Source organism: Crinia signifera, chromosome 4 (assembly GCF_055691185.1).
Source record: "Crinia signifera chromosome 4, ASM5569118v1, whole genome shotgun sequence".
NCBI lineage: Eukaryota > Metazoa > Chordata > Amphibia > Anura > Myobatrachidae > Crinia > Crinia signifera.
The window spans coordinates 28,819,610-28,891,698 of record NC_139220.1 but is presented as its reverse complement, the minus strand read 5'-3'; the positions used below and the strand labels follow the sequence as shown (position 1 = coordinate 28,891,698).

At 47.2% G+C, this 72,089-nt stretch overlaps 2 protein-coding genes across 4 annotated transcripts; both read left to right on the top strand.

The window, feature by feature from the left end:
* The first annotated feature begins 19,286 nt into the window (after window positions 1-19,286).
* Window positions 19,287-56,349, top strand: DELE1 (DAP3 binding cell death enhancer 1). 3 transcript variants are annotated; one of them, XM_083181490.1, is made up of 12 exons: window positions 19,287-19,429; window positions 30,489-30,597; window positions 38,452-38,575; window positions 40,181-40,322; window positions 41,547-41,717; window positions 41,803-41,891; window positions 41,991-42,093; window positions 42,358-42,503; window positions 44,014-44,160; window positions 47,043-47,135; window positions 49,108-49,267; window positions 52,836-56,349. In XM_083181490.1, exons 1-12 carry the CDS (start codon window positions 19,399-19,401, stop codon window positions 53,078-53,080), a joined length of 1,560 nt encoding a protein of 519 aa, XP_083037616.1. In that variant the 5' UTR covers window positions 19,287-19,398; the 3' UTR covers window positions 53,081-56,349. The 3 variants fall into 3 exon arrangements, with proteins under 3 accessions (XP_083037616.1, XP_083037615.1, XP_083037617.1); XM_083181489.1 differs by having other exon boundaries at window positions 49,108-49,276; XM_083181491.1 differs by lacking the exon at window positions 44,014-44,160 and having other exon boundaries at window positions 49,108-49,276.
* Window positions 56,350-62,642: 6,293 nt separating this feature from the next.
* Window positions 62,643-71,137, top strand: LOC146072266 (catechol O-methyltransferase-like). The gene is made up of 4 exons (XM_083179585.1): window positions 62,643-63,699; window positions 65,990-66,256; window positions 69,089-69,285; window positions 70,393-71,137. Exons 2-4 carry the CDS (start codon window positions 66,001-66,003, stop codon window positions 70,696-70,698), a joined length of 759 nt encoding a protein of 252 aa, XP_083035711.1. The 5' UTR covers window positions 62,643-63,699; window positions 65,990-66,000; the 3' UTR covers window positions 70,699-71,137.
* Window positions 71,138-72,089: the final 952 nt, after the last annotated feature.

Below are 72,089 nucleotides of genomic sequence, written 5' to 3'. Positions count from 1 at the left end.
TACTCTGAGTAAACCCACGCAAGCACGGGGAGAATATACAAACTCCGCACAGTTATAGCCACGGTGGGGATAGAACCCATGACCTTAGTGCTGTGAGGCAGTAATGCTAACCATTACACCATCCGTACTGCCCAAATCCGTGACTGGCAAAGGGAGGGTGGCCGGGGCTGATGCGGGGAGTTGGGGGACTCTAATTGTGGGAGTCTTAGCCACGATTTCGGGACCCTCCCGGCCATTCAGGGAGGATAGGTAAGCATGCCACTACATATTGTAAACTTGGGTTGGGGTGGAGGAGGGGGGCCCATATTAGATACTTGCCTACTTTTGAAAACTAGTTTCAGGGAGATTATAGTTGGTAGTAGAATTTTGCACAGCACCCCACTGAGGAGGTGTGTCATGCTCCACCCAAAGGGCGTGTTTAGTTCCATATATGGAGAGATTGTGAAAAGAGATTGTGAACATGGCACCTAGAAGCGTGGCTGTGTACTGCTACATCTGAGAGGAATCTTTTAAAATTAAGAAATAGTAAGCAATAGTAATTTCTTAGTAATAGTAAGTATAGTAAAATATACTATACTTTATAAAGTGCTGGGAAATGGTGCTGATAATTCAATGTAACTGTATCTGTCTCTCATTCCTTTTTCCCCAAAAATGTAACAGTGTAATGTGGGCTAGGTGAAATGAGGGAGATTGCTAGACTAATGAGGGAGAGAGGGAGATTGCTGCTATGTCAAGGAGTCTCCTGTAGAATTGCAGGAGGGGAGGTAACTATGATGTAACAGTGTAATGTGGGCTAGGTGTCATGAGCAGTAGCGCACGCAGGGGGGGTTTCTGAGTACCCAGAAACTCCCCCAGGACTCTAAGGGCCATAGGCTGAAAGCTGAGGGTCCCCTCTTTCCATGAGAATTTTTAAAATCGGCCCTTGGGAACCGGAGATATCTGACTTCAAAGCAGTGGTCCCCATCCAAGCCTGTTAATTGCTCTTCCCAGTCAGATATTTCAGGTTCTGTCTGACTTAGAGTTTTTCTGAGGGTATATTCCAAAAGCTGGGACTCTCCCCCTTTGATGGAGCTTGTCTCTACTGTTCCCAGAACCAGAGATATCAGCCTTCCAGCAGCTGGTTACTGCTCCAGCTCCACACACCTGGTATGTAGTTTTATATACTCGTTGGCAGATTGCTCTGCCTCCTGAATGCTGATCCCCTAGTCCATAATACCATTTGGTAGGTGGGATTCTCTAGTTTTGAATTCCATTAAAATCTAAGAAATCTATTTCGGGAACTGGAGATATCTGCAGTCAAGCAAGCTGTCCTCCCACCGGAAAATTATGGATAATAAGCCCACTCCATTATACACCCCTCCTCTGAGTATATAACATCCTCTAGCACCCCGGAAGTTATGTATCAGGGCCCCTTCATTCAGACCAACGCCCCCTTCTCCCACCATCTGTGCAGTAAAGGGGTAATTAGTGGAAATTACTGATCCAGGCCCTACATGCTGAGCGGTTGATACAATACCCACTACCACCCGCGGGACATCAAAGCTTCCCCCACCCCTACCGCTGGAGGATTGGTAAGGGCCCCAATACATTGCTATGCCCAGGGGTCTACACTGCTGTTGACGCCCCTGTATGTATATATATATGTGTATATATATATATATATATATATATATGTGTGTGTGTGTATACATATATATATTTTAATTATTATTATTATTATTATTTATATACATTTGGTCTATCTATAATACTTTAACTGACCCGGCATATGCTGGGTCACCTAAGTGTCCATCTCCGTGCTTAGCTCCGCCCATCTGGAAACCCCCTTCTGAAAATCCTGCGTTTGCCCCTGATGAGGGAGACTGCTAGACTAATGAGGGAGAGAGGGAGATTGCTGCTATGTCAGGGAGTCTCCTGCAGAATGCAGGAGGGGAGGTAACTATGATGTAACAGTGTAATGTGGGCTAGGTGAAATGAGGGAGATTGCTAGACTAATGAGGGAGAGAGGAAGATTGCTGTTATTTCAGGGAGTCTCCTGCAGAATGCAGGAGGGGAGGTAACTGTGCCATATTATATTTTTGCACCTATGCTCACCACCCACAAGCTGTGCCACTGTACAGATTAAATATATATTTTTTTTTACTTTGATTCAACACACAAAACCATGGTTGATGCGATGTCAAATTAAAACTTTCTACAACCAGAAACAAGTATACAAATGTTGGTACTTGTTTCCTAGCACGGCCACACCGATTCTAATCTGGGGCATCGCAGGTAAAAAATCTCATCGGTCGCATCGCATGCGTGCTAAAAAATGCGATGGTCCCGACGCGATGCCCCCGATTTCCCATAGGGAACAATGTTAAATGCCTCAATTTACCCAAATCAACAGGGAACAATGTTAAATGGTCCAGAAACCCCCAAAAACACCCCAGAACAGTGAAATGGCCCCCCAAAATTAGTTAACGACACCCCACGATCAACGTGAACCCGAAGCGTGGCGAGCGCAGCGAGCCCGCGAGGGGCGGCGGTACGCGTCCTCCGACCTTTTCATACCCCCACTATCCACGTCGGTGTGGAGTTGAGAATAGAATAGTGTGGCGAGCGCAGCGAGCCACCGAGCCCGAAGCGTGGCGAGCGCAGCGAGCCCCGCGAGGGGCCGCGGATACCTTCACAGTTATACGCGTCCCCTCGCGGGCTTCACAGGTGTCCGTGGCGACGCGTTTACCTGTGAAGCCCGCAAGGGGACGCGTTTACCTGTGAAGGTACCCGCTTCCTCTCGCGGGGCTCGCTGCGCTCGCCACGCTTCGGGCTCGCCACACTATTCTATTCTCAACTCCACACCGACGTGGATAGTGGGGGTATGAAAAGGTCGGAGGACGCGTTCCGCCGCCCCTCGCGGGCTCGCTGCGCTCGCCACGCTTTGGGTTCACGTTGATCGTGGGGTGGCGTTAACTAATTTTGGGGGGCCATTTCACTGTTCAGGGGTGTTTTTGGGGGTTTCTGGACCATTTAACATTGTTCCCTGTTGATTTGGGTAAATTGAGCCATTTAACATTGTTCCCTATGGGAAATCGGGGGCATCGCGTCGGGACCATTTAATGCTTATTTAGCCGCATGTGACGCGACCGACGCGATTTTTTAACTTTTCAATGCATTACAATGGGAAATCGGGTCCATCGCGTCGGGGGCCATCGCATACCACTATTAAGGGCACAAGATCAATGCGATTGTGGCCGTGCTAGGAAACAAGTACCCAAATGTTTATTAACAGTCTTGGGTCCGATTCCTCCCGATGGCAGGCGTCCATACCCCATCTCTTGTTATGTCTGTGCAGTGTGATCAGAATTTTTCCACTTCACAATAATAGATCTTTTTATTATTTGGGGAATGATAGTGGTGTCTTTCACTTATCATTAGCTCAAACAAGAACAGGTGCATCTCATAGAACAGCAACCAAGCATGCAAAGTTCATGATGACCACCCTCTAGTTCTGAATTCGTGGGGAAATAATTGTCTAAGATGGAAAAGAACAGCACAGATTGCAGCTTTAAATGAGAAGGGGGGGAAAATGAGTTTTGCATAGGCGACTTATTTATATGCTGTTTGCAATCCTGGGTTAACAGTGCCCCCTGCTGGACTTAACTCGCAACAGTATTACAGTATGTTTATTATATTAAATACTACCTGTTAAGTGATGCATTTTTTAAGATGCTTTCCCAACTAGATTACTGAAACATATTTAAAAAAATGGTTTCTAAGCTAAAATAGAGCTCTACAGCGGGGTAACAATAAAATCGGGACATGCACAATAGACAAAATAATGAATGTATTAAAGAAAAGGTGGAAGGGGGGGGGGTGCTCATACGAATACCTACAGTTCAAACAAGAGGAGCAAGTGACACTGAGGTTTGTATCGGATACAGTGAGATTCGCTGCCTAGCCGAATATCGCTGCTCCACCAAAAGCATGCATATTGTGAACTTAGTTGGATGGAGAAGGGGGTCCAAATTATATTTTCGCAACTGGGCTCACCACCCACAAGTTCCACCACTGGTTTTGGTCTATAATATTTAGAATTAACAGGCCCATGCAGAAAAAAATGTAACGTGCGGACAGAATTAGATTTGGGTGGGGTTTTACTTCAAAGTGAGATCTATATTGCAGTGTAAGAATAAAGCAGTCAGTATTTACCCTGCACAGAAACAAAATAACTCACCCAAATCTAATTCTCTATGCACAAATTACATCTGCCCCCCTGCAGTGCACATGGTCTTGTCCATTTGAGAAGGAATTTGCCTTTGCGAGTGAACCAGAATAAGGGCCATTGAGAGGGTTCTGTAATCTTGTAATTGGAATGGATTATATTCAATTATGGATTGCGCTCTTTCTGCTTAGAAGATTACAAAAACGAAAAAATATATATTATCAGGGCAAACAATTCCATTATCACAGGTATCAAAATAAATCAAATAAGTAAAATAGTGTAATGGGTATATTAAGCAATGATAGAACAACACAAAACAGCATCTTAACATATAAATAAATCTTAAACCATATTTTGATCATATAATTATGATAACGTGAATAACTGGTTCCCAGATGATGCAATTTTGCTCCTGTATCAGAACACCAATAAGAATCACATTTACCTATTCAGATACATCACTAGAGGAAAGTACCCTAATTAATGTAACCAGTGAGAATAATCAGCGCTTATAAATGGTATCATTAGTTCTTGAGCAGTTTGGCTTCTTGTATTTGAGCACTATTTAGCTGAACATGATATTCAATTACCTGTGATCGTTAATTGTGGATAATTGGGCAGCACGGACGGTGTAATGGTTAGCATTACTGCCTCACAGCATTGAGGACATGGGTTCGATCCCCACCATGACCCTCACTGTGCGGAGTTTGTATATTATCCCTGTGCTTGCGTGGGTTTCCTCCGGGTACTCCGGTTTCCTCCCACAATCCAAAAATATACAGGTAGGTTAATTGGCTTCCAACAAAATTAACCCTAGAATGCGTGTGTATATGCAAAGCAAAAACTGAATCATCTAACATTTTTTTTTCCCATCTGCACAAGAACTAGGCTGTAAGTGGTCATCACTGATGTCATAGACCCACCCAAAAAAATGCCTGGGCACACCTGCGTTTTCACAAACACCCCCAGAAAATGCCATGGTTCTCCCCAAAAACGCTGGCATCCTGTCAATCAACCTGCGACTACTAACCATACAGCAAATTTCGGCCACGCATGCGCAATGCAAGTGCAGCGCACATGCAGTCATTCGATAATCGAATAGATTGTATACTGTGATCTCTAATTAGCACTCCATATTGAATTAGGCCCTCTGAGTCTTCTGGGATATTTATTCACATATCTCTATACTCACACATATGCTGTTTATACATATAATCTCTTATATATTTGGCTACATCTGTCACTCAAAGTGTGTGAGTGTGTGTCTAACGCTGGGTGGAGCCTCTGACTCCCATGACTGACTCACATGACAGAGAATCAGCCCAGTGAGCCCACAGTGCCAGACACCCTCTGCCTCCCCATGCTGCCCAGGAACCTACTCCACAGCCACTAGGTGAGCGACCCCCCCCCCCTCACGTGATTCGCGGCAAAACACCCCCCGCCCCCCTTCCGCAATTCGCGGCAACCCCACCCCCCCGCGCCCCCCCTCCCACGATTCACGGCAAAACACCCCCCGCTCCCGCAATTCGCGGCACCATCCCCCTCGCGACCCCCCTCCCGCGATTTGCGGCACACCCCCCCCCCCCTGGTACCTCCCCTCCCGCAATTCATGGCAAAACACCCCCCCGCGACCCCCCCTCCCACGATTCGCGCCCCCCCCGTGCGATTCACGACAAAACACCCCCCCACGCCCCTCCCCCGTGATTTTCATTTTTTGAATGTTTTCATATTCATTCTCATGTGTCGACATGGACAACAATAAAGTGCCACACTTATGTCAACATTTACATGTGTTGACCTTTCTGTGTTTTTTTTTTCTTGTGGCGAGCGGCAACCCACCAGGCCCCCCCCCCCCCCCTCCCGCGATTCCCGGCACCCCCACCCCATATGCCCACACACCCCTATCACTACCCAGCTTCCTGCTCTGAGCCACCACTGGGGAGTCGCTGACGCTGTGTTGCCCACATACCCCTATCATGCCTCATAGCCCAGCCTCCTGCTCTCATGCACCCTAAGGGGGGGTACACACCAGAACGATTAGGGCTCAATTCCATCAATCTGGATCCAATTCCGAAGATTGGATGCAGATCGTTAGCAGATTGTGTGCACCCAACAGATCGTGCGAGCATCACACAATCTGCTAACAATCTACTAACAATCAGGATCGTTCTGGTGTGTACCAGGCCTAACTCCCACCCAGTAGGAGGAGACACTGACTCAGGGCCACCGTCCTGTGCTGCCACGCTGGACCCCCACCCACTGGCAGAAGCTGCACAGTGTCTCCCACCCTCCTCTTTAGTCCCCCTTATGCCCACACACCCCTATCACTACCCAGCCTCCTGTTTTCCTGTGTCGTGACCTCCGCCAGTGGGGAGCCGCTGACTCAAAAACACCCTACTATACTATTGCACACACACACCTAAACAACACGCACACACAGCCCCCCCACACCCACAAATGTCACTGTACCATCCACACTATCAATATACATCTTACTCTGTAACCGCTTTTTAATTAAACAAAACATTACACACCCCTTTCCACATCATATGCTCTCTATTTAACACATTTCACCTATAACTCAAGTTGCAATACAGGGCATCTTACATACAATTCCAACCATATTCTTCATATACAAACGTTCACAAATTAAGGGGGCGCAGCCCCCTATGCCGGTGTGAAGAGCGCCCGTAGGGCGCGATGAATCACCTAGTATCAATATATATGTCTAGTGTCCGTGTGCCCTCTGTTATATCAGGAATGTCCAAACTATAACCCTCAAGCTGTTGTGAAACTACACATCCCAGCATGCCTTGCCATAGTTTCAGCATTCCCTAATAGCAAACCTGTAGCAAGGCATGATGGGACTTGTAGTTTCACAACAGCTGGAGGGCCATAGTTTGGACATGCCTGATATATATGCATACACACACACATTCAGTATACTGTATGTCACATCTAAGCAACATTTTGGACAAACGCACATTTATAATCAAACCTGTAAATTTGTTCTAAAATCGATTTTCAGTCCTCATTTTACAGGCTAAACGACAGCAATTTTTTATTTAATACCTTTCACATCAGAAAAGCCCATTTAACGCCACAGATTATTTCTTTCCTAGCGGTTTTCTGCTCTCCGTTTGGAGGAAAGAAAGATGGCTGAATGACACCGGAGGTGGCGATTCTCTGATGGTTTTCAGACTCCTGCTGTAACAAGAGAATAGGGAACGCTGGTACATAATGGTTTGCATTGTATTTGCTCTGCGCAGTAAAAGTCAAAATGTGGCTGGAGTCTCCCATTGTGCGAGCAGAAGATGAATATTATATTTCCTAGAGAATACGTAATCTCCATTTTTCATGGCTCCCAAAATCCCAACTTAATATAAACTTTTGGAAGGCCTAGCTTAAAATATTTATGATGAAAAACAAGCGATGCCGAAGTAAGCACACGGGTGAATATAATAAAGTTACCCTGAGCGTAATTATGGTTTTCTTCAACTGTTCTAAATTATTCCGGAAGCTTCCCTGAGATGCATGGCCAGTAGATGTCATTTACAATGGACCAATATAGTTTTTTCTCCGCTGTGCTAATGCTCCTAGATTCCTGCCGGGGGGGGTGCACCGGTTTCAGGAAGAAAGCGGCTGCATTTGCAGTAGCGGAGAGGAGAGTTGCGAACACAGGTGTAAAAACTTGCTGCTCCATCTAACCCAGTTTAGTTTATTACTCTTTACTTTACAGTGCAGAGCTTAAAGAATACCTCCTACCTATCCCACTTTTCTGTCCCGCTTTTTTGGGGGGCGGTCCCTCACCCCGCCGGGGACAGCAGTGTTTTGAGTCTCCCTACCTGCTGCTGCCAGCGGAAAATTGTCTATTCAGAGAGACAGAGGAGTTGGGGAATGGCCAGCAGCTCTAGCCATGCCCCCATAGTAATGGAAAATGGGGTCGTGGATCCCTGTGAGGCCACAACCCCTTTGTCATTGGCCATGCCCCTTTTTCAGGCACACTTGCAGCTCCACCGTGCGAGTGTCCCGATTTCAAGAGTGCAAATATTGGGAGGTATGCTAAAAGCAAGGGCGGTAGACTTACCCTATCGCTGTGCCATAGATGCTCATAGATTCGGGTACTTTGGCACAGTCTACTGTGCATGAATGGGTGCACGTGTCATGTTTCCATTGTTTTCTCACCTGCTCTCCTATTGATTTTCCGACCTGGTTTTGCCTAGTAAATGGATGCCGCTTTAAGAGATCCAGGAATTCCAGCAACTTGGACCCTACTACATCTCATCAAGGTCATAGTTGCACCAATGAGTTTTAATGGATGTCTGACCCCGTTATTGCCAAGGGCACCCTCTGACTTCATCCTGTAGTCTGCAGTAGTTATCTCACAGTTTGACAACTGCCCCGCTAGCAGACCCCTAAGGTCCTCCAGGCAGCCCAACTGCCATTGTTTCAGGGCAGTGGTTCCCAAACCTTTTTGGATCGTGGCACCCCAAAGTATGAGGAATTTTTCACGGCACCCCTAGGCCAAAAGTTTCTCATTGGGAAATTCTGAAAAAAAAAATATTGAGTTAATAAATTGCGTTTATATCTCATAGTTGGGGGTCAGTTATGTGATAATGGCAGGGCCGGTGCAAGGCACCAGAGCGCCCCAGGCGAGTCGGGGTGGGGGCGCCCCGGTGCCGGGGGGGGGGGGGTACCTGTCCAGCGGCGCTGTGTATTTAAATCTGGCGGCGGAGGCAGCGGGGGTCCCTGCAGTCCATTAGAAATCACGAGCGCTATCTGCCGGGCTATGCGGAAGCGCTTCTAGTGTGAAAACACTGGCAGCACGCTGATTGGCTGAGATCAGCGTGCGCCGTGCTGCCAAAGTTTTCACACTAGAAGCGCTTCCGCATAGCCCGGCGGATAGCGCTCGTGATTTCTAATGGACTGCGGGGACCCCCGCTGCCTCCGCTGCCAGATTTAAATACACAGCGCCGTAGGACAGGTACCCGGGCGGCACAAAATGCCGCCCTCCAAATGCCTAGATTTGCCTAGTGGTGGCGCCGGCCCTGGATAATGGGCAGGATTTACTTTTGTAATTTGGTAACGTTGGTCATAAATAATTTGAATTGACCAAGGACCATCAATCTGGAAAATCCCTGCAAGTCCCACCAAGACACCCAGGGTGCCAAGGTAGACCGTTTGAGAACCACTGTTCTGTGGTTGGAAAAATGACAGTTAAAAGCTGATTGGTTAGTCATTTCTCACACTTTATATTATCACTCAAAGCTGTTCCCTTTAAAATACTTCTTTAAGTAGAACTACCCTGATATTACTGTAGCTTGGAAAAAAAAAAGAGACCAGTATTGAGTTTAAAGAACACAATGTATACGGCCGTATATGTTGGATGTGAATTAAAATGTTATTCTGTTTAATGTATGGAACACAACATGGGGCTGTGTTTGATCACTTTTTGTTTAACAAAGCAGTCGATGATGTACTCTACATTAACTCACTGGGATATATGCAATAAACATTTAAGGTATGGTATTTATCATCATTATTATACGTTATTGTACCTGCCATTCTGCAACAGGACGAAGATAGTAGTCTGCTCGACACATTCTCTTCTTTATGTCACCCTGGGGAAGATACTGCTGGAATTAATGGAAAGCCTCCCCCCCACCCCCCAACATACATGTAGACCCCTGCTGGTGGCAGCACCGTGTACGAATCCCATAATCAAGATAATTGCTGTCAGATTGGGTATCAATCAACCTCTAGTTTCCTTTCCCGAGCTCAATGACATCTCAGTCTAAGGTCGTTAGTGAAGACAGACAAAGTGGGAGAGCTGAGAAGTGGTCGGGAGATGCAGCACAATGGAAGAGAAATTGTATGAGAAGGAACGTATATCATTTTCAGTCCATTGTCCATAGGATGAAGAAATGATCAGAGGCTTGGAGCAAAGGTTACTGGAAATGTTTTTGCAATACCTAGTTATCATCTGCATACAGAAAATAAAATAGCACAATGTATGGTTTCCGACTAATGATTTTTGGCCTGATTCAGAGGTGGACACTGTGGCAACTTCTGATGCAAGTGGTAAAGTGGACACATGTGCAATGCGTGAGAGTCACACTCGCGGGCTCTCCCATGTACAGTTACACTTGCAGGCTCTACCACGTACAGAGTTACCCTCACAGGCTCTCATGCAGAGTCACACTTGCAGGCTCTCATGCAGAGTCACACTTGCAGGCTCTCATGCAGAGTCACACTCGCAGGCTTTCATGCAGAGTCACACTCGCAGGCTCTCATGCAGAGTCACACTCGCAGGCTCTCATGCAGAGTCACACTCGCTGGCTCTCATGCAGAGTCACACTCGCAGGCTCTCATGCAGAGTCACCCTCGCAGGCTCTCATGCAGAGTCACACTCGCAGGCTCTCATGCAGAGTCACACTCGCAGGCTCTCAAGCAGAGTCACACTCGCAGGCTCTCATGCAGAGTCACACTCGCAAGATCTCCCACATGCAGATTCACATTTGCAGGCTCTCCCATGTACAGTTACACTTGCAGGCTCTACCACGTACAGAGTTACCCTCACAGGCTCTCATGCAGAGTCACACTTGCAGGCTCTCATGCAGAGTCACACTCGCTGGCTCTCATGCAGAGTCACACTCGCTGGCTCTCATGCAGAGTCACACTCGTGGGCTCTCCCAGATACAGTTACACTTGCAGGCTCTACCACGTACAGAGTTACCCTCACAGGCTCTCATGCAGAGTCACAATTGCAGGCTCTCATGCAGAGTCACACTCACAGGCTCTCATGCAGAGTCACACTCGCAAGATCTCCCACATGCAGATTCACATTTGCAGGCTTTCCCACATGCAGAGTCACATTCGTAAGATCTCCCACATGCAGAGTTACACTCGCAGGCTCTCCCACATGCAAAATCACACTCACAGGCTCTCCCACCTGCAGAGTCACACTCACAGAGGTCTCACAAGTACAGAGTTAAACTTGCAGGCACTCACATGTGCAGAGTCACACTCGCAGGCTCTCACATGTGCAGAGTCACACTCGCAGGCTTTCCCACATGCAGAGTCACACTTGCAGAGGTCTCACACATGCGGAGTCACACTCGCAGGCTTTCCCACATGCAGAGTCACACTTGCAGAGGTCTCACACATGCGGAGTCACACTCGCAGGCTCTCCCACATGCAAAATCACACTCACAGGCTCTCCCACCTGCAGAATCACACTCGCAGAAGTCTCACAAGTACAGAGTTACACTTGCAGGCACTCCAACATGCAGAGTCACACTCGCAGGCTCTCACATGGGCAGAGTCACACTCGCAGGCTCTCCCATGTGCAGAGTCACACTTGCAGGCTGTCCCACCTACAGAGTCACACTCACAGGCTCTCATGCAGAGTCACACTCGCAGGCTGTCCCACATTCAGAGTCACACTCGCAGGCTGTCCCACATTCAGAGTCACACTCGCAGGCTCTCACATGTGCAGAGTCACACTCGCAGGCTCTCCCACATGCAGAGTCACACCCGCAGGCTCTCCCACATGCAGAGTCACACTCGCAGGCTCTCCCACATGCAGAGTCACACCCGCAGGCTCTCCCACATGCAGAGTCACACTCGCAGGCTCTCACATGTGCAGAGTCACACTCGCAGGCTCTCACATGTGCAGAGTAACACTCGCAGGCTCTCCCATGTGCAGAGTCACACTTGCAGGCTGTCCCACCTACAGAGTCACACTCACAGGCTCTCATGCAGAGTCACACTCGCAGGCTGTCCCACATTCAGAGTCACACTCGCATTCTCTCACATGTGCAGAGTCACACTCGCAGGCTCTCCCACATGCAGAGTCACACCCGCAGGCTCTCCCACATGCAGAGTCACACTCGCAGGCTCTCCCACATGCAGAGTCACACCCGCAGGCTCTCCCACATGCAGAGTCACACCCGCAGGCTCTCCCACATGCAGAGTCACACTCGCAGGCTCTCACATGTGCAGAGTCACACTCGCAGGCTCTCACATGTGCAGAGTCACACTAGCAGGCTCTCACATGTGCAGAGTCACACTCGCAGGCTCTCACATGTGCAGAGTTATACTTGCAGGCTCTCCCACATGCAGAGTTACACTCGCAGGCTCTCCCACGCTTGTATAGGATAATGACAACAAAAGCTGTCATAAACCCCTACACTGAAGCCTAGCATTGCCAGGCTTAGTACATATGGTAAATGCAGCCAAAGCCCGAAAACAGGTTATGCCCACATTTTCCTCAGATTCGGTCAGAGTGTTATTCCAAACCATTTGCCCCTCCTCATGTTTTATTTCCATCCAGTTGCCCTCTGTCCGCGTCATTGCCATTCTCTTGTATTGATTCCTGGCATGCTTCGCTCCCTTCACCTCTCGCCGGGCCATAATGCCGCGTGGGGAATCTACTCCTGTACATTGCTCATGTTCCGTGAGGTTCATCCATCCACATAAAGGAGAGTCACATGTGTCACATGACATGAACTAATATGACAGAAAGTCAGAAAATAAATGATATGCAACTAAACTGTGTTCACACGTGCATTTATTCATATGTGATTTTATTTACGTGGCAGAAATCGCCTGTAGTTTTCTATTAGTCCTAAAGGAACTAGAAGAAAACTAGATTTGAACAACACTAAATAATTTATTACCTGCTCGTACCCCCACACTGATTACTAATTGCTAATCATGCATTTCACACTGGAATATTAGTGCCCTGGAAATCTTATTTATTTTTAACGATCCAAAGTAGGTTTGGGAAGTCAGCAGTTGTCAATGTTAATTTGAACCGTCGCCAGCAATGAAGATGGATATTTGGCGTACTACAGACAATTAGAAACAAAGAAGAAAGATTAAGCTGACCACACACACAATGCAATTACTCCAATTTGCTGTTTTTGACCAAACTGTTAGGACATTGGGCCTTATTCTAGTTCACTCTTTCTGCCAAAATCCTTCTTAGATGGACAAAACCATGTGCACTGCAGGTGGGGCAGATGTAACTTGTGCAGAGAGAATTAGATTTGGGTGAGTTATTTTGTTTCTGTGCAGAGTAAATACTGGCAGCTTTATTTTTACACTGCAATATAGATCTCACTTTGAAGTGAAACCCCACCCAAATCTAATTCTCTCTGCACAAGTTACATCTGCCCCACCTGCAGTGCACATGGTTTTGTCCATCTAAGAAGGATTTTGTCAGAAAGAGTGAACTAGAATAAGGCCCATTGTGTGCGGGCAAAGACGCTCAGAAATACTGATCAAATTCTTTCCAGATATGTGATGTCGACCAGTTATACTGGGAGTTCCTGACGCTGGCGACCATGATCAGTATTACTGTAATGAGTAGACGACATTATTTGGATCACATGTGATCTCTTGGTTTGGCCATCTAATTCAGGTAATGACTAAGGGCCTGATTCAGACCAGTTTGCGAAACCGCAAATTCAAGGCCGATTATCAATGAACTGGGCATGCGTAATGGCCGCAATGCACGTGCATGGCGCTCGGCTGTGATCATGTCCTGCAACTTTTTCTATTCTCTGGCCGTACTCATGGTGATTGACATGCAGTCAGGGCCGCCACTAGAAATTTTGGGGCCCGGGACTGACTTACAGTCCGCGCCCCCAGCGGCAGTCCTCCCCCCCCGCACGCGCCCGCCATGCCCCCCGCATGACAGCACCCCGCCATTACTTACCATCATCCACGGCGCATCCTCCTCCGGCTCCTTCAGTGTCCACAGGTCCGGCGCGCACACTGCACAGTGCAGCTTGCAGAGCGCCGAGCCACACTGTGTCCTAGGCTCGGCGCTCTGCAGGCTGCACTGTGTATTGTGCGTGCCTGGCCGCCGGGTGAGGGTAGCTGAGTGCGGGGATCTATGGGCAGCTGCCTGGGCCCCTCCAGAGCCCGGGACAGCTGTACCCAGGGCACCCCCCTGTTGGGGTAGAAATTGGCTGCCAAGAAAAACGGTGAGCGTGCTGAAAAATAAACGCTGGGAGTAACAGGGAAAATGCGGGTGTGCCGAAGCCTGTTAGGGGAGGATTTGTGACATCAGCAGCAGCCCGGATGTGCCTGTTTTTCAGCGCATAGTAAGTCCTGGGCTACATGACACCTACGGAGACTTGAGCCCGATGTAAAAATCATTAGATGGTAAACCTGTTATAAAGGGTATTGGACATATTTGCACGGGTTCACATTGGTTCCTATGTCCAATGCCTAAAGGAATCCATACATTAATGAAAAATTGCTGCTACTGTATGTCCTGTTCTCCTGGAGGCTGGATCTGGGAATCTAGAAAACTAAACATGTTTTAAAACTTGATTCCAGTTTTTTGGTTGGGATTTAAAATAAAGAATTCCCCCAATTCCCTGCCCAACACATATGGCTGCTAATCAGTGTGGTACCAGTCAAGCAGGGATTGTGGAAACGGACTTTATGGGGGCTTTACCCTGCGATAGTGAGGAGTCAAAGTTTCCACACCATTGAGCAGTGGCGTGCGGACCGCACGTCCCTGCCATTGATAGTTTTGTTGCCATGGTGGACAAGTGGCAGGCACTCGTTATGATTGTCTCTTGCAACCGACCAGCGGTGCCCTCTGTTGGGCAAACCTGGAAGAGGTCTGATAGCTCCTTCTGTGGTTCACAGCAAAGCCTTTTTTGTTGTGATGATAACTAAAAATGGCAGAAAAAGTTGGCATTGGGTGCCGGACGCGGTCCGGACAGTCGAGATCCAGACAGTCATTTACCCGACGTCGGGATCCCGACTGTCAAAACGCAGACAGACGGGTGCCCGACGGCCACCCGCTATTTTCCCTCGTGGGGGTCCACGACCTCCATAGAAGGAGAATAGAATAGGTGGCGAGCGTAGCGTGTCACTGTGCCCGCAAGGGGCTTTGTTGCGCTCACCATGCTGTCTGAGTCCGGGCAGTCGGGATCCCAACGTCGGGCTAATAACTGTCGGGATCCTGACTGTCGGAACCCTATACCACACCCCTGGCATTACCCTCTGCATCAGAAACTCAGATCCCAAGGTTAGTAACTAACAAAATGCAGTGAAAATTCAGAAGACTAGGTTTTTAAAGCATCTTTCCTTTAGTACTCCCGTCCGTAATGGTTTATATTTCTTGATATACAGCAATGTAGAAATGTATAAGTCACTCAAGTTACATTAAAAAGTGACACAATTCATCTCCTCTCAGGGAGGCAAATCAATAATTCTAGTAGGCAGCAAAATAGATGTGTGGCGTCCCGTCCCTGTACTGCTTAATCCTTAGTTATTAACCCATAGTTAACAACCCTCCTGCATTCTGCAGGAGACTCCCTGAAATAGCAGCAATCTCCCTCTCTCCCTCATTAGTCTAGCAATCTCCCTCATGTCACCTAGCCCACATTACACTGTTACATTTTTGGGGGAAAAATGAATGAGAGATAGATACATTTACATTGAATTATCAGCACCATTTCCCAGCTCTTTACCAAGTATAGTAGCTCTTACTGACTGCTTTGGGATCATCTACATTTGTATATAAGTCATTTTAAAATATTGCTCTAAGATATAGCAGTACACAACCACGCTTCTAGGTGCCACGTTCACAATCTCTTTTCACAATCTCTCCATATATGGGACTAGACATGCCCCTTGGGTGGAGCATGACCCGCCCCCTCAATGGGGCGCTGTGCAAAATTATCCTACAAACTATAATCTCCCTGAAACTATTTTTCAAAAGTAGGCAAGTATGTTAACCTCTTACTGATCACATTAATGCAAAAACTGTATAAGAAAAGGAACATTGCAGATATCTGCTGAGTCCACCCCACATTGATTTCTTTGGGGGCTGCTTAACTGCCAAATTTACCAAGATTCGAATGCAAAGCATTACAAAGTTTGTCACCGGTAGCTGATGCCATCTTCTTATGGTGATAACCATAATAGCCTACATGTTATTAAACTTATAAATATGCAATATTTCTTGGGTGAAGCAGGGACGGACTGGGGCTTTGGCACACACGGGACAAGAGAGTGTGGTGACATCTCACAGAGGTGTGCCACTAGTCAGGGGGGACCTGAAGGAGAAGTGAAGTGATAGCATATAAACCTATCCCAAGTCATGCCTCATTTGTATTTTTCTATATTACTTCAGTTTACCCATAAAATACATTTTCTAGGACAGGCCCGAACTAGGATTAACGTTACTCGGGGCCTAATCTGGCTCCGCTCTGTCTCCTCTACCCAGGGGCGGATCCAGGATAAAATGACAGGGGGGCACCATGATAAAAGAGGGTTTAGGTGGGGGAGGGGCGGTGTTAGTGGTGCCAGTGTACATGCTAAGAGAGTGGCAGAGAGAGGGTGGGAATGGTATTAAAAATAGGCCCTGGCATTTAAAGTACGCAGGCCCACCATGGTGACAAAAGTGAAGGATGTAGTTGTGCGTGCGCCCAAGGCGCGCTCCGGAAAATGGGGTGTGGCCACTCAACAGGGGGGGGCGTGTCCTTGAGTGTAGTGTACAACACCATATACAACTTCTACACATTATGCAACAAAATACTAGACCCCATTATACTTGCCCCTTACACATGATGCCAAATGGAATGAGCCAAAATTCACATAATGCCACACGGATTGAGTCAAAATTCACATCAAGCCACACGGATTGAGCCAAAATTCACATAATGCTACACGGATTGTGACAAAATTCACATAATGCCACACGGATTGAGCCAAAATTCACATAATGCCACACAGATTAAGCCAAAATTCACAATACGTTTCATAAACAGGAACATTGTTCACCAAAGGCGCGCATTAAACATTTACACTCATTGTCCATTACACGTTAAGTTACACGCCATTATGTCCATTATGTATTATGTCAAACACCATAATGCCTATTAAAAATTATGCTACATAAGTGCTGCTTATCTACATGCTCATTGCCAAGGGTTCCATGCTCATTGCCAGAGGTTCCATGCTCATTGCCATGTGGGATTACATGCTCATTGCCAAGGGGAATACATGCTCGCGGTAAATGGGGGACAGCCGCCAGGCAGAAGTGATAGCCACTGACAGTGGCAGAGCCTGGCTGTATTCAGAGCACTGCAGGTCCTGGCTATTTGAAATAATACCCCTTTTACACCAGAAAATGCATTTCCAGGTTGGCCCCTTTTACACCAGCCTAGTCCCTGCATTTTTTGGTGTGAGGGGGGGAGAAAACCACCCCTCCCCCTCTTTAACCAGTTATCTTATTTAACCGGCTATATCTTTGGAACCAACTGATCCATTTACATGAGACAAGTATCATATTGAAGAACTTTTGAGTGGGCTTTGAATGATTTTGGTCCAGTGAAACTGGAACGTTTGGTTCCAGAGTAATCTGCCCTCAAAGAACATGAACAGCCATGAAATTACATTTCAAAAATAAAAAAATTAGTTTACACGTAATATCTCTGGAACCGATTAACCGATATGGACCAGCCTGGTATCATATTCCAGGCCCAGCGATTTGGAATTGAATGAGATCAACCACAAGCTTCTGTGATGCCAGGGAGGGAACTGGCAGCCGTCGGAACCGGGTGGGGGTCGGAATTGACGGGTCCCATATTACTATGGGGAAAATACGTTACAGCTTTGCCAGGCGATATCTCTGGTTCCCGGGGGGCTAGAGATACAGGGCTGGGCTCATTGGAAAGCCCTGGTCCTCAGCTACAAAATTAAGTGACAGGGGGGCACGTGCCCGGGTGCCCCCCCCCCCCTGAATCCGCCACTGCCTCTACCCGTGCATGCACATATGGGTATCACATCCAGCACCCAGGGCATGCGACCACCTAGCCCCCCTAGTTGTGGCCCTGTCTAGGACTTGACTAACTTGGAACATTGAAGCGTCTATTGGTGGCCCAGGACAAGGCAGCCTTAGGGTAAAGGAAAACTTCAAAATCATATTTGCTACTAATTTAATGGTAGACTCTATTTTCCCTTCACTGAGGGGACCCGGAAGTGACATCAGGTGAGGGCATAAATTCTTTGATGCCCCCACAGCGTTTTTTCCCCCTCCAATTTAGGTTTGTTATAGGTTGTTTTCTTCTCTTTAGGCTACATTGTACCCTCGCTGGCTCGCGTTGCTCTCCACGCTTTGGGCCTTATTCTGCGTCATACGTTCCCCCACACGTTTGAAAGGGGAGCGATGTTTGCCGCCTGCACAGGTGCATACGCTGGTTGCGAGCGGGCACGGCGAACTGCTAGTTCAACATCCTGTTCGCACCTACCAGTTCGGGTGGGGGGCGATGACGACGGTTTGTGCCCAGCGTTTCATGGGGAAATTAGGCAGTGACGCGGCTGCAGGGGGTGGGCAGCTGACGGATGTCAAATGCCCGCCCTCTTACCATACAGGGAACATGCAAAGCTAAGATACCAGAGAGTGTCTTAGTTCTGTGTGTACCTTCCAAAAGGAAAAGTCAGTTGAAGACCATTGAATGACTTTTTCACTGCACCCGAGGCTGCGAATGGATGTTTATGTAATACATCCATTTGCAGCCATGCAGGTAACTCGGCGACCGGGGGGGGGGGGGGGGGGGGGGGGATTTAATCCATACGCAACTCTGTGAAATTCGCAGCTTTGCGTGTGGACCAGAATACGGTCCTTTGTGCAAGGTGGTTCGTTTCACTCGACACAGGTTACTATACTTCCCAACAGATGACATAGACCCAGTGCATGATGGGAAAGGTTACTTCAGTGAAGGTGATTTAGACGCTACCCTAATTTCATAGTATGTTCCCCTACTATGGTAATGTACTACTAGTTATTTCCTTACATTTTTTTTTTTTTTGCAATTAACACCTATTTCGAACAAAAAAAAATATTTTTGGGGGAAGAAAATAAAAATCTGACACATATTATTAATTCTCTTTGGACAATAAATTGTGTATCTAATGAAAAAATAACAACAAAAAACAAAACATTATTCATAAGGGAAGAGAAAGATACCTGCCAATATCAAAGATGGTCGATTGTATATCTAGCATTCACTTCCGCTCGGCAGCGTTCTCTGAAGACGTTCTTTCCCGTTCTCCAGAACTCTATGACAAGCCAGCCGCGGCGCCCACTCTCCTGCACATGCTCAGTAAGGTGTGACATCAAGTGACCGGCCAGGAGGACGGTAGACGGTGTCAGGATGTGGCGGATTCAGGGTCTCCTGGCCCGGGGTGAGTGTGACAGCCCTGGCATGGGGGGGCGGACGTATCTTGTCAGTGGGATTGGAGCACATTCGCCATCGTGGAAACTATAAGGAAGCGTCCTATTTCCACATTTCCATACACCGGCCGGCCACAGCTGTGGGAGAAGGATGCGTTCTAGTTGTCCTGGCCAGTGCACGCTGGCATTTGTAGTTCTACTGTAGATTTGAAGCCAGCAGTAGATCATAACGTTAATTGGGAGGGCAGAGCTGCACCTTTCATCTGTCAAATCATGTGATGTCGACACAATGAAAATGTCTACATTGGTGTAAAACCACCTTGTTGGTATGGTTATGGTAGATTATAGACAATATCTTGGTCGATAGTCACTAGGTCGAACACTAACAGTTGACAGCAACTAGGCCGACACTGAAACAAGTGTCTACGTACCTTAGGTCAACACTGCCAAAAAGGTTGACACAAGCATATGGTCGACAGTCAAAGTCTCTCTTCGCTCGCCATACTTTGGGAACACTTCTCTATTCCCACTCTATGCCCATTAAGATAGTAATGTATGGAAAAAGAAATCATGAAAAACTTATGTCGACCTTTTGACTGTCAACCTTGTCTATGTCGATCATAAGCTTGTGTCAATCTTTTGGCAGTTGTCCCAAGATATGTTGACCCTTTTTAGGTGTCCTAAACATTGTCTATACCGCTGGTATTAAAAGCATATTGACATTTCAGCAGTGTTGACATGATCAACATGATGCCGTGGTCTTTATTATGCATTTACTAAAGAAGGACATCTAGAGCTGGGAATTAGTGCGTATCAAGATGGTATGGAGCAGAAAGAAAGAATGCCTTTTGCTGGTGCACCAAGAAATTAAGTGAGACTCCTAATACATAACGTTTATTTCATTTTATTATTAAAAATATAGGGTACTTGTGAGTTATCCGGGCTGCCGATTTCTAAATCGGGTCGGATCGGGCACATCGCATCGCATCGCATGCGACCATCGGATGCGATGCGATGAGATGCGATGACCCGATTTTTCCATAGGAATCAATGTTAAAATGGACTGAGTCCATTTTAACATGGAATTCAATGGGAAAAAGGGGTCCTTTTCATACCCCTACTATCCAAGTGGGCATGGAGTTGGATATAAACCTGTGGCGAGCGTAGGGAGCCACCGAGCCCGAAGCGTGGCGAGCGGACACAGAATACCGTCCCCTCGCGGGGCTCGCTTCGCTCGCCACGCTTCGGGCTCGGTGGCTCGCTACACTCGCCACAGGTTTATATCCAACTCCATGCCCACTTGGATAGTAGGGGTATGAAAAGGACCCCTTTTTCCCATTGAATTCCATGTTAAAATGGACTCAGTCCATTTTAACATTGATTCCTATGGAAAAATCGGGTCATCGCATCTGATGATCGCATGCGATGCGATGCGATATCCCATCGCATCGCATCTGATTGTATGCCTTAACTTAAGGCATACAATCAAAAAATCGGCAGCCCAGATAACTCACAAGTACCAAATATAGTTAGCGAAATAAAACCACACATACAAGAATTGACAACATTTAATAAAAAGGGTAGATGTTTCCCTTAACTCAGTGTGACCCCACTTGTCCTCTACCCAGTACGTAAATGTATTAAGCGCAATAGGTACCCACAAGAGAATAAATGCTCTTGCTGAGGCAGAGAGCCTGTGATATACAGTGAAGTGTATTTATGCTTGAATACATGTAAGTATTTGTTTTTCATATACACTGTTTTGTCATAGAGATGAATATTTCAATTGCTGTACATCAGATCAATGTTAATCACAGGAACCGGCTCTTGAGGTTTAAGGCTTAATATACACATCCAGACTGGACTGTTCCGTCTGGTGCAGATAGCCGCCTCAGAGACTGCTCTGTCTCCCGAGCGCCGGTAAATTCGTAGCGGAGGTGTGCAGGCGTGCACTAGCCCCGTTCGACTGGCTCAGATGACGCTGAGTCTGGCGCCAGACTCGCGTCTAGGTCACGGAGGTAACCGGTGACCTGGGTTTGCGCAGCGGTACAAGTAAATTTCAAAACATTGTAAGTGGGGAGGGGGAGAGGGGATTTAGAAACACACTGAGTATGTTTGATCGGTCAGCGTACGCTTCGCTTGGAACGCTTCCTCAGGACCACCCGCTGTGCGTCCGGAAGCTCCTTTTATTCCACCCTTCTCATACATATTCATGAGGTAAACGGGGGTGTGTATTCCAAACCTCCTGGTCATTGGTCTAGTGGTACAAGCCTTCTGTTTCATTGGTCAGTTGGTGGTAGGCTTTTAATTGATAGCACCCATATTGAATGATATGGCTTTCTATATACGCTATAGGTATGATAATGTTTATAGGAGTAGAATATTTGATCTAGTAAAAGTAATCACATGTCACTCGTTTCCGAGTCATGTCATTTGGTTTGCCGACTTATTACGAGTGAGGCTTAAATTCTTATAACTGTTCAGACGGGATGGTATTTCCCTAATAAGCACCTCATCGTGAAATCTAGATATCACCGTGGAGGCTACTTGTGGTGCTGATATATGCTGACATATGTACGACCGGGATGTAGTATCATGTGAATAATGATAATCGGGAGTGTGTGCTATTTCATTAGTAAGTTTGTCATATCAATATCACTGTTTCAGCAGTGTTGACATGATCAACATGATGCCGTGGTCTTTATTATGCATTTACTAAAGAAGGACATCTAGAGCTGGGAATTAGTGCGTATCAAGATGGTCAGGATGCCGACGTACAGTATACCGACAGCGGCATCCCGACAGCTTTCAGCAGACCTGCGCTGGAACTTGGAAACAGTCAGGATGCTAATGCTGGAATGCCGATTGGGGAGTATGGGGGGAGCGGGCTGCTACAGAATGGGGGTGGGGGGTGGTGGTTATGCACTAGTGGGGGGGCCTTAGGGTTAGTCTGCGGGGATGGAGGGTTAGGCACTTAGAAGGTGTGAATAGGGGCAGGCTGCTAGAAGGCAGGGTTGGGGGAGGGGGGCAGGGTAAGTATACCTACTTGACTCCTTCAGGATCCCACCTTCGGGATACCGGCATCGTTATTCTGACAGCTGGTCAACCATATGTATCCCGCGTAGAGCAGACCTGTCCAAACTCTGGTCCTCCAGCTGTTGTGAAACTTCACATCCCAGCATGCCTTGCCATAGTTTTAGCATTCCCTAATAGCAAAACTGTGGCAATGCATGATGGCACTTGTAGTTTCAAAACAGCAGGAGGGCCATCGTTTGGACATGCCAGCATCCCAGGTCATCCATCTCTGGCTTTATCCTTCATTACTTTAAGCAACATCCATCAATGTGTTTTTTACTAATGTGTTTGGACACAAACTATACATTAGAACGATAGGTGCAACCTGCACACTGGATCCCTAGGGTGTGGTATAGGGGGGCTGCTAGCCTATGCTAGGTCTGTATTCTTGTATATTACAAATGAGCGATTAGGTTATCTGCACCTTCCCTCTATATAGGTAGTATCTTGTAGGTGTTGATGCGTCTGTGAATGGCTTATCAGTAAATGCGTATGGGTAAGGTTAAATGTTGAAAACACAATGTGTCAATCCTTATCACCAGCAGTTTAATAAAGCAGAATAATATACACAAAATGTCGCGGTAATGGTGGCCGTACGATACAGTAATCAGTTGGAAACGGCAAATAGCAAGTACACAATGGTTGGTAATGGCAACAGATGGTAACACACGCTGATGTGGAAGCAATAACTGAAATAATACAAATAATGATAGAAATGAAAAGTTCAGTGGATGAGCACTTTGCTAAAGTCTAAAGCGCTGTAGTGTAGTGCAATCCTGGTTTGATGCAAATAGTCTTATGCCCCTTTCAGACCGCACTTTTTAACCGGTATTTTGCAGTTTTTTTAACCGTTTCAAAACGGTAATATGTGCGGTCTGAAAGGTGCAGAGTGATTTTACAGTTTCCAAAATGCCGGTTTTTGGAAACGGTAAAAAAGCAGGGTCCTACCCGTTTCAGACCGTTTTTTTTTTTTTGCTGTCTGAACGGGTGTGAAATGGTACCCAGGCAGCAGTGAACACTATTGGTCCCCAGCTCAATGCATATTTAATGAGCCGGTCGATCATTACATATGTACATATGTAAACAGCCGCTCATTACATATGGGCGGGGGCAGCACCGAGAGACCTGCCCTGGGGAGAGGGGTCTGCCTGCAGCTCCACAGGGACTCATCAGACCGCACTGGCAAGACCCTGTATTTGAAAAGTTTCCAAAAACGGGTCTGCCAGGTAAAAAAAAAACGGCACTTAAACGGTAATATACCAAGAGATGCGGTGTGAAAGGGGTTTTCCCTGGCAGACCCGTTTTTGGAAACGTTTTCAAATACCTGGTCAAAGCCAGTTATGTGGTCTGAAAGCAGTGTTATTGGAGTGGATGGTAAGTAATGGGCTGTATGTGAGCCGGACTGCGACAGCCGCTCTGTGTAGGGTAGGAAACAAAAAGTAGTAATAGTCTAAAGGCCCCCATACACTTGGGTTGATTTCACCCGAACAGTGTGAAATCGGCCAAAATCGCAATTGTTTTACATCAATTCCAATGTGCGGTCCCGTGCACATCAGATCGGAGTCAGACCTGCCTGGATGTCCGCCCCTCGATTTGAATTCTCAAGGGGGATCGGATGGCCATACGCTGCTGGGACTCATTGCAGAAGTGTATGGCCACCTCTGTTCCAATAAGACTTCTTGCATCGCAACGCACAGCTAGCCCAATTGCTCAAATTATATATTAGTTTTAGTGTGTGTGTGTGTGTGTGTGTGTGTGTGTGTGTGTGTGTGTGTGTGTATGTGTATAGATAGATAGATAGATAGATAGATAGATAGATAGATAGATATATAATAATATATAGAGATAGATAGATTTATCTGTCCAATCTGTCTGGAGCTAACAAAAACCTGGTAATGAATGAATGCACATGACAATCAACCAATTCGCTCCCAAATACTGGAAAATGGCCAAAAACAATTATTTGGGAAAATCTATAAGATAAATGGATTATTAATGATCATTCTAGCACCCGCCATCTTTGAAAACCCATGCAGCTCCTGTTCCCTGCCTGGGGTGTCGCTGTCTGCTGTAGTGCTTCTAGCACAGTGTGGTCTGTATATCAGCACTGATATGCAAACCAGACCTGTGCTAGAAACACCACAGCAGACAGCGACACCCCAGGCAGGGAACAGGAACTGCATGAGTTTTCAAAGATGGCAGGTGCTAGAATGATCACTATGTTTGTATAAATGACCAGTGTCTGTTTTCAGTGTTTGGGAGCAAATAGTCGATTGTCATGTTCTCCAATACATTACCACATTTTTGTTGTCACCAGACAGATTGGACAGATAAATCTTTAGGTGTGTACTCTGCTTAAGCAATAGTTTATATTTATCCCTGCTCATCTCAGCAGCTTGTTCATTGGAGACGGACTGTCTCAGGCTCTTACTAGCACCTGTCCTTTGCATTTCTTATGCATTCTTTGTACATATGATTTAACCATTGCATGGGATTATTCTATGTCCTTAGCTCTTACACTATTTGATGCAGGGCTTCCGATGTCCATTTCTAGTTCATGGACCTTTAAATTGTGTATTCTAAGACAGCCCTGAGTTAGTTGCCCACTTTCAGTGACATCTGCAAATGTGCCACCTTCGGGACTTTTTCCATGTAACCTCCACTGCGGCTTCCTTGTTGCCCGGCCCATTATGTTGGGTCAAGGACCAAACATTTAGTCAGGGGGTGTTGGCATAACAGAGACTTCTGATTGGTCAGTTGGCATGTCCTCCGCTTAGGTGTTGTAATCTGTGGCATCTAAATGAGAAAACACTGCTGATGAGCCAATTCAGCGAGTGGTAATAATATCTTCCTCTTTAAGCGAATGCATTTGTAGCAAACACCTCAAGAGCATAAAGTAGAAGGCATCATTTAAAAAAAAACAAAAAAAACATTTATACTTCACATAGATAGGAAAAGGTGTGTTGTAAAGTCAGTGTGACATCCCTGGAACTTGTGACTGCTTGTGTTTGTTTAGGTGTGCTCTTACGCAAGACCTATTTTTCACTGAATTAGCACGGTGATACTTTACAGAGAAAGTCCACATTGACATAGACATTGGGTCTACAGCAAAAGTTAGGGTCAACACCGTTAGGTTGACATGGGTCTAGGTCGACATGGGGTTTTTCACTGTTTTTTTGAGCTGACATATGCCGACAGGCGGTATTTCATGCCCTACCATCTACTAGGGCATGGTGGGAGAATAAAACCGAAGCATGGCAGGGGATGCGGTGCACTGGAAAACTGTGTATTCGGGTAAAAAAAAACAGTGAAAAACCCCATGTAGACCTTTTGACTATCGACCTAATGCTTGTGTCGACCTAGACCCATGTCGACCAACTTGCTGTAGACCAAACGATCCCAACCCAAAGTGAGCGTGGAACAGAAGGGAGGGATAGGATGAGAGATGGCCGGGTTTGATGAAGAAGGGTCTTTGGAGCCTGTTTGGAGCTTTGTGGGGAGTCTGGTCCGTAGATCCTGCATGCAGGGAGATCATAGACCAATCTTTTGGTACGTACGATGAACTATTTGATTCACTCATGAACGATGTCAGAACACTTCCGTCATCTTTCCTGCGTATGCGCCTTAAGCCTTGGGGAGTGATAAAGCGCCAGCCAATTAGCTCCTAACTGTCATTAATAGCTCCATTTGAAAAATGACAGCAGCTGATTGGTACTTTATCTTTCTCCACTCTATCGCTCTAGGCTTATTAGTGTAAATAAGTAATCTGCATGATGTGTGCCGCTGTATCTGGTTCCAGTGTGTCTGCTCCAGTTCCACGCTGTTTCTGTGTTTATGGAAAGTGATCTGTATTATCTCCTGATGTCCGTCCTGTGACCTACAGGGGGCAGTGTAATAAGTGCGACAGAATCTCCTCACATCGCTGCTAGTTCCCGTAATTTACCTCACACTAGAGACAACTACACACATTAGATAGCAACATAAATGGGAGGATGTATTTAATGATCTAGTACTACTTTGCTGCAAAGTAATAATATTATGGAAATGTCATTTATTTCATTCATTTTACATCAGATTCACTCTGCTGTATTAGCAAATAACAAAGTTATTGCCATTTAAACAGCACTTGGCTAAAATGGGCCTAATTACAAAGTTCCACGACAATTATCAGGTTAAAGGCACTGCAGGAAAGTGGGAACATGCAGGCTGATAGCCACTGGCCTGCCCGAGTGGGGAAATTCCCAGTAAGCAGCAGTAGGATATTCTGGTTGACAGGCAGGTGGGGATTAGTGATGACTCCTCCCCCTCCCCCAGTACATCTTGTCTGATACAGCACTAATTGCTGTATTGCATCATACTGCTAAGCACACAGGCAGCGCACTGCACTACCCACACTCTGGTTACTCTTTAGCCAACTAATCTAGTGATCTTATAGTGCTTATCCTGTATAATACACTCAGGGATAGATGTACCAAGCTTCAAACAGTGATGCAGTGGAGAGTGATAAACAACCAGCCAATCAGCTGCTACCTTTTTTCAAACCCAGCCTGTAACATGGTAGTTAGGCGCTGATTGGCTGGCTGTTTATCGCTCTCCATTTTATCACTTTTTTTTTAAACTTAGGGTCCAAATTAGACCCTCCGACCATCGAAGCGGGCCTGGATTCGATGGTCGGAGATTGCACGTGCACGAATATGCACATGTGCAAACCCCCGGGAGTGAACGGTTTTCGTGGTAAAAGCAGGGGAACGCCTGGCGTTTTTAGGGGCTTGCCCGTAAAATGCTGGGCGTACCCCTGCAGACACAAGCGTGTCGATGTCTGCTTAGCAAAGGCAGGAGATATCATTCGATGGGGAGCGGATGTGCAGCTGGGAGATTACGAAGCCCAGATGTCGGTACTTTAATAATCAATTCATACTAAAGAAAAAAGTTGCAAATTGTTTTTTTCAACACATCCTGTCTCCTAGGTGGAGGTCCATCTGTACTTAGTAATTACAGCGCAGTGTATACACTGCCAGGGGAATTTCTTTACCATGCCATTACACTAGCAGAGCCGCCTTTAGTTTATGCAATTAATGGTACTTGTGTAGTAGCACGGCGCCCATCGCATCGCATACCATAAGGCATGCGATGGTATGCGATGCGATATTGTACAATGTCATCCAATTTAAAAATTGTATTACATTGTATACAATGCGATGCGATTAAAAATTGGGTACTTGTTTCCTAGCACGGCCACAATCTTGTGGATCGTGTACCTTTAAGTTAAGGTACACGATCCACACGATGGACCCGATTTCCTTTGAAATCAGGTCCATTTTGCCGGCTAAGGCACAATATCGGGGGCATCGCGTCGGTCGGGACCATTAACATTGGTCCCGACGCGATGCCCCCCGATTTTTCCATAGGCTTCAATGTTAAAAAATATTTTAACATTGAAATCGTGAGGATCGTGTCGGGAAAGGTAAAATATCGGGGGCATCGCGTCGGTCGGGACCATTAACATTGGTCCCGACGCGACCGACGCGATGCCCCCGATTTTTCCATAGGCTTCAATGTTAAAATATTTTTTAACATTGAAATCGTGAGAAAATGTGAAAAATGTGAAATGGGCCAATATGACCCATTTCACATTATAGATGTCCCCGTCGTCACCCCACGATAGGCGGTGCGCGTCCTCCGACCTTTTCATTCCCCTACTATCCACGTCGGCGTGGAGTTGAAAATAGAATAGTGTGGCGAGCGCAGCGAGCCACCGAGCCCGAAGCGTGGCGAGGGGACGCGTATAACTTCCGACGTGGATAGTAGGGGAATGAAAAGGTCGGAGGACGCGCACCGCCGCCCCTCGCGGGCTCGCTGCGCTCGCCACGCTTCGGGTTGGCATCTATCGTGGGGTGGGGTTTACGCCGTTAAATTTGGGGGGGTTGGGAATATTTTACATTGAATCCAATCCAATTTACATTTCATTCAATCAAAAAATCGGGTCGGTCGCGTCGATCGCATCGCATGCGACCAAATCGCATGCGATGCGATCGACGCGATTTTTCCGACACGACCACCCCGATGTAAATCGGTGTGGCCGTGCTAGGAAACAAGTACCAAAAATTGTATAAGCACCCTAATGGGTGCTAACAATGTTAAATGCACCCCCACGCCACCCCCCCCCCCCCCCACTATAAACGTGAACCCGAAGCGAGGGGTGGCGGTACGCGTCCTCCGACCTTTTCATACCCCCACTATCCACGTCGGCGTGGAGTTGAGAATAGAAAGTGTGGCTAGCGCAGCGAGCCACCGAGCCCGAAGCGTGGCGAGCGGACGCGGATACCTGTACCTATATACACGTTTATAGTGTGGGGGTGCATTTAACATTGTAAGCACCCATTTGGGTGCTTAAAAGCACCCTTTAGGGTGCTTATACAATCTTTCATCGCATAGGGGGTAAAAATCGCATCGCATCGGGTGCATGGCATGCAATGCGATTAAAACATTGCACGACCAACATCGGGGGCGCCGTGATAATACACAAGTACCCAATTAATATTTTTATATGCACGTAGGCCAGGGGAGCCTACTTTTAAAGTCTCCTCTCCGGGAGAAGCCCTGAGAGGAGACTGTCAGCAGCACTTTGGAGGCGGGGCCTGATGTAGTCATCAAGCCCTGACCCCTAGTACTGCAAATCCTGCAAATTGCGTGTCTTTGGGGAGGGGCTAAACAACACGATTTGCATCTTTAGCCTTGTCCCTGCCTCCACTGAAAAGCCGCAAATCGCAATAATTTACAGCTGCGGCCAGGTCGGATTCAGGGGGGAGGGGGGTTCCGGCAGTATCCGGGATATAGGTATGTCTGGATTTTTTGGCGAGCTCGGGGATGGGAAATCTTTGGCTCCCAGCTGTTCTTGAACTACACATCCCAACATGCCTTGCTACAGTTTACTATTTGGCCATTTTAGAACTGTAGAAGGGCATGCTGGGGTGTGTAGTTCAACAACACCTGGGAGCCAAAGGTTCCCCATCCCTGGGCTAGTTAAGAACTCCAGACATAATTGAATACCTCCTATAGTCAGCTATGTTATAGGAGCCTATTCCCAGAACTGACCAGGACAATTGATGGATCAGGTATTCAGTGTGACACCTGCTATGTAAAACTAGTCCCTTAAACTGCGTACACCCTAGACCAGGCATGTCCAAACTATGGCCCTCCAGCTGTTGTGAAACTACAAGTCCCATCATGCCTTGCCACAGCTTTGCTATTAGAGAATGCTAAAACTATGGCAAGGCATGCTGGGATGTGTTGTTTCACAACAGCTGGAGGGCCACAGTTTGGACATGCCTGCCCTAGATGATATTTTCAATTATTTTTCTGATGGGTCAAAATGTCAAAAAAAATTGTATATGGCTGACGATGCGCGCTCCCAAGCATTGTCAGTGACCTCCTCCGTCGTCTATACATGCAGTACGACGGTGGACATCAGGTTTTGCAGCTTTGCCCCTGCACCGACATTGCCTAGTGTGTACCCAACATTGTTCTTGGAAAATGGGAGCCAAGCAACATAGGTCTGTTACCGGTAATGTCAGTACCTAAGATATATACAATAAGTGGTCACACGCCCTCTTACCCAATCTGGGCTGCAATTGGTGATGATTTTATAGATTAGGTTAATGGCATCCTAATACAACTCACCAGGGGTAAACAAAATGTAGAAATAACACAACTGTTTTCACTATTGTAGACTACAACATTTAGAAGTATAATAAAAAAAAAAAATTAAAAAAACTCCGTAAAAATCAGGCATAAACGAAAGCTTAAAAGAAAAATTTAATTTGGACTTAAAACCACAACGCGTTTCACAGTCACGGTATATTCAGCCCAGTTATTAGGCATTCCGGAAAAGCAGGTTGTGTGTCCCAGTGAGTGTCTGTAAGACGCGTGGTAGAACCAGTTTCCTCCAGCTGAGATATATCATTGTACTGACACGTTGTTTTCTTTCTGTTACAGTCCTGAACCGCTTCCATGCCGCCAACGTGCAGGGCTGTGTACATGGGGAGGCTGAGGCATTGAATCCCTCGTCCCTGATCCCACTGGGGCAGAATGCAGGCAGCAAGGGGTAGGTGTAACAGTGCCAAAAGAATATTCTTGAAGAACAACTCCATCCAAGTAACAAGTGTCAGTAAATGCCAAGTGGAGTTCCAGTCAATAGGTCAACCACAATTGGTCGACAAGCAAAAGGTGGACACATGAAAAGCGTCGACATTGCCAAAAGATTGATTATAATCTCACTCTATGCCAACTTCAATAGTAAAGTATGAAAAACCTCCTTAAAAAAAAAAAATCGTCAAAATTTTTCATGTCGACAGTTTACCTTTTCCATCAATAGTGGTTGACTGGTCATCTGCTTATCGAATAGCATTCACCAACATACCAAATTTGTGAAATGATGTCTATTATTGTGTCTGTGTTCAACCTAAACATGCTGTAATATATACAGTGGGTGTGTTTGTGTATTATCACCTGTACTATATCGGGAGCTGCATTGTCAGAACAACTTCCCATTGCACCCTATGCTAGGGTGACCAACTCATCCCTTTAATCCGGGACACATATTAATTACACAGGTTCTGTGGCTGGCTTTCACCTCAAGACTCCATTTCACCTGGTTTTAAACTGCCACAGAACCTGTGTAATTGATATGTGTCCCGGATTAAAGGGATGCGTTGGTCACCCTACTCTATGCACATTCTCTGAGATGGGGAAATGGATATGAGAAGAGAGATAACCTAGGCCGGTTACTTATTAGTGAGAGATAGCCAATTAGTTAGTCCTGGTTGGATGGTGATCATGCAAGTGCTATAATGATTACTATTACATAGGTCACTAATTAACTTCTATGACGGCAAATCTGTGACATGAGATGCACTTTATAGGAACCCGCACTGACCGGCTAATTCAGGTTGGACATCGATTATCCGGCACCTGAGGGTCCAGAACCTCCTTTAATCTGGACAATCGGGTGCCAGGGTGAAGTTAGGATTTGGGGGGGGGGGGGTGTTACATGTAGAAGGGGCTTTAGGAAGGTTTAGAAGGATTTTGGCTACTTGTTTCCTAGCACGGCCACACCGATTTGCATCGGGGTGGTTGTGTCGGAAAAATCGCGTCGGTCGCAACGCATGCGACCAAATCGCATGCGATGCGATCGACCCGATTTTTACATTCAATCAAATGTGAATAGGGTCCCTGGGACCCTATTTTACATTGGATTCAAAGTAAAATATTCCCCAGACCCCCAATTGTACCCCCTCAACGCCGCCACCCCACGATTGACGCCAACCCGAAGCGTGGCGAGCGCAGCGGTGCGCGTCCTCCGACCTTTTCATACCCCTACTATCCACGTCGGCGTGGAGTTGAGAATATAAAGTGTGGCGAGCCACCGAGCCCGAAGCGTGGCGAGCGCACGCGTATAACTTCACAGGTATACGCGTCCGCTCGCCACACTTTATATTCTCAACTCCACGCCGACGTGGATAGTAGGGGGATGAAAAGGTCGGAGGACGCGCACCGCCGCCCCTCGCGGGCTCGCTGCGCTCGCCACGCTTCGGGTTGGCGTCAATCGTGGGGTGACGGCGGGGCCATACGCACAGCGTCTATTCTCGTATGAAAATGAGGTTGCGGCTAATTAGCATAAGCCGCACCCTCATTTGCATACGCCCTGCCCCCTTTTCGGGCGCTAGTGTCCCTATTTCCCCAACACAGAAGTTGGGAGGTATGGATGTGTAGTTTCACAACATCTGGAGGGCCAACGTTGGACATGCCTGGTTTAGAGTGTCGTTTTTAAAAATAATAAAAGTGCAGCCATATTTGTTAGACACAGCATTCTATGAAGGTGACGGTACACTATTAACTAATGCAGGGCTAGATAAAACCCGGGGGCCAGGTCACCATGGCGACCAGATTCTACTTCCTGGCGACCAGGTTTGCCAGGAAGCAGATTGCGCTGAGCAGAGTAGTGCACTTGCATTAATGGCAACGGCCAGGCAGAGCAGTGACAACCCAATCGGAGCTTGCGTTTCGGCAGCCAATCAGAAGCTGCAGTGGTAGCTCCTGATTGGCTGTTGGACCGTGAGCTTCAATTGGATGTGTCTGGCTCCTACACTTTCATCCCGGTTCTTAGATTTAAAAAAAATATGGTCAAGCCCTGAACTAATGCAGTTCCCAACAATGTGTAAGCTCACAGCTGACCTAGTAAATCTGAACTGAAGTGTTATAGTAGGAATCTAATTCTACTTCCATGGAAGCTGGACAGGCAGGTGATATTTCTCACAGTCACTGCCTCAGTCTTATTTTACCTGTTTATAAATGGATCTAGCACTTGTGCCCGCGTGCCGCTGCCAGGCTGGTGTGTATAAGCCAAGCTGTTTTTAATGTCAATCACTTGTTTCACGGCTGGGTAGCTCAGAGCTGTGTGCTAAGTGGCATCCGCCTCTGCATCTTGCTCCATTGCACAATGTAATTTTAGTACAGTAACAGATGCTTACGTTCCAATTTCAGTGAATGAGATCAAGAACATTTTCTGTGCGGGGACAAAACGGCGAGCTTCTGAATACAGATCTGGTATTAAAACGTTGCCAAATCTCATTAAAATAAACATTGGTGCCCTCCTTCTGCTGAGGCGGTGGTGTCGGAGAGAACAGAAAAAGGGTTTATTATTAGATAAATCTCTTACTGGAGCCTTTTATGTTAGATAGAACCGTGGCTCCCGCCAGTGAGCCGTAGTACTATAGTAACATGACTACAGCAGGCTGCGCCAGGTACTGAAAGGGGCATGGGTCATTGGAATGCATTGGGTCGATCACTGCAGGTCGACTTGGCTAAGGTCGACACAAGCCTTAGGTCGACAGTCAAAAGATTGACAGGAGTTTTTCACAATTTTTGTCCCGGATGTCGACACAGTGTAGAGCGTCCCCTCGCATCGCTCAGCACAATATTTTGTTCCTCCGCCATGCCCTAGTGGATGGCAGGGCAAGAAATATTGCCTGTTGGCACATGTCGGCGTGAAAAAACTCATGTCAACCTTCACATTGTTAACCTAATGCTTGTGTCGACTTTACCCATGTTGACCTATTTCATTTGTCAATCTTCAGTGATAGACCCAGTGCATGTTGACCTTAATAGGATCAACCTTATGACTATGGTTCCTGGTATATGTAGGGCATTTTCAATGCTCTAGCAGTGCTTACATACTGTATGTATAATGGGGCAGACGTATTAACCCTTGTAAAGTGATCAAGTGGAAGTTGTTAATGCACCAGCCAATCAGCTGTGTTTGAAAAATGACAGGAGTTTATTGGCTGGTGCGTTATCACCAGGCTTAATGATCTGCCCAATATTCTTTATGAGAGGTACATAGTGTTGACTCTAGCACTCTGCACCTTTTAAAAACCTGTGCAGTTCCTTTTTCCTGCCTTAGGGTGTCGCTGTCTGCTGTGGCGTTTCTAGAATGGTCTAGTCCAGGGCTGGGCAACACCGGCCCTCCAGATGTTGATGAACTACACATCCCAGCATGCCTTGCATCAGTTTCAGCATGACCACATAGCAAAACTAATGCAAAGCATCCTGGGTTGTGTAGTTCATCAACATCTGGAGGGCCGGTGTTGCCCAGCCCTGGTCTAGTCTGTATCTCAATGTATCTAATAACACCAAAGCAGACAGTGACACCCCCAGGCAGGAAGGAGATACTGCATGGATTTTGAAATGTGCAGGGTGCTAGAATGATCACTAGGACACACATATACAGGTCCCAGATAACCCCTGACAGTCCGGATCCCGACTGACAGGCTATTCTTTCTCGTGGGGGACCACAACCCACACAGAGGGAGAATGAATAGGATAAGTGGCAAGCCGCAGGGGGCTTCCTTGTGCTCGCCACGCCGTCTGAGTTCCGGCAGTCGGGATTTGGACATTGGACTAATGACTGCACACCCACATATACACACGGTTTTTGTCAGAGGCCAATTTATTGTATGGTTTTGGAGTGTGAGAGGAAAGCAGAGTACCCAGGGGGAAACCCAGATATACACGTAATATTCTGACTATATCATCAATGGCAGCGTGTGCCTGGATGTGGCCACTGAAAGGGAACGCTAACCATATCGTTTAATGTCTAAGCAATATGTCGTTTAGGGAGTTCCAGAAAGTTCAAGGGAAATCGTTAGCAATATTGTCTAATGTTTACTCAGCTGAAAATTACAAAACATTCCCGTGACCATGAGGAACAGTCGACAAAAAGAACATTTCATTTTCCTATGCATAAAATAATGGGTATTTGTGTATTATCACAGCGCCCATCGCATGGCATTGTGTACCTGATTTAGTGGTGTGCGATGCGATGCTTGTACAATTAAATATCGCATGCCAGCAAATGGAATGCAGTGCGATTTTTAATTGTACAAGCACCCATGAGATGTGTTGGGTGCTTACAATGAGATGTAACCCCCAGTATCCACGCCATCCCGAAGTGTGGCGAGCGGCGGTGGTACGCGTCCTGCGACCTTTTCATACTCCCACTATCCACGTCAGCGTGGAGTTGATTTTAGTGTGGCGAGCGCAGCACGCCACCGAGCCCGAAGCGTGGCGAGCGGACGCGGAATACATGTAAAGTAATCCGTGTTCCCTCGCGGGGCTCGCTGCGCTCCATGTTCATGTTCTTCTACAGTACCTCTCAAATAGATTGTTAAACTGGTAGTTGGTACACACTATGCAATACGCTCCGGATGGAGTCAAAATCCCGGTGGTTGGAATCCCGGGGGTTGAAATACCAACGCCTGAATCCCAACCCCCGCAATTTCTCCCTCTATGGGTGTCCACACCCATAGAGGGAGAGCAAAATAGTGTGCCGAGCGTAGCGAAGCACCAGGCCCGCTGCATGGTGAGCGCAGCGAGCCTGCAAGGGGGGGCGATCCACGCCCCTCCCCCCCTTGTCGATATTTCTTTGGTCGAGAGTCCAGCGTTGGTATTTCGACCGCCGGGATTCGTACTGAATCCATACGCTCAGTCAATGGTATCGGTAACGATTTCCCCTGAACTCCCTGCTTTACCAGTGGACGATATGTACCTAGTCATAAACAATACATGTACAGATGACAGGGGAAGTCTGTGACGACCCACGGGAGTGCGCATCATAAACCATAAAGTAGCTGGCTATTATCACAGGCCGGCCTCACGCATATGTACTACAGGGCCGTACGCATGCACAGCGTCGTTGCATTGTTAACATACTGACAAATGCCCTACTAAAATGCATTTACACATACTTTGGAGTTGATATTTGATGATTTACAGAAGACCATTTCCAATGCTTCGTGTGGCTTCATGTTGCTGCTGTAATAGTTGGTTACTGGCGGTTTATGACTAGTATCTTTATCGAAGAGTATCTACAGTCATACAGATGGAGTGCCCGTCATTCAGCTTGGGTCTGGCGGTCGGATTGCCAACCGCCAGAGGATGTACGCGCACGAGATGCTCGTGCATCCCCTTCTGACGGAGCTAACCGCCGCTTCCCCGCAGGTCCCCATTGATTGCCGCCGCCATCTCCCCACAGCCCCTCCTAACCCTGCCAGTCTCCCGCAAGCAGAGACAGGCAGGGTTCCCTTCCCCCGCTGCCCAGAAACTGTTATACGCGTCCCAGACAGATGACGCACCTCTCCGCCGGGGCATTCTGGCGAGCCCCGGTAATGGCTGAGAGGCGTAGCTGGTAATGTCTGCTGTCTGTGTAAAAAAATCCTCAGATTTTGTTGTCATGAATCTTGATCATTGATGTTGGTACCCGCTGCTTAGTACAGTGCAAAGAAATGTGACTTTGGGATCCATTTCTCACCATACCTACATTTCTTTGTTTTTAATCAAAAATAGTTACCCTCCCTAACCACGAGTACAAGCTCTCATTAACCACCACGCGTGCCATGCATTCATTTGTGGGTTCAGTGGCATTTGCCCTTCTCGGAAATGCCAGTGGGTGCTCCGAACTAAGGGGTGTCAGCAGAATTGAAGGCAAGACGGAGTGTTCCGTTGTCTGAGTTGAGCGACTGGTAAGAAACTTGCAGAAGGATCTGTTTCTGTGTATGGATTTTCCGTTCTCTATATGCCAGGCTGGCACCCTTCCAGTCACGCTGTCTCTCGGAGCATCAGGGAAAGTCCATTTCACCAATCATCCTGACAGGAGAGCAGTAGGTGAATGGTTTTCCAATGTTCTTACGGAAAGGTCACCTCTTGCACGCTGCACCGAATGTAATGAGCAGTAACAAATAAATCAAAAAGCAATAATGGTTATTGGTATCGCCCCATTCTCCTGTAAAATGAGTTCAGCGCTGTTTAATGATTGTGTTCCTTGCCGCTTCTTATGCGTGAATAAAAAAAATAAAAAAAAAACCCTTCCCTCAGATCTACCTTCCGTGTTCTGTTTGGAAAGAATTTTGAAGTAAAGTAAGACTGGCTTTAGAACCAGTAAAGTATTTCCCATCTCATTAAGGGCCAGATGTATCAAGCAGCAAAAAGGGATAAAATGGAGAGTGATGAGCAACCAGCCAATCAGCTCCTAGCTGCCGTGTTACAGGCTGGGTTTAAATAATGTCAGGTAGCAGCTGATTGGTTGGTTGTTTATCACTCTCCATTTTATCACTTTTTGAAGCTTAATACATCTGGCCCTATATGTAAGGCAGCTGGACCCGTAAGTCCTGAAAGCACGTAAGTTAACCCAGTTGCATTCAATAACCGCAGTGTAATGCAGGGCTGATACGTGTGCGCCGCTGTAGAGAATTCCCCTTCTGCCCCCTTCTAGTAAATAAAGAACATATATAACACATTACCAGGCCATCAGAATGGCAGAACGTTATAGCATACACAGTTGCCGGTGGCAGTGGGCAACAAATGATGGGGGGGGGGGGGGGAGAAACTATCTGCTCCATAGTAAAAATAGACTGGATAGGCAACTACTTGCAATACTGCACATTGGTATCGCTAGTCCCTTAACACTGTGTGATTTTTGGCTATGGGGGGGGGGGGGGTGATTCGCACATGTGTATCGGTGAATATACGCATGTGCAGGCCCGCAGTGCAAATGCCTTAGGCGAGTATCACACTCGCTGATGGGGCAGTCTCCTGTCTCAGTGATGTCATTCATTTCTGGCTAAAGGTGGCCATACACGGTACAATGACCGCACCAGTTATGGGCTGTATCACATCCGCGGGAGCGCGCATCGCATCGGACGGTGCTATCGCACAGTGTATGGGCAGTTGAACTACTGCAGATAAATGGAAGTGTACCTATTGTAAAAGTTTTTTTTGTTTTTTTTTTATTTTAGGAAAATATTTGTAAGCAAAATGATTTGGTTTTAAAAAAAAATGATTAGAATGTTTTATATAAACAAGCTACTGTACTGTAACCTTTTTTCTTTTTTTAATCCCAGATCTAGAATGGTTGTGGAGCAGTGCCTCTAGTGGCCAGCTGCAGCACTTCCCAAACAATGTATTATCAGCCAGTCCCACACATAGGAGTCTTGTTTTGCAGGACTTCTGATCCCTGTTTGTTAATCATTATGGACAGTCTATTACTCAATGGGAAAACATGTCCCTATGGGAGGACTTGGAATATCCATTACCTACACAGATTAAAGTCACACACTGGATAGCGTATTATTATTAGAGGGGGGGGGGGCGGCGGCGGTGGTGGCATCATACACACACGGAGCGACCCATACTCCACATCCAAGCAATAAAGTCAGACAGCTTAGGAATTGGGCTGATTTCATCCCATGTGTATGCCCCTTTAATTACTGATTGTTAGTATTTGCATTATATAACATGATACTTGCTTGCGAGGGTGTTTTATGTAAGCGATTTAGCATGATCTATTTTACTTACCGTTGCTCGTATGTAAGATAACTGCGTCACCATGCCTCCTATCTTTTAGTTACAGCTCCCAGTCCTCAGGCCCGGAAAGCAATCGGGATGGACAAGAGCAGAAGAAAAGAGGGACCTCCCAGTTCTGCGCCGGGCAGGTGCCACAGTATACCATGTTGGATGCTGTTGGGCTGGTAAGAGCATGCGGCAGTGCTATATTACATCAGATGGCAGGCATAACTCTGTCGTGCGCTGTGTTGCATTGCACAATACATCATCTGGACACAGTTGGGCATCTTGCTAATTACAGTATCTCTGTATCCTTAAGGTCCCCATACACTCTGCGATTTGGTCCCGATGTGCAATCGGGCCAAATCGAAAGTGTAGACATCCCGTCTGACCCGAAGCGCGGTCCCTGTGCATCGGATTGGTGTAGGGAGGTCGGACCAGCTGCACATAAGATTTGCGGAGGACACTGCGAGGTGGGCAGGGGGGGAACGGCGAGCCGAGCAGGGAAAGCAGGGAGCTGCTAGAAAAAAAAAAAAAATACTAATGAATGGGCAGTCGGTGATTGGCTGAGAGCTCTCAGCCAATCACTGGCTTCCCATTTATTTGTATGGGCTTTTATGTTTTGCAGCTCCTCCTGACGGGTCTCCGTTCCACTTGCCGGCTCACTGGTGCCCGCCACCTCTGTGTCTGCCGCCCCCTTGATCCCTCCACCTGCAGCTCCCCGGGAGTTGCATATGATAAATCGCATGCGATCAGGGAAATCAAGTCCGACTTGTTCTTAGGATAAGTTGGACTAATGTATGTATGGCCATACACTGGCCCTGGGCTCATAGATTTGTTAGTCGAGTCTCCCTGTACACTGTCAGCGACCGATAGAACTGTTCAGTTCCGAATTACACAGACTAAAGGCCCCCATACACTATACGATTTTGGGACGATTTCATCCGATTTCGGCACTTTGTACCGATAACCGGATGAAATCGCCCCAAAATCGCAGGTGTGTGATGTATGATCCGATCCGATGCGCGGTCCCGTGCGCATCGGACCGGATCAGGGAGGTCGGACGGTCAGCACATAAGATCATCCGACCTCCCTGTATGCTATGCATATGCCTGCCCACCTGTCAGGCATATGCATGCAGACACCGGAGGGCGGGGGAGCACGGCGGGCAGACACACTGACCTGGCCGGGCAGCTGTGATCACAAATAGCAGCGCTGCCGCTGCGGGACGGGACGGGACGCACAGTGGCGGCTATTAGATTTTTAAAATCCCTGTCAAATGACCGGCCGTTCTGTGATTGGCTGAGAGCTCTCTCAGCCAATCACAGAACGGCCGGTCATTTGACAGGTATTTTGAAAATCTAATAGCCGCCACTGTGCGTCCCGTCCCGTCCCGCAGCGGCAGCGCTGCTATTTGTGATCACAGCTGCCCAGCCAGGTCAGCATCACTCGCCGCCGCCCGCCCCCACTACTGCCGCTGCCCGCCCCCACTACTGCCGCCGCCCGCCCCCACTACTGCCGCCGCCCGCCCCCACTGCTCCTCACCGCCCTGCAGCTCCCCATTTGTTTTACATGTGATAAATCGCAAGCGATTTATCACATGTAAAAACTGGCTTATCAAGTGCCAAATTGTATGTGAGCCTCCCGGGGAGCTGCCGGGCGGCTCACAGGAGAATTGGGTCCGACTTGTCCTAAGGACAAGTCGGCCTAATGTATGGGGGCCTTTAATCCTATCCAGTATTCACATAAATGTACATTGATGTAATGAGGGCTCTCTGTCGGTGACACAGGGTGCAGCGGCTGTATTGTTCCTGCATCTGGTTCGGCAGGTGACGTTCCATTGCCCTACCAGTAAATCTCCGGAGCACGGGTGTCCTGGACGCACTTACATGAAACAGATCCTGTCCTCTGTCTCCCAGCACAACAATCCCTGTAAGTACTTTGTTTTATGGACGCTTCAGCATTTTTTTATTTATAATAATTCGAATGAAATAGGGCAAAGTAAAATGCTTAATTGACCATACCAGTGATGCACATTTATGGGAGATTATGTAGAAAATGACAATCCTCAGTAGAGGCAGATGTAATGCAGGCAAATATAGTTTATTCATTCAGTAGGGATTTTCGGCAATTCGCTGTGGTTTAGTAAAGTTCCACGGTGATGTCAGCAGTCCTTGTTAGTGGATAGTCTACATTCACAGTACCGTCAGTGGCTTCCTGTGATTGGATGGGCTGCAGTCACAGTACTGTCCCTGGCCCCCTGTGATTGGATAGGCTGCAGTCATAGTAGTGTCCCTGGCCCCCTGTGATTGGATAGGCTGCAGTCACAGTAGTGTCCCTGGCCCCCTGTGAGTGGATAGGCTGCAGTCCCAGTAGTGTCCCTGGCCCCCTGTGATTGAATAAGCTGCAGTCACAGTGCTGTCCCTGTCCCCCTGTGAGTGGATAGGCTGCAGTCACAGTGCTGTCCCTGTCCCCCTGTGAGTGGATAGGCTGCAGTCACAGTACTGTCCCTGGCCCCCTGTGAGTGGATAGGCTGCAGTCCCAGTAGTGTCCCTGGCCCCCTGTGAGTGGATAGGCTGCAGTCCCAGTAGTGTCCCTGGCCCCCTGTGATTGGTTAGGCTGCAGTCACAGTAGTGTCCCTGGCCCCCTGTGAGTGGATAGGCTGCAGTCACAGTGCTGTCCCTGGCCCCCTGTGAGTGGATAGGCTGCAGTCACAGTGCTGTCCCTGGCCCCCTGTGAGTGGATAGGCTGCAGTCACAGTGCTGTCCCTGGCCCCCTGTGAGTGGATAGGCTGCAGTCACAGTACTGTCCCTGGCCCCCTGTGAGTGGGTAGGCTGCAGTCACAGTACTGTCCCTGGCTCTCCGTAAGTGGGGAAGTCACATTCTCAATCACACCACTGTCTATTTGTGAATGAAGCTGCTTTGCATAAGGGGCAGCCACACTAAAGGCAGTGGGAAGTACAGGTCCCCACATAGTCAAAAATAATAATAAAGAGAAGTATGAAAGACAGAATAAAAGTGGCTTGTGCATGGGGAAACCATTGGGCTATGTACAAATAAAAAGTCTGGGGTTCACCAGCCTTTTTTGTAGGATACAATAAATGTGTTTCGCAAGCTCTAGTATTTGAACTCAATTAGTAACTGTTTGTGTTGAAGCTGTAATAGTTTTGCGGAGCAATATCGTGCCGAATGGTGTCCAGCCGTCTGCCTGGAATGACATTCTACTGAAAGGCGAAGTTAGTCTACAGGAGGCAGATACTTCTCTGGAGAACTCCTCTTCAGCGCCCTCTAGTGGAAGTGGCCTACTTCAGCAAGCTGCTGAGCAAGGTAAACCGATCACTGCGTCATTGAATTACTAGGACTGCAACCATCCTCTGTGCAGCTGGGGTAGCCTGTATTTTATCTGCTGCAGGAACCTCGCAGATTGCAGAGACACCTGATGTTGGCTCCTTGTATGGATCATTCCATGAAGAAGAGAATGCATCAGGACCTGCTCAATCGGTAATAATGCAGATTATATGACCACATCGTGTGCATATGGGATCATCCGTCATTCAGTTTATTGGGTCTAATTTTTAAGGACTCGTTCATGAATTTCAGCTGCTGGAACCAAAGGAAGAAATTGGAGCCTCTCTGCAGGATGCTGCCTCCCGACTGGTCGATGTAACGGAGACCACCATACCTACCGTGCTGAACATATTTGGTAGGTGCCATCCCTCCTCCTATTATTTTGGTTGTAAATCCTATACAGGTGTAGCCGCCCTCGGTAATGCCGGACGCTCGCCAGATCCTGTAGCTGGTGAGCGCTGTAGGAGGGCAGGCGGCTCACTCGCTTGCGTGTCCCATTGCCGAGAATGGGGTGCTGGTGATCCTTTTGCCAGGAGCCGCTGTAATGTGAGTTCATTGTACCCTACATTTATACTTTAGGCTGGGGAAATGACTAGGCGACTTCTCCCCATTTTGTCAGGTATCATCAGTGCCAGGGACCGAGCAGATTACAGAGCAGCTTTTCGCTTCTTCCGAGAGTCTGCAGAGACCGGCTACAGCAAGGCCCAGTACAACACAGCAGTGTGCTATGAGAAGGGGCGAGGCGTAACCAAAGACACGACAAAGGTATGTGGTTGTGAATCGTAGGATGTGCAGCCAAACAATGCCGCTCAACTGCACGCAGCCACTGATTTGTCATTGACTGATCACTCTGGGTTCAAGCAAATGTTATTGTTTTATATCGCCATCCAATAGTAAGGTAATCATGTCACATGCGCTTGAGTCAAAATGAGCGACATTCCTGATAAATTGGAAAATATAAATTTCATTAAACACTGGTGTTTTCTGCGGATGTGTCCTCCTACACTGGGCATCTGCTGCACTGTAGTTCGGATTGTGCCCTTTCCTTTTAAGCCACGTATAGGGTCATGAACCACTGGGTGAGGCCATAGTTGGGAAGTTCCTGGAAGCAATAGGTTGTGTCCGGTAGCCGCTAGATGTGCAGGTGGTTGGCGATCAGTCACTCCACGCGGTTTGCTGCATCTCAGGGCGCAGCTTTTGTAAGCGCGTCAGGTTATTGATATCCATCCTTATGGATCGCACGGAATACCTATAGTTATGTGATCGAACCAGCCCCAGACCCTTGCAAAATTGGCCTTGGAACAGTCTATTGGAAGCTGAATACCGGAATCAAGTGAGGACCCCCGTTGGGTACTATTGTATTATTCTTCGGGCAACACCTGAGGCTTAATGGGAACGGACATATTCTGAACTATAAACTGCCTCAGTTGGGCCGTATTCAATGTGGCCGGCGAGGGGGCTAAACGGCGAGGATCGCGGAAAACAAGCGGCCTTAGCTCACCGTATTCTGTGTTCCGGGGGAATCCTCGCTGTCAGAGGACGGCGAGTATTCCCTCAAACAGCGAGCCTTGCGGCTAATGCAGGGAGCCCTCTCTGCACATGTTACATCTACATAATGCCGACCGGTACATAACGTCGACAACCACAGTGTCAATGCTGATAACTCCAGTTACTACATTTCTGTGGGAAACGGTCAGTCGGTCGTCCCTATTAAGGTCGACAGGCATTAGGTCAACCACTGAAGGTCGACAATTGGAAGGTTGACAGTCAACATGGGTCTTTCACGGGTTTTTTTTTTTGTGCCGACATGTGTTGACAGGCGGTATTTCATGCCCTACCATCCACTATGGTGTGCCCAAAGCATAGCAAGCACATAGGCACACTTACACGGTGTTCATGTAGACTAAATCAAGACAAAAAAATGTGAAAAACTCATGTTGACCTTCTAATTGTCGACCCAATGCTTGTGTCGACCTTCGCCATGTCGACTTAATGCATCTCAACCTTAATACAGTCGACCCTATGACCCATACCCATTTCTGTAGTTGACACTTTGCAGATGTTGAAATTTTCACTATGTCGACATTCTAATAGTCAACATTACGAAGCCGTCAGTTTAATGCCGACATTGCGATGGTCACGATGATAACTGCATCCCATGCTACGTATAATATAAGCCATATGATTGGCTGCTGATGGGTTGCAGAGATTAGCTGTTTGAGCTAGTAGCAGGAAGTTGGGGACCGGTGCACTGCTAATGTCTGTCTTCCTGCAGGCTGCAGAGTACTATTTCTTGGCAGCCAAAGGTGGCCATCAGCAAGCCAAGTATCGTTATGCCCGCCATCTGCTTGGTACCAAGCCCGAGGACGCACAACCAGCAGTACAGATGCTTCAAGAAGCCGCTGAATCTGGAGTGAAAGAGGTGGGTGGTAGAGGGGCATAGATACACTATAAAGCCATGCCAGCAGGCACCAAACCAAATTGGCATCACTGATATTAATGGTATTAGCATAGTAACTGTTGGCTGGCACTGTACTATACTGTGTGTGTGGTCACTGCAGTCAGGTGTAAGGTTGTATTCTGTTGTTGTTATTGTTATAGGTTATTTATAAAGCTACACAAAAATCAGTAGCAGAGGGAAGTAGGGCATAGAGCAAAGACATGCCAGCAGGGCACATAGGAAACATAACACTGTGCAGAAGGTGTAACAGACTCAGGGCGGGAAGTAATGCTGCCGGCTGAACACAGACGTTTTTTTTTAAGGGGCAATCACTTACAATGCAAAACCATGCCCTGTAAGTGATTGCCCTTTAAAAAGAAAAAAAAAGCAAAGTTCAGCTGGCATTCCGCATGGCCGATCAACTCGGGTGGCATTACAACCCGCTCTGAATGTGTAACAGGTGTCCTAATGAACATACCAGAGGTAAGAGATAGACAGGTAAGTTGGGTGGGTTTATGCAAATGGGAAAGACCCGCTCAGTGGGTATGAGCAGAACAATGCGACCCGTTCCAGAACCCTCAGGGTGCTAGGACAGAGCAGGAGGCAGGTATGACTAAGTATTAGGTTGTGATGGCAGGGGAGATAGGAGAAATAGATGATGTGAATTAGGCATTGGGCAACAGTGTGTCCCGGTGTGATAAGGGAGAAGTAGAAGAGTGCAGATTAGATCCAGTAAGGAGAGAGAGACTGGGAAGAGCAGCAATCCCAATACAGGCTGGAAGTGGCAAGACAAGCCCTGAGCGGGCTGTAACAATGCTGCTTTCATATAGGAGTCACTGAATCAGCTGTTGTAAGGTAGATTATGGGACCGACGCATTGCACAGCAGGCTGATTACCAGCGAGGATGTTTGAAGGGTGAGGAAATGACAGTTCAAAAAAAAATTTTTAGGAGTACATCAGAAGCCACCTGCGGAGCAGCCGGGATGAGAATCCAGTTACAGAGCTTCATGCTTGAGATGACATACTTCGTATGCAGGCTGGAAGACGCAGGCAAAGCCAATGCATTAAAGTGCATTAAACTTCATCGCTTTCAAACTTTTTTAAAGTCGTTTTTTGGACGCTTTCTGAAATGAACTTGTCCTACACATTTCTGTACAGGGGTCACCTATTAACCTTGTGCGGGCTGCTACTGAGTCATGGTAACATTTATCGCAGCATCAGATGCTGCAATAAAAGCTCTATTGGAAAGCTACTCTCCTACTGGCTTTTCAATAGAGCTATAGTGCAGGATTAAGGGCCCCTTACACTTGTGAGATTTTGTCAGATTTGACCCAATTCAGGTGGATTGGGTCAATTTATCTGACAAAATCTAATGTGCCTGATGTGTAGGACCCAATGCACAATCCCGTGCCATAGGGTATAACCAAGAGATTGATCCTCCTGCACATAGGATAAATCTTGAGTCAATCAGGTCCAACTTGTTGGACAAGTGTAAGGGGGCCTTTAGGGACCGTACTGAGAGCCACAGTGCAGGTTAGGTCTCCTCTTCATGCAGTTTTGTCTTCTGAGGGTCCATCACTACCCATTTGTTTTGTGTGGGGGTTAAAGTTACCCTCATCTAGTAACTGTGCACCACCCGTTCTGTTGCTCTCCTATCCAACATCCTCTCATCTGGTAACTGTGCACCACCCGTTCTCATGCTCTCCCATCCAACATCCCCTCAGCTGGTAACTGTGCACCACCCGTTCTCATGCTCTCCCATCCAACATCCCCTCATCTGGTAACTGTGCACCACCCGTTCTCATGCTCTCCCATCCAACACTCCCCTCATCTGGTAACTGTGCACCACCCGTTCTCCTGCTCTCCCATCCAACACTCCCCTCATCTGGTAACTCTGCACCACCCGTTCTCATGCTCTCCCATCCAACATCCCCTCATCTGGTAACTGTGCACCACCCGTTCTCATGCTCTCCCATCCAACATCCCCTCATCTGGTAACTCTGCACCACCCGTTCTCATGCTCTCCCATCCAACATCCCCTCATCTGGTAACTCTGCACCACCCGTTCTCATGCTCTCCCATCCAACATCCCCTCATCTGGTAACTGTGCACCACCCGTTCTCATGCTCTCCCATCCAACACTCCCCTCATCTGGTAACTGTGCACCACCCGTTCTCCTGCTCTCCCATCCAACACTCCCCTCATCTGGTAACTCTGCACCACCCGTTCTCATGCTCTCCCATCCAACATCCTCTCATCTGGTAACTGTGCACCACCCGTTCTCATGCTCTCCTATCCAACATCCCCTCAGCTGGTAACTGTGCACTACCCGTTCTCATGCTCTCCTATCCAACATCCCCTCATCTAGTAACTATGCACCACCCGTTCTCATGCTCTCCCATCCAACATCCCCTCATCTGGTAACTGTGCACCACCCGTTCTCCTGCTTTCCCATCCATCATTCCTCTCATCTGGTAACTCTGCACCACCCATTCTCATGCTCTCCTACCCAACATCCTCTCATCTGGTAACTCTGCACCACCCGTTCTCATGCTCTCCCATCCAACATCCCCTCATCTGGTAACTCTGCACCACCCGTTCTCCTGCTCTCCTATCCGACATCTCCTCATCTGCTATCTGTTAAAAACAGAAACTTGAAGAGGGTTATAAATATGATTACAAAACAATATCTTTGGCACCATGGGCAGATGCCCCTGTGCCTGTAGGTAAACAGCCCCACCTAACTGTATCTCTTTTATTGTTTATTATTGTATAGCATGTAGCCTGGTAATATTTTATAGAGCATTGTCTGCAGAATTTGGAAGTCCCACTAATGTGATCACCCATTTGCATTTCTATTGCAGGCCCAAGCCTATTTAGGAGTCTACTACAGTAAAGAATCTCACTTTGACCCTCCGAAAGCAGTGAGATACTTCTGGATGGCGGCAGAAAATGGAGTAAGTAACCTGCGTATGAATATTTCACCTGGTTACCTAGTACAAGTATCTGGACGAGTACTCCTCTGAGCATTACTGCTGCGAGCCCCATACAAAACACTGATTCTGCAGACAAGTCCTCCGGACCCAAAGTCTTTGAGGCGTTACTATTGGTGACCGCTCCTGCTGCCTAATGTACAGTAGGCAGCCAGTGAATGTACTTGGCATGCAAACCAGTTTTGCTCCATAACAAGAGGCTCAGAACCAAATGACTCACATTACGATAACTATAATAAAAGTTTCTATTTTTGGCAACAGTATAATACAATTAACGACATTAGTAGAAATGCTAAAAATGCAGGAAACTAAGTAGCTGTGTACTACTTGTCTTTACACAGTTAGATTGTTTACCCTGTCTCAGATATGCTTATAATGGCAAGAATGCAGCACAACCCGTATTTAGACTTTGTCCTTTTGTTAACTGGTAATCATGGGCTTGATTCTGGTCCACTTGCTAAAGCAAACTCTCTCTAACAGACAAAACCATGTGCACTGCGAGATGTAACATGTGAAGAGAGTTAGATTTGGGTGTTATTTTGTAGATACTGGCTGTTTTATATTTACACTGCAATATAGATATTAGTTTGAAGCACAAATGCCACCCAAATCTAACTCTCTCTGCACATGTTACATCTCCCCCCCCCCTTGCAGTGCACATGATTCTGTCCATTAAAGAGAGAATTTGCTTTTGCAAGTGAACCAGAATTAGGTCCCATGTGCCTAGGCCATGGAGGGTTCCCAGCAGTTACTGCTTGGAGACATGGTGCTGTTACATTAGCCACACCCAGAAACCCTAACAAAGGATTGACTTTGTGTGAGAGCTAAGGGCCCTACATACGCAGAGATTTGTGCTGCAGATTCATAACGGGAGATGCAGCACGAGAGATTTCACTCTCTCAGATAATTAGCCACATACAGAGAGATTTGTGTCAGAGATTCATAACGGGAGATTTCAAATCTGTCACAACTGTCATAGTCGGGTCCTGCTGCTCCAAGAGAGGTGCCTCTTACTTTTATGCTGCAGGAAAAGGTCTGACCCGTAGCAGGCAGCAGTTGTATTGCGGCAGTGTCAGTTGTCGGCTCAGGACGGGGTCAGAGCAGTGCGGTGCCCCCCCCCAAGTCCCGCCGGAGCAGCTGCCGGGAGGGAGCGGCTGTGCCAGGCTGCAGCAGCAATTATCCCGGGAACCTTCACCCCGTTGCCGCCGGGACCCTTCACCCCACCGCCGCAAGTGCCTGGCAAGCAAAGTGGCACCAGGCGAGCCATCCTGCCCCCGACATCATGCCCGCCTGCTGCTGGGCATGATGTCGGGGGCAGGATGGCTCGCCTGGTGCCACTTTGCTTACCAGGCACTTGCGGCGGTGGGGTGAAGTGAACTCACACACAGTGAGTCAACCACTTTCTGAGCGATTTTTTAAAATTATGTCAAATCGCTTAAAGTGGCTGAATATCGCTCTGTGTGTAGGGCCTGGGTAGATGGGTGTCGGCTGCTCACAACCAGTTGTACTGGCTTCCGGCAAAGGAAGAGAGTTCTACAAGGCATGTGCATGCTATTTGGGAGAATGGTGCTGTGTGCTATTTTGGGCAGGTTCTCACACAATGTTACGGTGTGCGGTTGGTGGGGGGCTCAGACGGGTGCAGTGTGCTGATGGTGAGACGCAGACTGGTACAGTGTGCTGATTTTGGAGCACAGACTAGTGCAGTGTGTGGTTGTGGGGAAGGGGCACAGTGCAATTGGGGGATGGGATACAGACTTGGTGCAGTGTGATGGGGAGAGGGGGCACAGACTTGGTGCAGTGTGCTATTGGGCAGTGGTGGCACTTGCTAACTTGTACATGCAGTGCGTTTGTCTAGTATACAGAGACTAAGGTAGCCTTAGGAACGCCTCATTTTCAGGACATCTCTCCTTATTGTGTTTCCATTTTCTCCATTTAGGATGTTCAAAGTCGGTATAACCTTGGCGTGTGTTATGAAAGGGGATTTGGAGTACCTGCAAGCAGACTGGAGGCGGTAAAACATTATGAAAGGGCTGCAAAATCCGGACATGAGGAAGCTCAGCAGAAAGTGCTCGAGATGCAGACAGATCAAACAGAAGGTGAGAACGGTAATACAATCCTGGGCATGGTGCTTGCTTAATACTGTCCTATTGTCAGTGCTTGACTCACCTTGCTGTATGTACTAGACCTGCCTTGTATGCGTGTGCACAGTCTCCCTTGTACGGTGTGCGCGTGCGCGCGCCGTCTCCCTTGTACGGTGTGCACGCGCCGTCTCCCTTGTATGGTGTGCCTGCGCCGTCTCCCTTGTACGGTGTGCACGCGCCGTCTCCCATGTACGGTGTGCGCGCGCGCGACATCTCCCTTGTATGCTGCGCGCGCCGTCTCCGTTGTACGCTGCGGGCGCGCCGTCTACCTTGTGCGCGCGCGCCGTCTCCCTTGTGCGCGCGCGCCGTCTCCCTTGTACGCTGTGTGCGCGCCGTCTCCCTTGTACGCTGTGTGCGCGCGCGCCGTCTCCCTTGTACGCTGTGCGCGCGCCGTCTCCCTTGTACGCTGTGCGCGCGCCGTCTCCCTTGTACGCTGTGCGCGCGCCGTCTCCCTTGTACGCTGTGCGCGCGCCGTCTCCCTTGTACGCTGTGCGCGCGCCGTCTCCCTTGTACGCTGTGCGCGCGCCGTCTCCCTTGTACGCTGTGCGCGCGCCGTCTCCCTTGTACGCTGTGCGCGCGCCGTCTCCCTTGTACGCTGTGCGCGCGCCGTCTCCCTTGTACGGTGTGCGCGTGCTAGATGACCCAACCCACTATTCTTTGACGTTTGTTTTCCAATCTGACAATCAGAACATTCCTATAGTGACGACCACATACTGCAGGGCTGGGCAACACCGGCCCTCCAGATGTTGATGAACTACACATCCCAGCATGCCTTGCATCAGTTTCAGCATGGCCACATAGCAAAACTAATGCAAAGCATCCTGGGATGTGTAGTTCATTAACATCTGGAGGGCCGGTGTTGCCCAGCCCTGGCATACTGTATACTGACAGTCCTCTGGCCAATCGGTAGTGCTTATAATCTGTCCCTTTGCATGTTCACCCAGGCAATAAGACATATGGATTCCATGGTGAAGAAACAATCTGGGGGTTCATTATAATGACCCGGCTTTAGGGGCTAGATTTTGTTTGTTAAATACATTTTCTCATGTGTATTCTGTAACCTGATCCTGGGAACAATAGTGTCCCTATTATATAAACATTCTCTATGTATAGAGGGGAGGTCAATGTTAAAGTTCAGTTACATGTAGCAAGTGATCTGGGGCTATCAATCTGTCATTACTATGTAGATTTTCCTTTCTCTTCTCTGCTGTGTGTCTGAGGGGGAGATGATAATGAAGACCAGAGACAGCTGGAGCTCTAGTGTCTAGTATCTGGTGGTCGTCATGACAGTTCTGTCCCGCCTCCTGATACACAGGGTAACGTGCAGGAGGAACGTTCCCTCCTCTGTCCTATGAGGATTAAGCTCTGCAGATGGAGTGTCTAACAATGAATAAGCAGGCTCGCTCTAGTGTGACAGGTTTGGAATGTTCTCCCTTTGACCTTTCACCCCTGGAGACACTTGCAGCATTCCAACTGTGCCATCTAGGTCCCATGCACCAGTATGATACGGCCCTTTTCCACACAAGTTTGACCCATCGAGCCGATAAACCGCAAAGTGTCATATTGTGTGCTATTAACCGCTAATTCCGATCCGATGCGTGTTCCTGTGCGCATCGTATCGGATCTGGAGGTCATCATGGCTGCCACAAGGATTTGTTGTATCCCACAGCCATGACAGCTTGGCATACGATACATCATATGTAAAGGACCACATACGTTGTATTGTATGCAATTCTAGCCACCAGGTGGACTGGGGCTCACTCCCCCAACCTTCATTGTGTCAAAAAGATTGCCTTTAGGGAAGGGGCATTCCCTGATTACAGAGCCCACAATCAGACTGCTGCTACCTGTTTGCTGCCTTGGCTTCCGGTATAAGGAGCAGCAACACAGCAGTGTGGTCTGGGTGCGTGAATGAGATCTGGCCAGACTGTAGTGTGCATGGAATGCAGCCTCAGATGCTGCATTCCCAGCACTCCTCCCTCTAGGTAACAACAGAGGGTACAGGGTGGGGTTTGGATCCAACACCTTGTCACATACTGGGACACTATTTAATGTTGATGGCCTATGCGGAGTGTCCCTGCCAACCCTACAATTTAGAAACAGCGTATAGTTGGACTGTCAGTTCTCCAACAGGTTTATAAAGCACAGTATGCAGATCTCCAGCATGCTCTGCTGTGTGTGGTCATGCCGCTGTGTGACCAGCAGAGGGAGCCACAGTTAGGGAATGTTCAGCTTTAAGCTTCAGTATGGCCTGGACACTGTATATATAACTCTGTGGATCTAACAACAATAATGTCACCACACTTGTTAGAAAATGGGAAACAGTATTCCAGGAGGGAAGGGGGGGGGGGGGGGGGTGGATGAGTGCAAAAAGCAGTTTGTGAATATAGCGCAGTGGTAGCCATGTGATGCCAATAATTAGCATAATAAGATGACACCTGTCTGTGTCACTGGCGTAAAGGAAAGCTGCCTGATGCTCCGACAGTTGGGATTCCGATGGTCAGTATACCGACATCCCGCATAGAGGGATAATAGAACCTGTGGCGAGTGCAGTGAGCCCGCAAGAGGCTTTGTTGTGCTCGACCCCCTGTCGGAGTACCGATGTCTGTATACTGACCGTCGCAATCCCGACTCGGAGCGTCATACCACACCCGTCAGGAACCTTCCTACTGGTAGATATGTGCCTCGCTTTACCCCACTGTGTCTTTTTTGAACTTCTTGCACTGTGACGGAACCTTCCTGTGGTTATCTTACTTCCACTGCTGAGTGTTGTGAGCAGGATGCAGTGCGAGAACAGAAGCCACACTGAGCCATGGGTGAAAGCTGGAGCTGGGCAACAGGTTCCTCTGATGTCCACAATTACTCTCATAAACTAAATCTGTATTAAGGGGAGAGTTTACCCTGCAGCTAATGGGTCACCGATGAGCCGGAGATAGCGGTTCATTAACTAACCTCTTCAGAACGCAGTAAATCATCTTAAAACTGACTGCTGCCATGTAAACTGCAGAATGTGGCAGTGCAGCCCAATGAGCTGTGGGGTAAATATTCCCCCTAACTGGCAACTTTTTACATTGAAAAACTTTGTCTGTGGACTCCTGCTGCCCATGTCCTAAATATTCCCCCTAACCAGTTTGGTGACATGTTTCTTAGATCACACGGTAGAGCACAGGTTCTCAAACTCGGTCCTCAGGACCCCACACAGTGCATGTTTTCCAGGTCTCCTGAGTGCACCTGCCGGGTGACCTGGGAAACATGAACTGTGTGGGGTCCTGAGAAACCGAGTTTTAGAACCTCTGCGATAGACTGTTCTGATTAGGTTAATTACCCTGTATATCTAACAATCTATGCAAACAGTGGCCATTGCTAGGCATTGCTGGGGGAACTTGTATGAAGCCCCTCTCTGCAGACCTGCGTCTCCCCCTCCAGGATCTTCCTGTTGCTCTGCTGTTCCGCACGGTTTCCTTTCCTCCTGTACCATTGTTGTCTCCTGTAGGTTGAAGCTATTAATGTGTTTCCTTCACAGGCCTGAGCTCCCCCATGGCCAGTCTCCGAGCAGCAGCCTCCAGCCCCTGCCTTCCTGTTTTGGAGAGAATAAACATCTGGACAAAGCCGAATCACACAAGCAGCCTGGGCCTACCCCACTCCCTGAGCACCGGGGACCTGTTCCTCATGTCCCCTACAGAGAGAGGCAGTTACCTCCTGCCCCCTATTCACGTGACAGGCATGGCACCTCCGCTGGCCTCTCTAAGAGCCATCGGAGTTGGTTGATGATGATGATCATCATCCGTACGTACACAAGCACTTATTGTCGCACAGACAGGACAGATTAGCGCGATTCTTCGTGCCTCAGGTCTGCGTTACTATGCTAATCTCTATGAACTATCTCAGTGGTAGGAGACACGAGGATGTGACTCCTGCCTGCTCACACCAAACAATGCCCCTTTGGCTTCCTGCATTTAAGTCACAGCCATGACGCACTTATCCGTTCCAGAGCGTTGCATTTACAATGTATTGCCACTAGGGGGCTATGTCAGAGCATGGCGTCAGCACACTATATGCCAAGCAATGTGTATCAAGTGCCTTAATCCAGCTCCTCCTCAAACAGTAGTTACAGAAGCTGAAAGATGACAAAGCAATGCAGTGTGTCAGCCATTTTGTGCAAAGCAATGCAGTGTGTCAGCCATTTTGTGCTCACGGATGCTGATATACAGTATCTCAGGGCATCAAGCAGCTTATTCATGAGTACATGGAATATTCGCTTCCCAGACTCCAAAGTATTTCATCCTTGTAATTATGTTTTAAGCTTTTCCTTCAGGACAACTGTCTACTGAACATGGCACATGAAGTACGGGTCATTTAGCCGACCCAATTTAGGTCGACATGCATTGGGTTGACAGGGCGACACTTGAAATAGGTCAACATGACTAAGGTCGACAGGGTTGGAATGTGGACACAAGCATTAGGTTGACAATAGGGAAGGTCGACAGTCAAAATGGTCGACATGAGTTTTTCATGTGGTTTTTTTTTCGACCACAACGTAGGGCATGAACCGTCTGTTGGCTCAAAAAAAAACTGTGAAAAACATGTCAGACTTTTGATGGTCGATCTAATGCTTTTGTCAACCTTCCAACCCGGTCAACCTGTCATATGTGCTATGGAGATTCCTGGATATTCGTATTTTTGACGGTAAGGAGTTGGACCCCTTTATCTGCAGGGAATAGCTCTGGGTTCCGCACAAAAATGTATTCAATTAATCTGCATTTCCCCACGTGGAAAACCATGGGTTAACGCATCCTTAATCGTAGATTTCATGTAAAGTTAACATAGACCTTTCCTCGCAGCTCCTGGGGATGACTCTGGGACTGATTGAATTGGGCGACACATTCTGTAGCTGTAGGGTAGACCTCGTCCCTTATTAATCTCCCCCGTAGAGCTGCATCCAAAGTCCTTTACAGTGTCCTTTGCAATTACTATTTTTGTTGGAAAGGGGTTAATATAAAGCCGCAGGTAAAATACAACACTGCGAGGCGTGATGCATGGTGTGGCAGACAACTTGCATTAGTTGTGAGTCTTCAGCCAGATTAGTGTCTGTGTCACTGCCCACAGCTGCATGCAGTGCCTCCCCCAGGGTCCCCCATTGTATTTTTATCGCATTACTGATGCAAATAAAACACAAATTTGGTACAAAACTCACGATGAAGCTTATTCACACAATCCTTGGGGCGTCAAACCATGATTTGGTGCAGTTTGAGGTTCTGTATACGCAGATACATTTGAATAGAACACATTTAGAATTCTAAGCTATTTTCATTGTCTTGCTATTGTAAAGAATAAGCGGATTCAGTATTGAATCCCGGCGGTCGGGATCCCGGCGTTCAGAATCCCGACGCCGGAATCCCGACAGCCGAAATGCCGACAAGGGGGGGACGTGGATCGCCCCCCCTTGCGGGCTCGCTACGCTCGGCACACTAATTTATTCTCCCTCCAGGGGTGTCGTGGACACCCCAGGAGGGAGAATGTGTCGGCATTTCGGTGGTCGGGATTCTGAACGCCGGGATCCCGACCGCCGGGATTTTAACTGCATCACGAATAAGCCCATTCTGTATCTTCTTTTTTTTTTTTTTTATTCATTCATATTGTCAGAAAAAAAATTCAGTGTAAATATTTTAAACACATTTTCTGTTGCTTTTACGGGTGCAAAGAAGATCTTCCGGCCCCATCCACTAGGGTGAGGTGTCACATGCGGTATCCCACAACTCACCCGACAACCTGCCGGGCGGCGGGATCGCATATGATGCATTGTATGCAATCCTAGCAGGGGCTACGGGCTGCAATAAATATTCATGGCAGCCCATAGGATCTGCGACTGCAATGCGAGGCACAGAGGAACGCGCCTCAAATGGCAATCGCAGGAAAATGACATGCGATGTCTCACTTTTTCATGTGATCCGCCACAGCAATGTATTGGAATCGCAGAAAAAGTGGCCATATCGCACTAGTGGATGTCTGCCTTACACTCAAGACATAAGTTCGATATTGGTCAATAGGTAGACCGTGTCTGGGTTGACACTAAAATGTTGACTCGCAGGAGGTTGACCTGAAAAATAGTCAACACATAGTGGTGGTTGACGTTGTTGGGTTTTTTTATTTAGATTTTTGGGGTGTCTGTTTTTAACTTTTAGCTCATGGATCCCGAATTAGTGTAGAACTCTGCCTGTCATGCTTCTGGCAAGTTTACCATTCCCATTCTTAGTCCATGTGGATGACCGAGTATAAAAAAGTTAAAAAAAATAAAGAACATTGTTGACCATCTCCACTAATAGTGGTCAACATTTTGACCTATCTAGTCCACATACTCATACACATTACCTGAAAGCTGAAACACATATATATAACATTATATATGGGACTGAGGGCTATAAATGGTAAATGTCAGCTGATCTCCAGCACAGTTAGGTTGTACTGTATATATATCCGTCACACTATATATGATTATTTTTCCACCCAAAGGCAACAGAAATGTGATCTGTTTATGAGCATCTTAGCAATATCCGTGTAAATACTGATCATAGTCTGGCTTTACAATTCGGCAACACCCTCTGGGAGTAAAATCCTCCTTACGCACAAATACCAGAGCTATTCGTGGTTCTGATCCGAGCGGTTGATCATTGCTAGCACTTACTGGCAGCAGTCCATGGTAAACATCCTCTCTGTGGTTTCAGATGAACTGTATGCTACTGATATGAAACGTTTTCTGTTTTTGGTAATGTTTGTGTATAAATAGACAGATGGATAACTGCTGCTTATGCGGTTTATTTTATGGGTAAAGCGGTTCTAGTAATTGGGCCGGGTTGCTCACGGCACTTATGAAGTGTGCAGAGAACCGTGCTGGTGGGAAGCTGGGGTAATTCCAGTGCACTGCAAGGAACCTGCGAGCTCTAATCAGCTTTATAACTGACCATGTCTGCGTGTTTCTAGCTTTTATGTTGGTGCCTTTTTAAATATATGGAAATTTTTATAATAAATAATAGAATTTACCAATTTTATGTTGTGTCCGTGTTGTCCAGTACAAACTAAGGTATCCAGACTTTAGTTCAATAGGTTCTACACTAATACACATTGGATCAAAATAATGGTCACCAGCATGGTCAGACTTTTTCATGTCCTACCAACCACGTGGACTATGAGTTGGGAACAGTACAGCGTGCTAAACGAAGCAAGGCACCTTACCCAGACAGTGGCGAGCAGGACACTAATTGGGTGTCCATGTGCCCCCCCCGCCCCCCCCCCCCCCAAAAAAAAAAAAGAAAAGCACTGTCCATTTTCCTTTTTTAACCATTTTTCCATGTAGATCTTGTGTCTCGACCAAATGAACCATGCCAACACACAGTGGGCCTTATTCTAGTTCACTCTTTCTGACAAAATCCTTCTTAGGTGGACACAACCATGTGCACTGCAGGGGGGCAGATGTAACGTGCAGAGAGAATTAGATTTGGGTGAGTTATTTTGTTTCTGTGCAGGGTAAATGCTGGCTGCTTTATTTTTACACTGCAATATAGATCTCACTTTGAAGTAAAACCCCACCCAAATCTAACTCTCTCTGCGCAAGTAACATCTACCCCACCTGCAGTGCACATGGTTTTGTCCATCTAAGAAGGATTTTGTCAGAAAGAGTGAACTAGAATAAGTTTGAGTATGAGCTGCGCAATAAAGTAAATATACCATCCTTGGCTATAAATTATTTGTATGTTCAACATGTATTAAATATGGAGTTTGATGCGAAGTAAGAGTTTTGAAGACGATGCATCACATAGTTTGAGGTTTAGCAACCCACAATTCTTAGTCTTTGTTGTACTTGGGGAAGCCAATTCCAGGATGAGTAAAATGCTCAATCCTGGGATTGGCTTCCCATGGGCTGGTGCGGAAGAGAGCAAGGCGGTGCGGCCTGTGCAGCCTGACCACTGACCACGTCACGTTGTGCAGTGCCACACAGCTGGGGATGAGAGAAGCGCATGCGCCGTCTAATCCTGAAATCCCAGCAATTTTGGGTGCAAAATCCCGGGATCGGCCACCCTGCTGCTGTGCTTTATATAATGTCAGACCTGGCAGCAGATTGCGCCTCACACTTATGGGGGATGCAGTTAGGAGGCCGGTGTTCAGTATACTGACCCTGGCATCCTGACTACCGCCGGGAGACCAACATCAGCATGTAGGTGCCGAAATCCCAACTGTGGGGATACTGAAGTATGCAACCAGCTATGAATTCCCTTAAGGGCACTTTAGAAAGATCCCCAAATCTTCCATGAATCAAGCTATTGTTGTAGAACCACTACTTTAGACCCTTAAAATGATGAATCTCTGAGCAAGGTAAGGAAGACGAGCATTCCGCACGTGCGCCCGCCTGTACGTCAGCCCAGCCGGCTCTTGTTGTGAAGCTCCCACCGGATACATCAACCTACGCTCTTCCCGTAGCCATTAACCACAAGACACAAACCAACAGGAAGCCCTCGTTACCGCTTCCCTTCATTTGTTTGTTATATCTGTTGCCGCAAGCTAATGTGCTTTAGGCATTCTTTATGTTTTTGTTATTTACAGCATCGGCCATTGTTAGAAAACAAGAGTCCTATTGTGCCAAATGTAAATACAGTGCTCCTGGAATGTGTCCTATCTCCTGCTCCTGAGTGTCTTTTATTTTTAGCCTCCTCGGACATAAATACTTCCCCTGGTTTCTGGTCCGCGTGTGGTATTAGTAGGGATGTCGGTGTGACAGGGTTAATACTTTAGTAGCTGACTCCCAAACGTTTCCTGGTCATGCAAAATTGTAAAGAGATAAACAGTTCTGTGTAATAATTAAGAAAATGACTGATGTCATAGCACTAATTACAAATCTATGGTCGACAAATTAAATGGGTCGGAAGGTGGAGACAACCATTATGTCGACATGTCACATTTTTCCAACAGCTCGTATTTCATACTGTACCCTACCATCCACCCTTGACACTCCAGCTGTTGTTGAACTACACATCCCAACATGCTGTGCATCAGATTTGGCATGTCCAAATAGAAAAACTGAAGCAGAGCATGCTGGGATGTGTAGTTCAAAAGCATCTGGATTGTCAAGGTTAGCCATCAAGTCCCTAGGGCATGGAGGGATAGTATAATAGTGTACAGAGGCAAAAGGAGGGGTGGTTATCCACACAGGATCCTCATTAGTTTAGAGGAAAGGAGGACCCCCCCTAAATATTGATTGATTGCGGGAATCAACACACAATCCGACTTAACGGGAGGTGTGCCACCACTAGACAATAATTGGATAATCTTACACAAGAGAGAGAAAGAAGTATGTCTTTGAAGGGTGCACCTAAGTGGTCTTTATTAAAATATAACCTTTAATAGTCTAATAAAAATTAGCGAAATATGACAAACACACATGTAACATCAAAACGTGAATACAGGGTAAAGGTGTGTTAATTAAAACCGGTGGCTTACTCATTGCGCACTGGTGTTATCTATATTGTAAGGTACTGCAGGTTCCTTGTGTCGACTCACACGTATCAAATAAATTGTATATTGTGTCTTTGTATTTTTATTTGTCCTTATGTTAACACATAGGGTTCTGGTGTGTACACGTGTTCAAATCCACTCTGGATTAGTGTGTTTTGATAGGGGTCTGAGTCCTATTATATTAGGCAATGTTAAACAGTGAGATTAACATTATCCTTTGTAACCGAGTACAGGAAAAAATGTTGCAAGTTCTATTTGACAATCTAATGCAACAGTGTACTGTATCTCTATAGAGTTCTCACTATAAACTGCTGCTCTTTGTATTTGAACAGTGCAAAGTTTGTGGATATTTGAATGCTCAAATTGCAGTGGTCGACTTTAGACTCCTCACATCATGTTGTGCATCCACCATGGTGCATGTGCTGTCTGCTGACTACACATGTGATGTGATGACCTTCTACAGTTACTTTCTGGGGTCCTGTCATTATTTTTATTGTCTGATGGGGTTCCAGAGCAAAATTGTTTGAGGACCCTTGCACTAGATATATGCAGGGCCGGTGAAAGCCCTGTCAGTGCCCCAGGCGAGCAGTCCGACCCCCCCCCCCGTTCCGACAAACCCCCCCCCCCTCACCAACGGATTGGATTGCTGCTGTCCAGCAGGGGGGAGGGCAGCGGGCACCGGGCGCTGACTACTGTGCTCCAGGGGGGAAGCAGCAGGTTGCTGCTGTTCAGCACGGGGGGAGGGCAGCGGGCGCCGAGAGCTAACTACCGCTCTCAAGGGGGGGAAGCAGCAGGTTGCTGCTGTTCAGCACGGGGGGAGGACAGCGGGCGCCGAGAGCTAACTACCGCTCTCAAGGGGGGGAAGCAGCAGGTTGCTACTGTTCAGCACGGGGGGAGGGCAGCGGGCGCCGAGAGCTAACTACCGCTCTCAAGGGGGGGAAGCAGCAGGTTGCTGCTGTTCAGCACGGGGGGAGGGCAGCGCCGTGCACTGACTGCGGGTAGGCTCCAGTCAGGGGTGGGGACGGGGGTTGTTGTACTCACCTGCTTAATTGAATTGGCTGGGTGTCCCGTACTGCTGCAGCTTGTCAGCTTTCTTCTGACTTCCTGGTCTCCTCGGCGGCTCACTACCGCCCTCCAGTGGCCGGCGCCCTAGGCAAATGCCTAAAGCTGCCTAGTGGTGGCGCCGGCCCTGGATATGTGTTAGGATGTTAAATGTGATAGGTACACTGATGCATGACTTGGGTGCGTTTTAACCCTTGTGTAACCGCTCAGTTGTGGACTTTTTATTACAAGGACTCTGTGTAAATGACACTACTGGTACGTGTAATGGATCCCTGATCCCTGAAGGTAGTCAGACACTTGATACGTGGGTCCCAGAGGTCTCTGATGCAATAGTAAGTGGTATATTAATGTCAATGGTTCCTCTTAAATATGTATAGGCTCTGTGGTTCTATGAGGAAACCAGTTATATTTCACACTATTGCAGAGACAACTGTAGATTATATCGGCATGCTTAAATTACCAGTTCACAGCCGGACTACGGATCGGACCATCACTGCTTCCCTTATAGGGTTATGTGGGGTCAGTAGCCGTTACGTAACACCTTGATTGTGGTGTAACCTGTAGGAATAAAGTACATGAATCAAAATGCAGTCTATGTAATGAGTGCGCACGAGTAAGCGGCACCGCTAGCCGGCGCACGCTTTGCTTCCAGCTTTTTTAAGGCCAGTAGTGTGCCTATGTCCATGTTGTTGAAATTTGGACTGAAAAAAAAAAGTGAAAAACTGTAGGACCTTCCCATTGTCGACATATTTCATGTAGGACCTTCATACAGAAAACCCTATGACCCATACCCAAACGTATAATAATATGGCACAAGATGCAATGACCTTTTCATTGTCTCTTGAGCATAATAGTCCCATGACTTTGTAAGGTGGTGAATAAGGTATTATACTGTATAAGCTTATTGACAGAATATCATTGCTGCTCCATCTCCATATGACTTGCTTATACAGATGGAGCGCCTCTCATGCAGCTCCAGGGCTCGCCAGAATGCCCCCATGGCGAGCACTGACTAGGACGCACAAGCGTCTCACAGGCATGCACTTCCCAGTCACTCCGCTTCAGGGAGATTGGGGGGGGGGGGGAGGGAGTGGAGATCTCTGTTGGAACAGGGCATGCAAGGTGTGGTGCGCCCCCTTCGATTGCCAGCCGCCGGCTGAATGACCGGCGCTACATCTGTAGTCAGCACATCTTTCTCTATGCTTATCATACTTGCCTACTCTTCCCCAAGTAGCAGGCGACTCCCAATTATACAGGGAGTCTCATGCACCCACGGGAGAGTGCCTGGATTTCCTGCTTTCCTAGGTAGAGGGCAGGATGGGAAGAAAGTCCCCAGATTTTTGGCACTGGACATGCATCTACAAGCAGATTCATAAATCCCTGCATTTTTATTGGTTGGGGCTTAATGATATGACCGCTTGGCCCTGCCCCCCAAGCAGCCAGCAGCTTCTTCTCTCCAGACCTCCGCAAGAGGAGACCGAAAATCTCCCAGCTGCCTCCATCACCGCAGAACACTGGGGGAGACAGGAAATCCTTGCAGCATGCGCAGATTTTAGGAGCCGCGTACACATGCGCAGCTGCAGTGCCATTAGTGCCCGTTATCAGGCCGGCATACGCAGCCAGTTATCACATTCGGCTAAGTTTTCGAAGGTGGGGTCTGCGCATGCGCGGGCATCACACTCGCTGAGGTGTTCGCTCAGCTGAACGTTGGGTGTTCCCCTGCTAACATCACATAACGTCAGCACCCGCCCCAAATTTGGACTACAGTGGCCATCTGGAAAGTATAGGCTAATGTTTCAGACCGAAGGCTGGAAAAATCATTAGATGGTGAGTGACCGTATAATAATTCCTCCTTTCAGCCGCACGAGGGGCTGTGTACGGTAACACGTTACCAAGGGGATTCGCCTGGAGAGGGGTGGGCAGTGAGGCAGGCGGCGTTGTCCTGTTCGTTAGGCTGCGATTACATGCATGTAAGTGATCAGGTCTGAATCAGGCCCTAGATACAGTAATTGATAGCTGGAAGCTGGTTGCTATGGATGTAATACAGATGACTGGAATACTGACACCGGCATCCCAATAGTGGGCAGAGTCTAACCCTCCCCTGCAGCCTAACTCTTCCACCCTGCAGCCTAACCCTAACTCTTCTCCCCCCACAGCCTAACCCTAACTCTTCACCCCAGCAGCCTAACCCTTCCACCCTGCAGCCTAACCCTAACTCTTCACCCCAGCAGCCTAACCCTTCCACCCTGCAGCCTAACCCTAACTCTTCTCCCCCGCAGCCTAACCCTAACTCTTCTCCCCTGCAGCCTAACCCTTCCACCCTGCATCCTAACCCTTCCACCCTGCAACCTAACCCTAAACCTTCCACCCTGCAGCCTAACCCTAATTTTTCTCCCCCGCAGCCTAACCCTTCCACCCTGCAACCTAACCCTAATACGGCCTACACACATGCCGATATAAAGGCATTTTCTAAGCGATTTTGCTTAGTTTGGTTTAGAAAATGCCCTCACATCGGTGTATGTGTGGGGACTATATCGGCAGCAATGCACGTCCCTGCGCGTCTTTATCGCTGGCCGAGATTGATGGACAGTGTCCATCAATATCGGCAGGGTTCTCCCACCGGAGAACACTGGCGCTGTCTGCTCGCTTTGCACACAGAGCTGACAGCTCGCTCTGTGTGTGGGCTGTCAGCTCTGTGTGCTATGCGATAGGGGCGCAGCACAGCCCGACCTAGCATAGCTAGGTCGCCCTACACACATCGCTATGTGTGTAGGGCCCATAACTCTTCTACCCCGCAGCCTAACCCTTCTACCCTGCAACCTAACCCTAACCTTTCCACCCTGCAGCCTAACCCTAACTCTTCTCCCCTGCAGCCTAACCTTTCCACCCCACAGCCTAACACTAACCCTTCTCTGCCACAGCCTAACCCTTCCACCCTGCAGCCTAACCCTTCCACTGTAGCATAATACTAACTATTCTCCTGCACAACCTAACCCTAAGTCCCCATGCTACTGTAGTTCCTAAATCTAACCCCCACCGCATACTTACAATTGGGATGCGGGAAGCCGAGATTCCGGTATCCTCATCGATCTCTTCTTTCTGGTGCGGGCCTCTGGGTACAAATCGGGATGTTACACACACAAACAAACACACACACTAATTGTCACATCTTGTGGTTTTACAGTCACATAACCTTCTGGATAACCCCCATTACACCTCTGAATCAAAGGTGCAGACACTCTGCCATACAGATGTAGCCACACCCATCGTTGCCATGATCAACACATACAACTCCAGTGGCGTTACCTGTTGCCACGTACATTTAACTTGTTCGCTCCTGCGGCTCATAGAAATGACTTGAGCGGTGATATCGCAGCCTGGCATTTATGTGCCGCGGGTGCGAATTTGTCGTGTCAAGCATGTACAAGCAGCCGGACCGCCGCAACGATGAGCGCGGCTACATCTGTGTATACAAATAATACATTTTAAGTAACATTTTTATATGTACATTTTATGCAAAAAAAGACTAGTATTCTAGATCTAGTGTTCAGAGACATCTGGATTAGTTACGCAGGTAATGTAATATGATTGTCTCTAATACGGAACTTGTGCACTAGCACCATATAGGAAGTAAACCTGGGACATACTTAGCTCCTGGAATGTTCTCTGTAGTTTGCACCCTGTGAATAATAAACAGCAGCTCTCATATACCTGCAGGGCGTGTGCGACAGTGCTGCTGTATACATCACAGGGATGGTCTAATTACTAGGACACTTCCTGGATATCGGCTGCCAAGGTTACAAGGGAGCATTCTCTGCATGGTAAGGCGGGAGTACTATTATTTTACACTACCTGTATTAAACAGCTCAGCATTTGAGCGGATGGCTTTGCTTGCCTACAGTATAATGAAGCTTAAATGCTGTGTTTGTTTAGTCCTTAAAAGGTGAATTGTATTCCCCAGGCTGCAAATCAGACAAAGCATCTACAGGATTTCAGACGGTTCTCTCTCTAGTCCCGGCATACTTGTACAGTGCATGGGAACTCACTGAGCTGTTACAACTAGCTGTCCTGGCCAGGCATTAGTAATCTACCTTCACTGAACACACATTTGAAATGTACCAAATTTTATATTTTACAAGTACACAAATCAATTTACTAACTTCATTTAATCTCTTACTCAGGGCCAGATGCTGATGCACTAAGCTTGAAAAGTGATACAATGGAGAGTGATAAACAGCCAGCCAATCAGCTCCTACCTGCAATGCACACGTACAGATTTATCTGTCCAATCTTTCTGGTGGGAACAAAAACCTGGAAATGTATGGGAGCAAATGATAATCTCAAATTTTTTTTCCCAAATGCTTGAAAACAGACAGTGATCAGTCAGACAAATTGTTTAAACCATTCTGATATAACACATTTATCAAAGCATATATATTTTTTCTGTTTTCCTGCATTTGGGTGGAAATCTGCTCCCATACATTTGCAGGTTTTTGTTCCCGCCAGATTGGACAGATTGTACGCACCTTATCACTCTCCATTTTATCACTTTTCAGGACCTCAGAGGCAGATGTACTAAGACAGAGTGGAGAGAAATAAAGTACCAACCTATCATGGCAGTTTCATGCCTCCCAACACTGAGGAGGGATGCTGTTGCGTGGCCGAAAATTTTGGGGGCATGGCCTAGTGGGGAGGGGCGTGGCCTATACTTGCAACACTCCCGTGAGGCAATGCCCCTGTTTTTGCCGCTGTGGCTGCATGAATAGACGCTGTGCGGGACAGTTGGGAGGTATGCAGTTGATTGGCTGGTACTTTATCTCTCTCCAAGGGCGGGATGTACTAAAATAAAAAATGTGGTAAAAACCCCATTTTTGAAATTCAATAAAGCCTCTCCCGGGGCTCTGCTGCGGGGGTTGCACCGGCTCTTGGTTGATGTACCCCATAGAAGCCTATAGGCTTCTCTTCACAACACTCCTGTTTGAGGGATATCACACGGATCCCTCCCAGCATGCACCGCGGCCGCCAGCTTCTCTGCGCATGTGCAGTGGGACATATCTGGAGAGCTGCCCTTTGCGTTGCTCACAGCATATGTTATAAGCATCGGCATGATCAGCGGCGGGATGTACCGCCGCAGCTTGGTACATCCCGCCCAAGAATTAAATGCCACACAATAGATGATATCGCTTGCGAACGATATGGTTTACTCGGTGGAACTCTCAGGCGAACGATATAGTGTATACACATTGAACGATCTCCTTCAGTAACATTGCCTGCCCCCCCCACTTCAACATGCAGTCGATGATATAGTCAATATCGAGCTTCATGTACAGTCGATGATATAGTCAATATCGAGCTTCATATACAGACAACAGTAGATGAAGTTAACGACCCGTGGGAGTGTGCATCATTAGCGATCCTGAGTGTACAGCCTGAACGATATATCGTCAATGATGTATTGTTTAACGCGTATGGGGCTTAAGTACCCAGAGCCTGTAACATGACAGTTAGGAGCTGGTGGGCTAGTATTTTATGGGAGAAATTAACGAAGATGGAAGTTCTGTTTCAGATGAGCTGTTGCTATGGGCAACCGATCAGATACTATCTAGAGTCTTCTAGAAGGTGTTAAATAAATAAGAAGTAAATTCTGACTGTTTGTCCATAGCAACATCCCATGTGAAATAAAACTCCCATCCTAGTACATTTTCCCCTATATCTCTCCACTTTATCTCTCTCTCTTCAATACGTTGTACATATTCTGTTTTTTCCTACAGTGAAATTGTTGGGAACATCCAGCCCTTGTGTAAAAGACAAGGGGCCAGATTCTCTAAGCTTCAGAAGTGATAAAATCCAGAGTGATAAACAGCCAGCCAATCAGCTCCTACCTGCCATGTCACAGACTATGTTTGAAAAATGTCAGACAGGAGCTGATTGGCTGGCTGTTTATCACTCTATTTATCACTTTTGAAGCTTAGAATCTGGCCCAAGAGAATCTATGTACACAGTATATTAGGAGTTAGCGCTGCCTCTGGCATTATGTAATATTCCTGTCATGCTGTATCATGTGCTGTGTATAACGCTTAGTGCCTCATAATGATCTTTAATCATTTTCAGCTCCCTATCACATGGCATCAAGTTACTTAGTCCTAGTTACGGGGGCATTGACTATGCTGGGTGTGGCAGTGGCATGTGCCTTATACAGATACCGCTCCTCTTGGCCAAGGCATAGATGCAGTGTGGATGTAAAGACCCAGACGGCCCTCCGCCGGTATGTGTTATTTGAATCAACCCATGGGAAACCAGACAGCGTGCTGCAGGCGTTTACCGAATACACCAGACGGGATTCCATGATGAGAGATTTGCTGTTTACTCTAGACCAAGGTATGTATGAAGCCCTCTGTCACAGAGGTGCCAGGATGCCCACAATACACAGAAATATCAGTGTCACCCATAGCAACAAGTTAGATATTTGCTTTCATTTTATGTTCTGAATTTGATCAATGACAAACAGAATATGATTGGCTGATATGGAAATCCGCATTTCACCACCATAATGACATTACCGAGTCCCCATGGCTCAGTGAGGTCTCCAATCAAAGGTCAACATGCGTTTTTTCATGTTTTTTCCCCCAAAAAGGTTTTTTTTTTTCATACATTACTGCTTTCCTATATAATAGTGTGCCTGAAGCATGGTAAGTGATACTGGATCCTTCTCAGTGACAGAAGTGATTGCTGCAGGACTTGGATCCCGTCAGTCACTGCAGAGAAGCTATTATTTTGTTATCACCCCCTGGAAGTGTGATGCCCAGGTGTGGCTGGAACCCCCTCCCAACTTTCCCCCAGAAGCAGCAGTGGTGTGTGGCATCACAGGAAATGCTGTGTCTGTGGCCTACACCCCCATTTTTCATCACATTGATCATAGCCAGCATTCTGGGAGCTGGTAGCCACGCCCCCTATCCTTGTTTCCAATCACATTCATGAGCACAGAATCTATATTCATGACCTGCAAAAGCAATTGTAGGAAGACCATGTAATGACCATACAGTACCTGTACCAACTGTCCTGCTTTCCGCGGGGGAACGTCCCGGTTTATGGTGACGTTCCCGTGTCTCGCCCAGGCCCAAGAGCCCACGGCGGGTGGGCAGTTGGGAGTCCCGCATGTGCACATCATCTATTCAGCGATGCAGAGGGGCGATAACCGGGGAGTGGCCTGAGGACGCGACATCCTCGTGGCCACACCCCTGTCCATATGTCACACCCCTTTGTGAGACAGAGATGTTGGGAAGCATGAATGACTTTGGGGCAGTTTTCAACATGAACCCATCCACCACGGTTACATAAACAGTCATTTATTATCTGATGCGGAGTTGGGGCAAAGCTGGGAGGTCAGGTAATAAATCATTGAGTATTTGTTTGTATGTGTAAAAGGGTATGCGCCATTGGGAGACCCATGAAATAGGTTGATAATGCTATGGTCAATTGGGTTGGAAGGTTGTCACAAACATTAAGTCGACAATGGTAAAGTCGACTGCCAAAAGAAATGAGATTTTCACAGTTTTTTTGTCCCGAATGCCGACATGAACACCGTCTACGTGTACCGCGTCACCTAGCATGTGCTTGTCTTGTGCACTATTTTACTTTCCCACCACGCCGTAGTGGATGGTAGGGTATGAAATACCGCCTGTCGACACATGTCGGCTCAAAAAAACAAAACTTTTTGACTCGACATTCCCATTGTCAACCAAGTGCTTGTGTTGACCTTCGCCACGTCAACCTATTTCATGTGTCAACCTAGTGACGTATCCCCTGATTCAGCATGGATCACACAAGCAATGGCCAAAACCAGGCTGCACTGCAGGTAGGGCAGATGTAAAGCTGGCTATATGGTCGACCTAAAGTTGGTCGACAGTCATAAGGTCGACATACTGCAAAGTCAACAGGGGTCTAGGTCGACATGGGACAAGGTCAACAAGTCATTAGGTCGACACAAGCATTAGGTCAACAGTCAAAATGTCAACATGGGGTTTTTCACTCTGTTTTGAGCCGACATGTGCCGACAGGCGGTATTTCATGCCCTACACCATCCACTAGGGCGTGGTGGGAGAATAAAATAGTGTACCGAGCGCAGCAAGGCACCGAGGGGACGCGGTGCACTATATCCTGTGTCCATGTCGACCTTTCAGTATGTCGATCAAGTGGTGTCGACCTAATGACTGTCAACCAACTTTAAGTCGACCATATGATCCACCCCCCCGCATACATACATTAGGGATTTGGCATAATAATCCATGTCGGAGTATCCGGTATCCGACTACTGGGTCTTTAACTACATCAATATGAATGTTACTGTTTCATACTTAATAAACGTATCTTTTTGGCTTCGTAGTCTGAGAGTCTCTGCTGTGTAATTACTCAGACCACTATTCTACAACACCAAATAATTCATACTATAGAAAAGTGGTTCCCAACCTGGATCCTCAAATACCCCCAACAGTGCACGGTTTCCAGGTCTCCACACAGAATCACAAGTGAAATAGTTAGCTCCACCTGTGGATCTTTTTCAAATGAATCTGAATAATGAGTGCACCTGCCAGGTGACCTGGAAAACATGCACTGTTGGGGCTACTTGGGGACCAGGGTTTTATTTATTAAGTGTCTTATATAGCGCACACAGATTCCACAGCGCTTTACAGAGTATAGTTGAACACTCACATCAGTCCCTGCCCCAGTGGAGCTTACAATCTATATTCCCTACCACATGTACACGCACACAGACAGTCTAGGGTTAATTTGTTGGGAGCCAATTAGAATACCAGTTTATTTTTGGATTGTGGAAGGAAACCGGAGTACCCGGAGGAAACCCACGCAAGTATGGGGAGAATATACAAACTCCACACAGTTAGGGCCATGGTGGGAATCAAACTCATGACCTCAGCGCTGTGAGGCAGTAATGCTAACCATTGCACCATCCGTACTGCCCTGGGACCACTGCTGTAGAGTAGTGGTTCCCAAATTCTGCCCACAAAGCACCCTAATAGGCCTGGATTTAAAGATATCCATTCTTAAGCATAGATTACTTCATAAGTGCCTTAGTCATTGTGATTACTCCATCTGTGTCCAAGCATGGATATCCTTAAAACCTGAACATTTCTAGATCTCTTTTATCATGTGATGCGTCCCTTAATGTTACTTTTTATTTCTGTCTTTTTATAGATATTTTTCTAGGAAATACAGTGACGCAGTCTTTACCGCTAACGGCATTGGTGTTGGGCACACAATGTGGGTATTCCGTCATAAAACTGCTGTCCCTCCTACCGCCGGACGGGAAGGTGTATGCAGTGGAGGGTGAGGAGGCCATGGCTGATTCTGCAGAGGAGATGATTCTTGTCGCCGGTTTTAAAAACAATCAGGTAGCAGTTTGCAATTGTCAATAATTACTAATAAGGGCTTCTGAGGTGACTGTACATCCAGTATCAGTGCCTTATCTATATTGGGTGCAGGATGTGTGGTGCAATCAGGCTCCTGTGTTCAAGGGGGCCTACACCAGACACTGCAAATGTCTTTTAATACTTAACCCTTGAAGTCCAGTGATGGCAGCCCTACATTGTTCACTGGGAAACTAGAATAGCGGACACTCTGCTGGTAAATTGAGAATGTACAGTACAAAAATCACTTGAAATATGGCCGCTGCACCATTTTCCCGGGGACCTGGAAGGGAGAAAACCACATCCGATCTGTTCGGGGGGAGGGCCGCGGTGGCTGCATGATGTCACACGCATGTGCTGCGACCCGGAACATGGCCGGCCTGGGACTGGCTTCGCAGCTAGGCTGCGCGGTCAGGGGGCAGCTGGAAAAAGTGAGAGTGCTTCGCTGTGTAGACAAGCACTCGCACTTCAGCTGGCGCATCATGGGGAGGGACTCGACCTTGCCCTGTGCTGGGAATCTCACAAAACTGCAACTATAATGTAGATTCTGATTGGTTGCCCTCTCATCTTAGTAAATTCCCCCCTTAGTCTGCAAAAACCTGTGATCAAATTTTAGTAAAATGGACACTGCGGGTACTGGGATGTGGTAAATTCAAAATTGGCTGTGAGGTCCACAAATTAATTTTGGTGCCCATGATCTCACACCCATTTGGATATGCCCCTTTTTGTAGCTTCACTGAAACAGTCCATTTAGGAAATGTTTTACACTTATCTGGAAAGTATTGCACAGTAATGTTCTTAGTGAGTTTGTTGCTATAGCTGTACTTAAACTATTACCCTGTGTTCCTGAGTCCTAAAAGGGGGGAAGCAGTCGGCTTGTAGTGGAACCCGGTCTAAGAAATGTCATGTACATGTTTTTCTATATACGAGTGGCTTATTTGCTTTATGTTTCTTCATATTTTAATGTTGCTGTTCCCCATTTGGACTAACCCATGATATTAATACACAGCACTTACAGATCAAACTAGTGCATTTATTATGTATTTATTATCTGTTGTTATAGCAGCAACTGTATTCCGCTTCTCCTTCCAGTTTCAGCTGCTGTGTCAACATCCCGTCGACGCCATCCCTGCCCTAAAGATTCAGTTTGGCCTGAAGCGGGTGGATTTGGTGTTAATGGACTATCAGTGTGACCGGTATATTCATGGCTTGTTGGCTTTACTAGAGGTCGGAGCCCTACACCCTGGGACTTTAATACTAGCCAACAACACGGACCATCCAACAGCCAAAGGCTTCATGGATCACCTTCATGGTGCTGGGGAGTATAGAATTATGGATTGCTGCAATGGATTACTGAAGGTGGAATATGTGGGATCCACTTCCCATGATGGCCACTAACACCCCTTTCAGACATACTCCAAAATCCCGGGTTTTTGCACATAAACCTGATCAATCCAGGATTTTGTTATGTCTGAAAGGCGCCAAGATTAAATGTGAATGATGCGACCCACGAATTTGCACTCTGGCTGCTTGGAAACTGTTTTAATTGGCCAGGAAAGGGTCACATGATGCCTGCTGATATCATCAGTGATAACTGGAGAGGGACAGATGCCACACATGAGAGGAAAACAAAACCCAATGCAGAGAAGTGTGCCAGTGCCAGATGGTATAGGGCCAGATGCACTAAGCTTGAAAAGTGATACAATTGAGAGTGAAAAACCACCAGCCAATCAGCTGCTAACTTCCATGTTACAGGCTGGGTTTGAATAAGAGCCGATTGGCTGGTGGTTTATTACTCTCCATGTTATCAAGGCTTAGTACATATTACCCACCGAGTGAAGAGCCTTGTTTACAAGATATGTGTTAAAGCAAGGACTTTCACAAATGTTTTATTACTTGAATTTATTACTTTGAATAAAAAGTGTTTGAAAAGGAAAACTGATATGGTATTGTGTTATTGTTATATGATACATGGAATGTAAATTATTTACCATAGTAAACTAGACCCAGTGCATTTAGGGCTGTCCTCACCTTTGCATGACCTCATTAGTGTGTGCCTGCAAACCGTCACCTTGATGACACTGCCTTGAAAAAGGGAAAAACCATCTTATGTCTGAAAGGGCACAACTGGTCTGTGAAGCAGTGTGAAAGGGGGTCTCGATCAAAAACCCGGGATTTTGCAGAAGAGAAAATCCCGGGTCTGAGCAGCAAAATTCTTGGGTCGTATGTCTGAAAGGGGTATAACATGCAGATAGACACTTATCTAGGAAATAACAATAAGAGGAAGTTATGTGGTGTATATATATATATAACAATATTACACCAAAGCTCTGTGTCATTATACCATGACATAGCACTGCAATATTTATTATACATTTCATAAGAATTTAATGGTAATATTTACTTTTTACAGCATTACCATACCCTCAAGCTGTACATTACCGTTTTATATGGCCAGTACCTGTCAAAAAGGGCGTTGTACCGGCTTTTTGAGTCTCCAACTGGCCATAGAAAGTATACCATTACCTGTGGCCACGCCCCTTCCTGAATGTGTACAGATTTCTGCCCTTCAGATGTTGGAGGGTATGCATTACTGCTGGTGCCAATGTTACAGAATACCTGAGGAATGTGGGCAATGCTAGCTTCCCCAGCATGGGTTCTGTATATGTGAACGGTTTTTAAACTTTCTACAATCATTTAAATTGTACAAATGTATCAAGAAATGTAAGCAGAAGAGAAGTTGCCCATAGCAACCATTTAGCATTTATTAAGTACATTCTATAAATGAA

Coding starts and splice junctions, on each gene's coding strand:
- LOC146072266 (XM_083179585.1), top strand. CDS start 66,001: ATGGCATCAAGTTACTTAGTCCTAGTTACGGGGGCATTGACTATGCTG. Junction 66,257..69,088: donor GCTGTTTACTCTAGACCAAG/GTATGTATGAAG, acceptor GTCTTTTTATAG/ATATTTTTCTAGGAAATACA. Junction 69,286..70,392: donor CCGGTTTTAAAAACAATCAG/GTAGCAGTTTGC, acceptor TTCTCCTTCCAG/TTTCAGCTGCTGTGTCAACA.
- DELE1 (XM_083181489.1), top strand. CDS start 19,399: ATGTGGCGGATTCAGGGTCTCCTGGCCCGGG. Junction 42,094..42,357: donor TACCGTGCTGAACATATTTG/GTAGGTGCCATC, acceptor CCATTTTGTCAG/GTATCATCAGTGCCAGGGAC. Junction 42,504..44,013: donor TAACCAAAGACACGACAAAG/GTATGTGGTTGT, acceptor GTCTTCCTGCAG/GCTGCAGAGTACTATTTCTT.